The 71,785-nt window shown below is 47.9% G+C and overlaps 1 protein-coding gene across 1 annotated transcript; it reads left to right on the forward strand.

Annotated features, from left to right (window-relative positions):
• The first annotated feature begins 2,432 nt into the window (after positions 1–2,432).
• On the forward strand, positions 2,433–36,351 carry LRRC38 (leucine rich repeat containing 38). Its single transcript, XM_068986607.1, has 2 exons — positions 2,433–3,078; positions 36,098–36,351. Exons 1-2 carry the CDS (start codon positions 2,433–2,435, stop codon positions 36,349–36,351), a joined length of 900 nt encoding a protein of 299 aa, XP_068842708.1.
• The last annotated feature ends 35,434 nt before the right edge of the window (positions 36,352–71,785 follow it).

Genomic DNA, 71,785 nt, shown 5'->3' on the forward strand with positions numbered 1-71,785 from the left:
TCCAGTTTCAAGAGGAGGCAGTCAAGGCCAAGAGTGTCATTTCTCAACATTCTCCTTATCGAGGACCCTTTTATTATCTTACCACCGCACATCCCCGTTTTGCAGGCCCTTGCTAAAGGCTCTGCATTTATTAGGTAGAAATTCATCTGTTTCCATTAATCAAAGTCACCAGTTTCTGCTCAGTGCAAAAGAACTAGGGCTATCACTGACTTCATTGCCAAGAACTGTGGCATTTGCTCTGGGTGACCTCTTCATAGATAAAGGCTCAATTTTCACCAGAGTTTTTGAAATTCTGCAGAGTTGATTTTCAGGGATCCCAGGCTGGGTAGTATTTCCCCAGAGAGATCAAGCAGCCTGTGGAAAGTTCTATAGCCAGTAGTGGGGCCAGGACCAAGTCCAGGAGCTTGACATTCAGGCCAGGGCTCCAGCCAACCAGATCAATTGGCAGGGAAGGTTGATACACACTCAGACACACAGGCACATGGGTGCATGCATGCAAAATGGCAGCCCAGTCAAATGCAGGTGCCCTGTAGCAGTGATGCTAGGGGCTCAAACCAGGAAGAAATAGGTTTCCCTCTATACTGGAGTGAGGAATCAGAGCTGAGCTTGAGGTTCGAGGAGTGGAGGGTGTAGCAGATGCTTCCAGAGTGTTCCTGGATAGTTGCAATGGGGGGACCTGTTTGTTCTGTCATTGGCCTTTGCTTTGACACTGCAATAATGCATCATTAATGCAGCCAGAGACCAGAGTGGGGGCTGAGCTCTTAGAGCTGGGGATGACAAAGACAAACTGGGGACCCCAAGAGAGTGGGGACAGACAGGAAACTCAGGAGGTCTGGCATGGAGGCTGGGGGTGTAAACAGGACCCCAAGTGCCTCAAAGCTTCCCCCAGGGCTCTGTACCCCTCCTTTCCCAGGGCTCCTGCAAACACTCATTCTCAGTTGAGCCCTTGGCTCAGTCCCAGAGGCTCAGGGTTTTGATCCATCGGAAAGCATCGGGCCTCACATACCTTTGGAAAAAGGCCGAGGGCTTAGCTTTGCGGCTTCAGAATTCAAGCCTCCACCAATCTGCATGGGGCCAGGGGCCAGGGCCCAGGGCAGGGTATCGGGGGCCTGGTGCCCAACAGCTGTTGCTAGGTTATTTTGGTCCAGTGGGAGCTTATCAATTACAGGACATTTGGACCAAAATAGCCAACAGCAGAACCATCTCTTGGTGGCTCTGTGAGGACTTCTCCCTAGAAAAGTTTCTAAAATGGGGCTGGAGAGGGAAGGGAGTTTGATTTGAGGGGTGGGTGAAGTGATGAGGGCTAGACTCACATACTACTTGCTGTCCTCTCTGACCACCTTCCTCGGGGACAAAAGCTGGGGTTTTGCTGGGGAGAGGGTAGAAATTACCAGGGAAGAGCTCATCCTTAAACTTTCTCTTGACTCTGTCTTCCTCCCCCCAAGCTGGAGTCATACATATTACTGTCTCCCATTTGACAGACGGGGTGCACGGGGTCCAGAGAGGAGGAAGTTACAGGTACTGGGTCCACACAACTGGAAACCCGGGCCTCTGAGCCCAGGCCAGGCGGCCTCTCGGTTAGGCCTTGGTTAGACCAGCAGAGGATCCGCGCCCGGTGGCTGCCAGGTCCCCTACACACTCGGGCCAGCGTGGAAACTGCTGACTGGCCCTGGCTTTCCTTCGGGCCACAGCGGGGGCCCTGGCAGCGCCCGCTTCGGTTGACCCCGCCAGCCTCCGTGAGAGGGGTTAAGTGCCGGCGGAGGAAAAGAGGTAGGAAGGTCAGCCACCCTGAAGCTCCCTGGAGCCCGCTGGAGCCCCGCCCAATGCCGGCTCGGCAGACCCGGGCACGGCCCCGCGAGAGCCTGCCAGAATTGCACCCGGCGCAGTGCCAGAGGGACCCAGGTTGCGCTCCCGTTTGCAGCAGGGGTGGCGCGCGGGGAGCGCGCTTTGGCACCTGGCGGGCTCGGGGCGGAGGGTGCGGGCACGCTCCCGACACGCCCTCAGAAATCCACTGGGGTTGGGGGCGCGTGGGAATTGAACTTGGTCGTCGAGTGTCCCGCGCCAAGTCTGCGCGACAGGTCTTATCTCCCGGTGACGGAAAGAAGCTGCCCGGGCGGGGCCGCGTTTGGCGACGGCCACTCCGCTACCGTTACCACTCCCGCCTCTCCTCCGGGATTTTCCAGCGGGTTAATTTCCTGTTCGGGTAAATCCTTCGCGAGTCCGTCGCCCCTCCCTCCCTGGTCCCCCGTTCCCCCACCTCCGCCCCGGCCACTCGGGCTCCCGGGGTAGGTCCGCGCTGCGCTCCATCGCCCCCGCGCTCCCGGGCGCACGCCCTCCCCGCGCCCGGCCTCCGGGGTCCCGCGAGCCGCCCCGCGCCAGGGCTCAGCCCCAGAGTCGCGTCCGCGCCGCCGCCGTTCGCTCGGGTCCAGGCCATGAGCCCCCGCGCCGCCGCCCGCGCCCCCACCGGCGCCGCCGCCGCGGCGCTGGGGCTCTTTAGCTTCCTGCTGCTGCTCCGGCCCGGACACGGGTGCCCCGCGGGCTGCGCCTGCACCGACCCGCACACCGTGGACTGCCGCGACCGCGGACTGCCCAGCGTGCCTGATCCCTTCCCCCTGGACGTGCGCAAACTGCTGGTGGCTGGTAACCGCATCCAGCACATCCCCGAGGACTTCTTCATCTTCTACGGCGACCTGGTCTACCTGGACTTCAGGAACAACTCGCTGCGCTCGCTGGAGGAGGGTACGTTCAGCGGCTCGGCCAAGCTCGCGTTCCTCGACCTCAGCTACAACAACCTGACCCAGCTGGGCGCCGGCGCCTTCCGCTCGGCCGGGAGGCTGGTCAAGCTAAGCCTCGCCAACAACAACCTGGCTGGTGTGCACGAGGCCGCCTTCGAGACCCTGGAGTCGCTGCAGGTGCTGGAGCTCAACGACAACAACCTGCGCAGCCTCAACGTGGCCGCCCTGACCGCGCTCCCGGCGCTGCGCACCCTGCGCCTCGACGGGAACCCCTGGCTCTGCGACTGCGACTTCGCCCACCTCTTCTCCTGGATCCAGGAGAACGTGTCCAAGCTTCCCAAAGGTGAGTCTGCGCGGGGGAGCTGTGTGTGGGTGGGGGTGGGGGGGTGGGGGGTGGGGTGGGGGACGGAGGGACAGCTTGGGGAGAGGCTGCGACAGCCGGATAGCCTCGGCGCAGCCCTCTGGGGCAGAGACCGGCATTAGAGACCTGGTCGCTCATGGCCCCTGCCCTGAATGAGAGCTGCTCCGGGTGTAATCCTCTCACGTTCCCAGCCTGAACTTTTCTCGGGACTCTCCTAGAGAAGGAGAGTGGGGAGGGACACATTTGGAATTCTCTGGACTTTCTGGGCCTTGTTGCTATGCTTTTGCCTTTGTTTACCTCCAACAATGTTTGGAACCTGGGTTTCCCAGATCGTCTCATGGGGCTTTGGCTCCTAGCACTGGTGGATGTAGGGCTGCCTAGGTGGCTCAGTGGTCAAGAATCCAAGTTTGATCTCTGGGTGGGAAAGATACCCTGCAGAAGAAAATGGCAACCCACTCCAGAATTCTTTTCTGGGAAATCCCATGGACAGAGGAGTCCGTGCGGTCGCAAAAGAGTTGGACAGGACCAAACAACAACAATATCAATGATGGATGTGCCTTATTTCTGGGCCCCTCCTAAGTGGAAGACTCCCTACTGTGTGAGCAGCGACTCAGCACCGTTCTCAGTATCCTGAACATGGAGAGAGAGTGCACCAGTTCTAAGAGCTCTCTAATAGCTTCTGGAGCCTGAGCTGGTTTTGATTTCTCAGCTGCCAATTTGCTGTTCTGTCTGAAAGGGGTAAGGAATATTCCTGGTGAGGAATAAGAGCAGCCTGCAAAGAGCCAGTGGTGCAGTGAAGATTTGCAGTAGCTTTTCAGCCCAGATGTGAAATTGCTGAACAAAAATCTCCTGGGCTGGGACACCTTTTGCTTGCCTGGTGCACTTCTTCCGTTGGTGACATAGACATACGTGCCCAGCTGGCAGACAGGAACATAAGGGCACAGTAGGTAAGGGGCCCTGTGAAGGCCAGGAGGAAGGAGGCAAAGGCAGAACTGAGAAGAGGAGACCTCAGCATCCATATGGATGAGCCCTGAGCCGGTGGACTGTCCTTGCCTTCAGTGGATTCCAGGCGTCCAATGGTGAGCATGTGAGTGTGGTCCCAGCAGTGAGCCCTCAGAGCCAGACTCCGCCTCCCGCCTTGCCCCTGGGGGCTTGGCAGAATAGGAAGCAGAGCTAAGACCCACAGTAAAAAAGGTGAGGTGACATTGATGTGGATTTATCTTTGTGAAATATATATATATATATATATATATATATATATATATTTCCATTTATTGAGAATTCAAGGATGCTGCTCATCTATGTCCTGAATTCCTGTGCTCACTTATTCATTCCGTACTGTCACTAAACACACATCCCAGGCAATCATTTCTCTCCTGAGCTGACCCTTTCAGCCCAGGCTGGCTCTCCCACACCAGCAAGTTCTAAAAAGACCTGACGTGCAAGGTGCAGAGTCCCCCAGCTTTACACTTTGCCTTCATTTGCTGTCTGGCTTCCCAGACCCTCCCCACCAGAAGACTGTCCTGGAGACAGGGAGGTCCAGGTGCAGACCTCATTGTGGAATGGGGGTTCACCCTGGTTTTAATAGCTTCTGCCTTTGCTTCTCGGTGGTGTTGGCATCATGAACCCCCATTGTCAGCTGAGGGAGTATAATTGGTTCCCACTGTTATTCACATGAGGACTTGGTGTTATGGGTCAGGAGCGGTGAATTTCAGTCTCATTTCTGCCATGGATGGCTGTGACCTTGACCAGGACATGTGTCCTGTCTGGGTCTCAGTTTTTTCATTTCTAAAGTACTTTAATTGACCTCTGAGGTTTCTATAGAGCCCTGAATTTGGAAGGCATAGATTGGAGATCTGGCTTAAAAGCTGAGTGACTCTGGGCAGGTCACTTAAGTTCTTTGAGCCTCCCTCCTCTTTCTTCTGGGTGAAATTGACACACAGGAATGCTGACCAATATGTCTGACTGGTGATTGTCAGTATCAGAGTGACTTAATGTGGGTAAATGAATGAGCAGTAAAAATAGAAAGGGCTTTCCAGGTGGCTCAGAGGTAGAGAATCTGCTTGCCAGTGCAGGCTACATGGGAGAAGTGGGTTCAATCCCTGGGTAGGGAAAATCCCCTGGAGTAGGAAATGGCAACCCCCTCTAGTATTTTTGCCTGGAAAATTCCATGGACAGAGGAGCCTGGAGGGCTGACGTCCATGGGGTTGCACAGAGTCAGACACAATGAGGCATCTGAACCCCCATGAGCACGCAAGAATAGCAAATGTTATTCTTCCTCTTGTCCATAATATAGGAAAGCAAAGAGCCGCCAGATGGAGACCTGGGGACCTGGACCGTCGGTCCAGAGCAAGGAAGAGTGTCCAGGCCCCGGTGGAGGGTTGGTCTCATTCAGGGAGGGAAGACGGAGGCGGCAGGAGGACAGCTTGGGGGCTCCTGGCGTTTCATGGGGTGAAGTACGAGAACATCTGTGACCTCACTGCCCGTGGCCTGTGGCCAGAGCAGAGTCTTCAGCTCTGTGAACCAGAGCGGGGCAGGGGGTGGGGTGGGGGGGTGAGTGTGGAGCACCTAGTCTAGACCTTGAGGTGAGAGAGTTGGGTTCTGATGCGGACTCTGATCGTGACCCTCGGCAAGTCCCAGATCTCTCTGTGCCTCCGTTTCCCTGCCCTAACTTCAGACTGAAGAACAGAATCCGATAGCAGGTTTGCGGTGAGGGTTGTGTGAGGTCCTCTCTGTCAAGGGCACAGTGATTTTAGCAAGGAGTAGGTGATGGTCAGGCATGAATCACTCCTTTCCCTTCTCCTCATGCATTCGGGCCTCTCACATTTCACAGAGGCGTCTGGTGAGGGGCTGAGAGCGCAGGCTCCAGCCCAGACCTGCTTGGCTCAGACGCTGTCTCTCCCTCTCACTAGCTGTGTGCGCTTCTGCCTTCCCGTTTCCTCTCCTGTAAAATGCGAATCATGCTAGTTCCCACCTCGCAGGGCTGTGGGGAGAGTGAGAAAGGTAGCCTCTATAACAGGGTCCCCAGCCTCGGGGATCTAATGCCCGATGATCTGAAGTGGAACTGATGTCATAATAATAGAAATAAAGCGCACGATAAATGTAAATGCGCTTGAATCATCCCCAAACCACCCCATCCCCTGCCCTCTGGTCTGTGGATAAATTGTCTTCTGTGAAACTGGTCCCTGGTGTCAAAAAGATTGGGAACTATGGATCTACAAGGTACTTAGAACAGTGCCTGATACATGGGAACTACCAATAAGCATTAATACTGTTATTACCCTGTTTTGTCCAGAAGGCCTGGAGAGCTGATGGGAGTGACTTGCCCAAGGTCATACAGAGAGTTAAATACAGATGAAGGTGGGTGGATCAGGACCTCTTGGCTCCTGGCCTCCTGGAAGTTGGAGTCCATCCACTTCCTGCCAAGGAAACTAGGCGCCTTGGGGCACAGGCTCTAGGGGTTTCTAGGTAGGGCCTAAGTAGGAGAATTCAGAGGAAACAGCAGAGACCTGCCCCCCTCCCAGCAAAGCCCTTGCCATTACCTCCTCTGCCCCTTCCTCCTCCAGAAAAACAAACCAGGCAGAACCAGTGACCTTGACAAGCTCTGACAGCGCAAAAACATGATGCCTGCCAGGTGAACCTCTGCGCGGATGGGAGCGCTTGGTCGCTAGTGGAACACCATGGGGCCGGCTGGTCCCCTCTGTGCAGGCTCCTGCAGGGCTCTGCTTTCAGAGGCAGAGGGGTCTGGGGGAGCCAGCCTGCCGGGGCTGGATCTGAAGGAAGGCTCACCGGCCAACTTGGCAACAACAAACAAGCAAACAAACCCCAAGCAAGAAAACAAACAAAATCCCAGGATGCTAATTCACTCTGAATTTCAGGTAAACAATGCATAACATTTTAGTATAAGCATGTCCTGTGCAACATTTGGGATATTCGCACACATAGAATTATTTGTTGTTTTTTGAAATTCACGTCACTGGCCATCCTGTGTTTTATCAATTGGCTTCCCTTGTGGCTCAGCTGGTAAAGAATCCGCCTGCAATGAGGGAGACCTGGGTTTGATCCCTGGGTTGGGAAGATCCCCTGGAGAAGGGAAAGGCCACCCACTCCAGTATTCTGGCCTGGAGAATCCCATGGACTGTATAGTCCATGGGGTGGCAAAGAGACAGACGTGACTGAGAAACTTTCACTTTCACTACCTTCTGGTAGCAGTTTGTGGTTTACCAGGGCTGTCTTTTTTTAAATAAAATACCCATGCCTGGCAAGTTACCTTTACCCTCAACTGGCCACTGGGTGTGAGGTGCAAAGAAAAGAAGTGGTTTGCACAAGTTCACGTTGTTAGTGGCTGATATAAGCACGCACTCAGGGGTGTCTGACTCCACTCCTAACTCTTTGTGATGGCCTAGAACAGGAGGGCAGGAATAGCGCCTGCTCTATTCTACCATCCCTGACTCCCCTGGGGGACAGCTGGCTGCCCTTCCAGCCCCAGATTCCGCTCCAGGTCTGGTGGTTCTCCCAGGAGCCAGTAGGTTCTGGGCCAGGTAGGACACTGTGCCCTCAAGGGAACAGTGACCATCCTTCTTTGAGTCCACCTGGAGACTCAAAGGAGCTCCGGACCTGGAAGATACCGACATGGGAACTCACTCAGGTGACAGTGGGGTAGAGAGGGAGAGAAGGGGAGGGTCTGGGAGACAGGGAAGTGGCAGGACAGCACCCTTCTTGGGAGATGGTGATCTTTAAAGCCCTTCGGTCCCTCCCCTTGTCTTCTGTTCACAGCAGCCCAACGAGGTGGTTGGAAATGAAAACACACAGGTGGTGAGGAGCCTCTGTGTGCTGATCCCTGGGGAGTTTGTTTGACATGCAGATTCCTGGGCCCCCAGACCCACTGAATGCTGGCCTGGTGCATGAGGCCTGGGCATCTGCATTTTAGGTGCTGCCACCTCCTGAAGGGCTTCCCAGGTGGCTCAGTGGTAAAGAATCACCCTGCAGTGTTGGAGAACTGGGTTTGATCATTGGGTCAGGAAGATCCCCTGGAGAAGGAAATGGCAACCCACTCCAGTATTCTTGCCTGGATAATCCCCATGGACAGAGAAGCTTGGCAGGCTACAGTATATGAGGTTGCAGAAGAATTGGACATCACTTAGTGACTAAACAACAACATTCCCTGAAAGGGGCTTGCAGTGCACACGCTCTCTAAGCTTGAAAACCGCTGCTGGAGGGAGCAGGCTTTGTGCGGCAGCTGTGGAAATGCTGTGTGACGTTGTAGGACTTTCCTGTCTCTCTGTGCCTCAGATTTTTCTTTTATAAACAAAGGCATGTGAGTGGGAGGATTTTAAGGTTCCTTCCAACTCTAAAATTCTATGGTTTCAAGGGAAGGGAAGATGGTCTGTGTCTTAAAGGTTAGGAAGCTGAGGCCTGGGAAGATCAGGCCCCTCCAGAGACCTCACTGCTAGAATCCAGGGGCCGCAGTCTCTGTGTGGTAGGGAGAGGGTAAGAGCAGCTAGGAAGCCTGGGGTTCTGGGCTCACAGTTCATCCCATGTGACCCAGCCTTGCTCCTGGAGCTTTGGGCAGAAAAGGCCACTGGGTATGAGGAATCATGGCTCAGTGGTAAAGAATCTGTATGCCAATGCAGGAGACACAGGAGATGCAGGTTTGATCCCTGGGTTGGGAAGATCCTCTGGAGTAGGAAAAGCAACCCACTTCAATAATCTTACCTGGGAAGTCCCATGGACAGAGGTAAGAGCCCTGCTGGGCTACAGTCTATGGGGTCGCAAAGAGTCGGACACAACTGAGACTAAACATACATACACACATCTTACTGGGGCTTCCCAAGTGACGCTAGTGGTTAAGAACCTGCCTGCCAATGCAGGAGACATGAGACGCAGGTTTGATCCCTGGTTGGGAAGATCCCCTGGAGGAGGGCATGGCAACCCACTCTGGAGAATCCCATGGACAGAGGAGCCTGGCGGGCTACAGGCCATGGGGTGGCAAAGAGTTGGACGCGACTGAAGCAACTTAGCAGACACACACAGAGTGCATATTTTCCCTGTGCTTATACACCTAAGAGAACCACGTTCCTGGCAGACGTAGATCGAGGTCTCACTCGCTCTTTCAAGTGGCCTGCCTCCCGCTGTTGACAGGTCTGTACATGTCCTGGTGCCACAGGTGCTTGTATTTCTAACTTGTCTCTTAATTAGAGTTGAGTCCTCAGTGTCACCTTTCAGCATCCCCAGTGTCCTGGCTGGGTGTCAGCTTTTATGGGCACTGCGCTCTGGAGTTCCAGGGAGAGTCGGCTACAGACATGACCCAAGACAACCCCTTGTCTCTTTTCTTGCTGGAGCGCCCCACCCGGTCCTGCTACTCTGTCCCAAATGCTGGATCTTTCTGGAAATGACACCTTCATCCTGCTGCTGTTGCTCTTTAGTTACTAAGTCGTGTTCGACTCTTTGTGAGCCCATGGACTGTAGCCCGCCAGGTTCCTCTGTCCATGGGATTTTCCAGGCAAGAATACTGGAGTGGGTTGCCATTCTCTTCCTGGGGAATCTTCCCACCCCACGGATTGACCTTGCGCCTCCTGCATCACAGGCTGATTCTTTACTTCTGAGCCACCTGGGAAGTTGGGGTGCTCTATCAATTAACTCAAAGGGCAACCTCATTGCTGGGCCAGTGGGTCAGAGGACCTGCCTCTCTGCCTGGCATGGACAGCCCTAGGGGAGCAGTTGGCAGTCTGTTCTGGAGAGGCCAGTGGCACTGTCACCTGAAGCTGGCCAGCTGCCAGCTGTCTCAGATCCCGCAAGATTTAGGCCTTTCAGCCAAGTGGCTGTCCATTGCCCTCTGTCCCAGAATCCTGTGGTCCCCGATGTAGCTGAGAATGAGGTGCTTGGCCGGTCTTGTCACCACCAGGCTGGCGGTGTGATGGTGGCCCAGAAGGACCTCCGTGTAGGCTGGTTGTCATGAAGACCTGGAATCGGGTGTGTTCGTGGTTACTTGAGTCAAGTTGTATCCTGAACACTGTCACTGTAAGATCACAGCAGAGTATATCACTCCAGTCCTGGGACTGTTCTGGGCTCCTGCCCTCAGGTCTTCGCCAAGCTGTGCCAACCACTTCCCCAATTCTCCCCCCAACCCCACCCGCCACCTTCCCATCCTCATCTCTACTTCTCTGCCTTTCTGGTTCCTACTTAACCTTCCAGCCTCCAACCCTCTGGGCCTCGAGGCTGCACTGGGAGGCTGGCCTGTGCAACCTGATTGGATCCTGTATTACCTCTACGATCACTGCTCGACCTGCCAATTTGCAGGTCTGGCCGGTTTTGAGGGCACAAAGTGTTTCTTTTTCTCCTTGAACCCCCAGCAGTTGGTGCACTAAATGACGTGTTTGGAAACCTGGTGGCTTGCATTGCACTTGGAACAAACCAGCTCCTTCCTGTGTCCTGAGAGGGTCCATCCACAGCCCAGCCACACCAGCCTTCCTCTGTCCTGGGAACAGAGCAGGTGCTTGTGACCAACCAGGACCTCCTAAATTATGACTTTCTCACCTGCTGAGACGGTCCCACCTTCCCATGGCTGTGTCTCCCTCATTATCAGGTCCCATGAGATGTCCCCTTCTCAGAGAGGCCTTCCCTGATCACCCCACCCGAACAGTACCATCCCCACCCCACTCACTATTGCCGTATCTCCTTGTGTCTGTGGCATCGCGCTCGTAGAGTCCACATTATCTTGGTCACAAGTCTTGTTGCTCTAGAAGCATGAGTTCCAGAGCCACACGTTCCCTGCAGTGTCCCCAGTAACTGGGCCTTGCCCAGCATAGAAGGGTCTCTGAGGGGCCGCGGGCATGTGCGAGTGGACGAACGCACACTCCTGGGGCCTCTGTCACAAGGGCCATCGGGACAGGCCAACATCACTGCCCTTAGCTTTTACCCCCACCACCCCCCCTGCCCGCCTGTGGTCAGCCAAAGACACCCAGATCACCTTTCAGCAGGGGCAGAGGCCTGGAGTGGGGGTTCTCTGGGCTCCATTAGCAGATCCTGCTCAAACCCTCAGGTGGTTGCTGTGAAGGAGGGAGGGGGCCAGCTGCACCTACCCCATTTGTGAGAGCAGTGCTGGCAAGAGAGTGGGGCCGCCTTCGTCCGGGGAGTCTGTGAGCCTCTGCCCTGGCGAGGTGCAGTGTGAGTGGCTGGGGGAGAGGGTTCAGGACACCGAGACCACAGATCCGTTTACCCTACTGAATCGGAAACCTGCTTCATCTGGCACAAGCAAAAAGAAAGGTGTCTTGTAAAGATGTGGGTGTGTTGCCAGGAGCCCAAAGTCCTAAACAGTCAGGCCCAGGGAGCTGGCGGGTGAGACCTAGGAGGCTGCAGGGAACACAGCGGCTCCCTCTTTCACTCTCTGCTTCTCACATCATCTCTCTTTAACTTTCTATTTTATAGTCGTGTGTAGCTGATTCAGAGCTTCCCTGGTGGCTCAGAGGTAAAGAGTCTGCCTGCAATGCAGGAGCTGCAGGAGATACAGGTTTGATCCCTGGATTGGGAAGATCCTCTGGGGGAGGGCATGGCAACCCACTCTGGAGAATCCCATGGACAGAGGAGTCTGGTGGGCTACAGTCCATAGGGTCTCAAAGAATTGGACACGACTGAAGTGACTTAGCACACATGCACACGTGGCCGGTTAACAATGTTGTGATAATTTCAGGTGACAGCAAAGAGACTCAGCCATACATATATGTGTATCCATTCTCCCCCAAACTCCCGTCCCATCCAGACTGGCATGTAACATTGAGCAGAGGTCCCTGTGCGCACATCGTCTTTTAGTCTCCTCTTCATATATTAATAGGCTTTCTCAGTTTTTTCCATCCATGTGACAAAATAATATGCTGCTCCATTCATGGGACCAGCTGAGGCCAGGCGAGACTGTGCTGTCCTGGTTCCAATTTCCAGATCTGAGAGGAGGCTCTGGGGGGCGGAGCTTAGGGATGGGGGCTGGGCAGACCACCCACTAGGCATGGAGCTAGGCATGCATGACTCTGGCCGGGCTTCCTGTGAGCTGATCCTGGGCCCTGGTGTCCCCTCTGTCAAATGCAGGTGATAGCATCTGCCCTTTGACCTCTAGTGACATCATATGAAGATGCTCAGAGTACAGCTTCCTCCAGCACCGCACATAGAAGCTGTTGTTTTCTTCCTTATCCAGTTCATAGAAATGTGGACAAACAGGCTTACAAATCCCCCTGGATTTAAGCATTGCCTGTTAAATCCCAGATGTCCACAATCCATGCAGACGGACATTAGCCGTGTGTTCACAGCACGTCCTCCCAGGGGCTCTCAGCCTGTCTCCTCTGCTTCAGAAGGTGCCCAACAAAGAGCCCCCAGTGCCTTACCTCCTTCATCCTCCAGGTTGGCCATGGGGATAAATGCCAGAGGCAGGAGTCAGGACCTCAAAGGAGCTGCGGGCCACTCAGGACTAAGGGGCAGCTTCTCAGACATGAACCCAAACCGGAGATCTAGGAATTTGGTTCCTGTCCCTACTGCTTTGTTGGCCAGCAGTCAACCTGAGTCACATCCTCTTTCTCAGTTGCTCTCGATAATGAACAGTGACCCCAGAAGCCCCCGGGGGCTGTGGGTGGGAGTCCTCAGAGGAGGTGGGATACAAGGAGAACCGCAAGCACATTAGAAAGAACTCGGAGCTCTGCACTGACTAGACTCCCCAGAACATAGTGGTGTCTGAGCTCCTCTGTCAGCTGCAGACCCGGGGGCTGGATGACCTGGAAGGCTTCTTCTAGCTCTGATTCTGGCTGCCTCTGCACCCTCTCCAGCCAGCCTCCTCCAGGTCATGGAATGAGAAGGTCCGACAGCCCCTTGTCCCCAGCATCCAGCAAAGGTCTCCTGGGCGGGCTCCCTTGTCACTGGCCCCACCACCCTGGCAGCTCTCTTTCAAATCAGCAGGCACAAGAGTATGTTCTCTTCTCCTGCCCCCACCACATTATTAGAAAGAATGGCATTGCTTTTTCACAAAACACCAAGGGGATGATATCTCTTTTTAACATAAGCTTCCCTGGTGGCTCAGATGGTAAAGAGTCCACCTGCAGTGAGTGAGCCCTGGGTTCCATCCCTGGGTTGGGAAGATCCCCTGGAGAAGGGTGTGGCAACCCACTCCAGTATTCTTGGCTGGAGAATCCCCATGGACAGAGGAGCCTGGCAGGCTACAGTCTGTGGGGTTGCAAAGAGTTGGACACAGCTGAGCGACTAAGCACAGAGAATCATGAATGATTATCTGCATCAGAAACGAAGATGTCACATGGTCCTGTTCAGGGCCTGAGGACTTAGAGCTGAAGGTCAGGACACCTGCTGCCATGTCCTTGACCTGGGCAGGTCATCTAACTTGTCTGGTATGTGGTTCCTTCATCTGTAACCCTGAGGTTTGTCGGGAACATCAGGGAAATCCTAATGTAAAAGGGCTTTAGGAAAAAATGGGGGTGTGCAGACATGGATATGACTGTCTTTTTTTTTTTTTTAACTTTGCTTTTTCCCCATGTGCTATATTATGTATTGGAGAAGGAAAGTGCAATCCACTCCAGCACTCTTGCCTGGAAAATCCCATGGATGGAGGAGCCTGATAGTCTTAAAATTACCCATGGAAAGCTACTTAGGTTTTTTTGTTTGAATCTTAAAACCAGAATTAGGTGCTATTTATTTATTTTGTCTGTGCGGCATGTGGAATCTTACTTCCCCAACCAGGGATTGAGCCTATGCTCCCGGCATTGGAAGAACAGAATCTTAACCACTGCCTTGCCATGAAAGACGCCTGAAATGACTATCTCTAAGGATGAAGTTTTATACTCACAGATGTCTAGAAACAGGAGAAATGGAAGCCTTGCAGGGCCACACGGGGAAGCAGCAGGGATGGTCAGGAGGCAGATGAGGTAAAAAGAAAGACAGATGAGGGTCTTTATGGTGGTTTTTGCAGGAAGAAATGGGTGAGGGGGGGTAAGCAGAGGAGGCAGGTTTAAAGTTGGCTAGTTTGAGTAATTTCAGGAAGCTCTCATTAAAAGGATGATCCCTAGCTATCTAGTACCTGGCCCTGCAGTGTTTGAGGGCAGGAAGATAAGAGTCTGGGATTGCAAGAATCTGATCAAAAGAGGTGGGTGGGATATCAACTGGGGTTGGTAGGTTTGCATATCAAGAGTGTGCTCATTAGCAAGGATTTAGGAACTGGCCAGCACTGGGAGCGACAGTCCTTCCCCGAGTGGTAAGGCCCCAAGATGCCAAAGCTAAATAAAATATAGAATGTAAAAATCATGATGAATACAGGGGTCATTGCAGATATAATTGAGTGGTATTTTATTTAATCCAACATCTGCAAAATGTTATACTTTCAACTTGTAATCAAAAGAAAACTCATTCATGAGCTATTTTCCCATTCTTTATTTCACACAAAGTCTTTAAAATCTGGGTGTGTTTTATACTTACAGCACATCTCAGTCCAGACTAGCTGCGATCAGTTTCTCAACACGTGGCTGGTGGCCACTGTAGTGGATAGCATAGCTCTAAGTCTACTAGTGTCTTTCAAAGTGGTCAGTGCCAGGCTTACCCCATTTTACAGATGAGAACATCAAGGCACAGATCGGTTAACGTAACTTGGCTGAGGTCACCAGCCAAGAAGTGACAGAGGGAGAGATGAGCCGGGGTCTTTGTCACTAAACATTCCATGACTTCTCAAATCTCATGTCAGAACCAGGTCCCTTAGGCACAAACCCACTCTCTTGTCCACAGCTCGTGCTTTAGGCTTAGAACCAAACTTAGTGAGCCTCGCTAACTCCGAATCTTACCTTGGCTGAATCAAAGGTGACTTGAATGTGTTAGTGAAAGTCAGAGTTCAGTTCAGTCCAGTCACTCAGTCGTGTCCGACTCTTTGCGACCCCATGAATCGCACCACGCCAGGCCTCCCTGTCCATCACCAACTCCGGGATTTCACTCAGACTCACGTCCATCCAGTCAGTGATGCCATCCAGCCATCTCATCCTCTGTCGTCCCCTTCTTCTCCTGCCCCCAATTCCTCCCAGCATCAGTCTTTTCCAATGAGTCAGCTCTTTGCATGAGGTGGCCAAAGTGCTGGAGTTTCAGCTTTAGCATCATTCCTTCCAAAGAAATCCCAGGGCTGATCTCCTTCAGAATGGACTGGTTGGATCTCCTTGCAGTCCAAGGGACTCTCAAGAGTCTTCTCCAACACCACAGTTCAAAAGCATCAGTTCTTCAGCGCTCAGCCTTTTTCACAGTCCAACTCTCACATCCATACATGACCACCGGAAAAACCATAGCCTTGACTAGACAGACCTTAGTCGGCAAAGTAATGTCTCTGCTTTTGAATATGCTATCTAGGTTGGTCATAACTTTTCTTCCAAGGAGTAAGCGTCTTTTAATTTCATGGCTGCAATCACCATCTGGAGTGATTTTGGAGCCCCCCAAAATAAAAGTCTGACACTGTTTCCGCTGTTTCCCTATTTCCCATGAAGTGATGGGACCAGATGCCATGATCTTCGTTTTCTGAATGTTGAGCTTTAAGCCGACTTTTTCACTTTCCTCCTTCACTTTCATCAGGAGGCTTTTTAGTTCCTCTTCACTTTCTGCCATAAGGGTGGTGTTATCTGCTTATCTGAGGTTATTGATATTTCTCCCAGCAATCTTGATTCCAGCTTGTGTTTCTTCCAGTCCAGCATTTCTCATGATGTACTCTGCATATAAGTTAAATAAGCAGGGTGACAATATACAGCCTTGACATACTCCTTTTCCTAGTTGAAACCCTGTTGAAAACAAGTTCACCTCCTATTTTAGGCTCTTCTGAGACTTTATCTGGAACAATGACACCTCCCTGCTTGCCAGACAGATATCAAGTTGTGTCTTTCCTCCGCTCAGAACTCTCCAGTAACTCCCATGTTGCTGAGATTAGAAGCCAAGTTTCTTCCAAGGGCTTCCCCACCCTCTCTGCAATCTGACCTCCTTTCTTTCTGGCCTCATTTCCTACTACTCTCTTTCATTCACTCTAGTCCAGGCACCCAGACCCCGTGTCGTTTCCCAGACGTCACAGACATATTCCTACCTCAAAGCCTTGCTGTTCCCTCCACCTGGACCGCCCTTGTCCTGATGTCCACATGACGTTCCCCCTGGCTCCTTTTAGCTGCTTGCTCAAATGCTCATGGAGCCTTTCCTCCCAGCCCCAGTGAGCTCTGAGACCTGCCACCTCCAGCTATCTTTCTCTCCCTACTCTCCTTTTTCTTTATTACACCTGTCACCTCCTGCTGCATAATACATCTTACTGATTGCCTTGTGGTCTGTCCGTTTCCCCTCACTAAACTGTAGTCACAAATTATTTTTTCCACTGTTTTTACTCCAAGGCTGGCATGTATTAGGTACTCAATATGTTTTTTATTTTTTTGGCTGTGCTGTGCGACATGTGGAATCTTAGTTCCCTGACCAGGGATCAAACTCGTGCCCTCTGCATTGGGAGTGTGGAGTCATAACCGCTGGGTCACCTGGAAAGTTCCCTTCAGTATGTGTTTGTTGAATGAATGAATGGCTCACTGATGGGTGCTAACACCAGGCAAAGGGGAGAAGAGCAGAGAGGAGGCAGTCTCTAGGATCACCCTCTTATTTACATGAACTAGTTTGGTAAACTGATTCTCATCAACATATTAGTGATTTGTGAGTTAACCAGGAATAAACACAGTAAAGGCAGAAGGAAGGGACCTCTGCTTATCATGGAGGCATAGTCTGCATAGAATTCCAGACACAGGGATGCTCAGGTGGAGGAGGCCTGGTGGGAAGGTCAGAGCCCCAGGCCTCATCAAATTGCAGCTTCTGAGCAGTTACCTGGGCTTCCTGTCTCTTACAAGATGCCAGATATTCTTTGTATTTGGACAACAAGACCATGTTGACATAGGAAAATGGATATTTAACTAAGGAGAGATGTGGAAGGACATAATCCCTGTTGTCAGATGTTTGAGGAGCTGTCATGCAATGTAGGAGACTTGTTTTGGCCTCAGAAGATGGACCTGTGGCTTCAAACTACAAGGAGACTGATTTTGATGCACTGTAAGGAGGAAGAGCTAGCTGTTAGGGCTCTGCAAATGGGCTGCCTGGGTAGAGAGTGAAGTTGCCATCCTTAGAGGCATTCAAGCAGAGACCAAATGACCGCTTGTCGGTGGTGCTAAAGGGAGCATTAAGGAATGGGTGAGATTTCTGCCCACGGTGCTTCAGTCCTCTGAATCTGGCTTTCCGAGGTTGTTTTCATTTTCTCCTGGTTCCCTGGCTAGAGAAGCATGTCCTGAAGGAAGCTCCAGCATGCTGGAAGTCCAGTGACTGTGTCTGTCTTGATGCCTGGACCAATTGCTCCACCTTTCTTTTTTTCCCTTCCTCGCCCATGCTTCTTTCTGAACCTAAATAGACAAAGTTTTTAAGTCGTGCAGCTGGAGAGAAATTCAGAGCCCCTAGCCCCTTGCTTATTGCAGGTCTGGCTCTGCTCATGCCAGTCACTGTAGGAAACCAGATCACTTGCCAACTATCAGAACTGGTTTCTAAAATGTATCATGTATGTCCAGTTCAGGTGGCTTAGTGGTAAAGAATCCACCTGCCAATGCAGGAAACATGAGTTCAATCCATGGGTCAGGAAGATCTCCTGGAGAAGGAAATGGCAACCCACTGCAATATTCTTCCCTGGAAAATGCCATGGACAGAGGAGCCTGGCAGGGCTACAGTCCATGGGGTCACAAAGAACTGGACATGAATTAGTGACTAAGCAGCAGCAACAACAACAACGCCATGTCAATTCATGTTCAGCTCCCTTTGAACCAGGATACTGGTCTTTTGGGGCTCTCCCCCAAGCCCACATAATCCGAGCTTCCAGACACAGCAGGAATGCCCCCTGTATATGCCACCAGCTTCTTCCCTTCACTCACCTGTGAATATTTGTCATCATTCTGTTCTATGCTCCAGAGAGCCTGGCTCCAGGGGCTCTGTCACTAACCATCACGTGGCTTCCCAAATCTCATATCAGAAGCCAAGGGCTCTTAGTTACAAGCCTATCCTCTTGGGTCCAGAGCCTCTAAATTAGTCAGTGAGCTTCCCTGATCCAGAACCTGGTCTTCAAGGGTGTAAACCAATGATGACTTGAACAGCTTAGTGGAAACCAAAGCAAGCTAGACACCTGTGAGGACAAATTCAGCTCCCAGTCTCGAGGACATAATAGTGCACCTGACAAGGGCTCGGACCTCGTGGAGGGAACATTCCAGAAGACTCAGAAAAGCTTAGATAATGGGGTTATCTTGTCTGCTTTTCTTTCAGATAGGAAACTGTGGCTCAGCGACACTGAGTGACTTGCCCAAAGTCACACAGCAAACTAGTGAAAATCCAAGACAAGTGCCAAAGCCCCTGTTTCCTGGGCTGGGTGATTCCCTCACCTTGTAGGGCAGGCACTAGAGGGGGTTTTGGATTTAGATCCGCTGTGATTGGAACCCTGAGCCTTTATTTACTAGCTGTGTGAGCCTGGGCAGGTTGCTTAACCTTTCTGTGCTTCAGCTTTCTCATGTGTAAAATATGTGCTTAGTCACTCAGTCGTGTCCAACTCTTTGTGACCCCAAGGACTGTAGTCCACCAGGCTCCACTGTCCATGGGGATTCTCCAGGCAAGAATACTGGAGTGGGTTGCCATGCCCTCTTCCAGGGGACCTTCACAACCCAGGGATCGAACCCAGAGTCATGCATTGCAGGCGGATTCGTTACTGTCTGAGTCACCAGGGAAGCTCAAGAACTCTGAAGTGGGTAGCCTATCCCTTTTCCAGGGGATCTTCCCGACCCAGGAATCGAACCGGAGTCTTCTGCATTGCAGGTGGTTTCTTTACCAGCTGAGCTAGTATTCACAAGTCTGTCATATGGGTCAAAGCATATGGGTCAAGTAACCCCTGTGACAAGCTTAGCACAGTGCCTGGCAAATAGAACGCTGTTCATAAATGCCGGCTATTACTATTATCAGCTATAGATGAAGGCCTGTGTTACCTCCATAAGAACAAGCAGTTCCAGAGGCTCACCCTGAGCCACAGACGTGGCTATCACTGCAGGTGCTGGATCCTGGGGTTCCCTGTGGCCCCTGCTGTCAGAGGAAAGTGAAAGTGAAAGCGAAGTTGCTCAGTTGTGTCCAACTCTTTGCAACCCCATGGACTGTAGCCACCAGGCTCCTCCATCCATGGAATTTTCCAAGCAAGAGTAATGGAGTGGGTTGCCATTTCCTTCTCCAGGGGATCTTCCTGACACAGGGATCGAACCCGGGTCTCCCACATTGCAGGCAGATGCTTTACCATCTGAGCCACCTGGAAAGCCTTCCTCTGCTGTCAGAGGAAACATAAATCTAACAACAACAACAAAAACAGTCTGGTTCACGACTTCCTAGAAAAATCAGAGCTCCTGTGTTGGTAAATTGTTTCAGAGCGGTTTGGGCATAGAAAGAATGTTCCCTGAAAGGGAAGTGCCAGCACTCATGGGGAGATGTCCCAAGCTGCATGGATGGGGATGGCCACCATGTCACTCCAGAGAGATACAGGCAAGTGAAGTCCAACCAGTGATGCGAGCGAGGCCAGTCATGACAGTCTGCCATGGTGTCATGGAAAGAAGATGGGCTTTGGTGACGGCCAGGACTACCCTTAAGTCCAGACCCTCACAGATGAGTTGTATGACTTCAGGCAGATCATACAGCTTCTTGGAGCCCCGGTCATTGCATCTAGAACCTACCCCATATTTGTACCCATGTTCGTAGCAGCATTGTTCAAATGACTGAAGGGTGGGAGTGACACAGGTGTCCGCTGATGGAAGAATGGACAAACAGGATGTGGCCCATCCATACAATGGGCCACAAAGAGGAAATTCATGGGACTTCCCTGGTGGTCCAGTGGTTAAGACTTCACGGTCCAATGCAGGGGGTGCAGGTTCAGTCCCTGGTCAGGGAGCTAAGATCCTGCATGCCTTACTGGCCTAAAAGCCAGAACAAACACTACAGAAGCAATATTGTAACAAACTCAATGAAAAATGGTCCACATTAAAAATTAATCTTTAAAAAAGCAGAAGGAAATTTTGCCACATGCTACAACATGGATGAACCTTGAGGACATGATGCCCGTTGGAAGGGCCAGTCATAAAAGGACAAAGACTGTATCATCCACTTACTTGAGGCACCTTAGAATAGTCAATTGCATAGACACAGAATGGTGGTTGCCAAGGGCTGAGAGGAGGGAGGGGTGGAGGGCTCGTGCTTAACAGGAAGAGGGATTTAGTTTTGCAAGATGAACAGCGCTCTGGAGGTGAATGGTGGGGAGGGTTGTACACATTGTAGATGTAATTTATGCCACTGAATTGTACACTTAAACATGGTTAAGATGGTACATTTCAGATTATGTATATTTTACCGCAAAATTTAAATTAAAAAATGGGACAGGAAAAAAAAATAGCCCAAAGCAGGGCATCGGAGCCTCGATCCTGCTGGCACAGCATCCATGCGCTCAGTCGTGTCCAGCTCTTTGCGACCCTGTGGACCGTAGCCAGCCAGGCTCCTCTGTCCTTGGGATTTCCCAGGCAAAGATACTGAAGTGTGTTGCGGTTTCCTCCTCCAGGGGATCTTTCTGATCCAGGGATTGAGCCTGTGTCTTCTGTGTCTCCTGCACTGCAGGTGGATTCTTTACCATCAGGATTCTTTAGCCATCAGGAAAGCCCCTCCTGTTGACATTATGGGAAAGAACCCACCTGTCAATGCAGAAGACGAAACAGACGTGGTTCAATCCCTGGGTCCGGAAGGTCCCCTGGAGGGAGGCATGGCAACCCATTCCATTATTTTTGCCTGGAGAATCTCATGGATAGAGGAGCCTGGCCAGCTGCAGTCCTTGGGGCTGCAAAGAGTTGTACACGACTGAAGCGACTTAGCTCACATGCATGCGATGCTGGCGTTACGGAGGTCATCGTGGGCACTGAGTGTTTAGCAGCAGCCCTACCGTCTACCCACTAGTTGTCAATAGCACTGCACCCAGTTTCGAGGACCAAAAACATCTCCAGCTGTTGTCAGATGCCTGCTGAGGGGCAAAATCACCCCCAGATGAGAACCACTTTTCTAAAGGGCTGTTGAGGAGAGGATTAAAGGACATGGTGGTGCAGTACTTATCATGATTCCTGGTAAATGGTAAGAATTTCAATAAATATTACTTCCCCACAGAAATAATCTGAAGTACCCACTTAATGCACACGCTTCTCATCACCCTCAGAACACTCAACGCATCACTTCTTCCAACTGGCCAGGGAGCCCAACAGCAGATATTAACTGGGGACACTGGGTGCTCATAGGGGTGGGTCCAGGAAGGGAGCTGCAGCTGGTGTCCCTGAGGAGCATGGAGCATTGTCACCATGGGTGGTGGGAGGTACCAGCCTCTTGGGGGCAGTCTTAGTTTTCCTCATGCTGGTCTTGCCAGAAAGATCTAACTAGTTCATCAGTTATCATAAGTAGACACAGGTTGGTGACCTCAGAATTCAGCCCAAGGTCCAACTTGTAGCAAATGTCTGTTATAGATAGTGGAGGCGGCAGCAGCAGTGGTGGTGGGCATCAGGGTGGAGATGGTAGTCACAGGGGGGGTGGACATGGGAGAGGTGGATATGAGGGTGAGATGGTGAACATGGGCGAGATGGCCGTCAGGGTGGAGATGGTGGGTATAGCCATGATGGTGATGGGTCAAGATGACAGCAGTGGTGAGGTGGTAGCAGAAATGCTTGCATGCTTCCCAGAGGATAAAACTGCAAGCCATCTCTGCATGAAATGACCATCTCTGTCATTTCTTACCAGGGGGAAGACAGGCCAGGAAAACTGCATTGGGAGGCAGTCAGTTTTCCATGCTTATGTGTGTGACTGAGGTTGGTGTCTGGAGGTTTGGGGTGGGATTCAGGCTGGAGTGGAGGGCAGCAGACACAAGTCACAGCCCTGGTGCAGGATCCACCCTTTCTATAGGACGTGCTCTGCGGAGCCAGGACCAAGCAGGAGCCCTTGACCTGCTGCTGCCGATGCATCTTCCTAGGGAGAAATCAGCCGATTACTTAATCAGATGGAGTGTCTCCTGGCTGAGATGGTGAAGACAACTGGGAACTTCCCCCATGTGGTGATATTTAATGAAAGTGGTGATGGGGAGCAAAGTCAGCACTATAAAACATGAGAGCTGGTGTTCCCCAGTGCCCACTCCCCAGAAGAAGGAGTAGACCTTGCCTGCCATCTGCGATGCCCTCTCCTGTAGTCTTCCTTTGTAGCACAAAGTAGCTGCAGCAGGGGCCACGTACATGCAACTCCAGGTGCTTGTAGTGAACTAAGAACCTGATGTCCCAGAAGAGCACTAAATGAGGGGTCAGAAGACCTGGGTTCCATCCAGACTGTGTGACCTCAGGCAAGTTGCCTAACTTCTCTGGGTCTCTCAGCTGTAAAATAAAGGGGAGAGGTTGGGGAGGGATACTAGATGTCAAAGGTGCCTTTGGGTTTCACCTTCTACGATGCTGTGAAATCAGGAGGCCAAAAGTCTGGCCATACGTGTGAAAGAACCACAGCTGCTTCTGCTTCCTGACCTTTTCAGTTGGGGTGCCAGGAGGCTGGTAGGGAGGGTGTTTGACTGGCCCAGGCCCTCTTACTTCAATGAGCAGGAGAGAAGAGTGACAGCAGTGATGACCGCTGGCCAAGAGCAGTGGGACCAACACCCGGTGGTCCTGGAGAATGCCCTTCCTCCTGGGTATGGGACAGGGGACTTCCTTTCTTGGGAGTTGTTGCTCCAGAATGGGTTGGGTTGAGGAGTTCAGCCTGACTCTTTCCCCACTGCTCCTTGTCACAGGTCCTTCTCATCCTGGGTAGGACCTATGAATGTCTTAGCATATAGGTCTTGGACAGGCGCTTTACAGAAAAAAAAACCCCAGTGGCCAGTGAGCACACCACACTTATTTAGCTCTATTGGTCATCAGAGAAATGCAAATTCAATTACCAGTGTGCCCTTTTATGGCCTGTCAGGTTGGCAAAGATGAAAAGGTGACAGAATCCATTGTTGGCATTAATTCAGGGACTCTCACACAATCTGCAATTTGGGGGCGATGTGTCTTGTGGAAATAATTAAGGATGTATATACATGGTGCTGGGAAAGATTGAAGGTGGGAGGAGAAGGGGACGACAGAGGATGAGATGGCTGGATGGCATCACCGACTCGATGGACATGAGTTTGAGTAAGCTCCGAGAGTTGGTGATGGACAGGGAGGCCTGGTGTGCTGCAGTCCATGGAGTCGCAAAGAATCGGACACGATTGAGCGACTAAGCAACAGCAACAACATGGTGCTCATAGCAGCTTTGCTTCAGGAAGGAAAAAAACTGGAAGCTTCCTGGGATTGGGCAGATAAGTCAAGTCGTTCAGTTGCTAAATTGCATCTGCCTCTTTGTGACCCTATGGACTGCAGCATGGCAGGCTTCCCTGTCCTGCACTATCTCCCAGAGTTTGCTCAGTACCTTGAATCAGTGGTGCAATCTAACCATCTCATCCTCTGTTCTCGCCTTCTCCTCCTGCCTTCAATCTTTCCCAACATCAGGGTCTTTTCCAATCAGTTGATTCTTCACGTCAGGTGGCCAAAGTATTGAAGCTTCAGATTCAGCATCAGTCCTTCCAGTGAATATTCAGGATGGATTTCCTTTAGGATTTATTGGCTTGATCTCCTTGCTGTCCAAGGGACTCTCAGGAGTCTTCTCCAGCACCACAGTTCAAAAGGATCAGATTTTTAGCATTCAGCCCTCTTTCTGGTCCAACTCTCACATCCATATTTGACTACTGAAAAAGCCATAGCTTTGACTGTATTTACCTTTGTCTGCAAGGTGATGTCTCTGCTTTATAATATGCTCTCTAGGTTGGTCATAGCTTTTATTCCAAGGATGTAACCATTTCAAGTGATGTTTGATGATTATGTTGGTGGAGTGAAGGATGTCCCCAGAATGTTTATCTACCAGAGTGGTGGAACGTGGATCTGCTCTGGGGCTTTATGTGTATGCACACAGAGAGGAATGTGAGCTCATCTTCTTTTGCGAGGACTCCAAAATTACAACTTGCTGCTGAACAACCATTGACAGGAGAATGCTGGATCCCACCAAAAAAAGTGTCCAAGCACAAAGGAGAGTACATCATGTGAAATGCTGGGCTGGATGAAGCACAGGTTTGAACAAGATTGCCAGGAGAAATATCAATAACCTCAGATATGCAGATGACACCACCCTTATTGCAGAAAGCAAAGAGGAACTAAAGAGCTTCTTGATAAAAATGAAAGAGGAGAGTGAAAAAGCTGGCTTAAAACTCAATATTCAAAAAATGAAGATCATGGCATCTGGTCCCATTACTTCATGGCAAATAGATGGGGAAACAATTGAAACAGTGACAGATTTTATTTTCTTGGGCTGTAAAATCACTGCTTATGGTGACTGCAACCATGGAATTAAAAGATGCTTGCTCCATGGAAGAAAAGCTGTGACAAACCTAGACAGCATATTAAAAAGCAGAGACATTACTTTGTCAACAAATGTCTGTCTAGCTAAAGCTATGGTTTTTTTGGTAATCATGTATGGATGTGAGAATTGGACCATAAAGAAAACTGAGTGCTGAAGAACTGATGCTTTTGAACTGTGGTGTTGGAGAAGACTCTTGAGAGTCCCTTGGACTGCAAGGAGATTCAGCCAGTCCATCCTAAAGGAAATCAGTCCTGAATATTCATTGGAGGGAGTGACGCTGAAGCTGAAGCTCCAATACTTTGGGTACCTAATGCAAAGAGCCAACTAATTGGAAAAGACCCTGATTCTGGGAAAGATTGAAGGCAGGAGGAGAAGGGGATGACAGAGGATGAGATGGTTGGATGGCATCACCAACTGGATGAACATGAATTTGAGCAAGCTCCGGGAGTTGGTGATGGACAGGGAAGCCTGGTGTGCTGCATTCCATGGGGTTGCAAAGAGTCAGACATGACTGAATGATTGAACTGAACTGAACACAGAGAAGAAAAAATTCTAGACAGGTGTGAGCCAATGTATTAAACATGTATTTAGTTCCTTCTTTTTAGTTCTGTTGTTTCGGTGGATACACAGGCTTTGCATAATAAGTGGAATTAGGAAGACAAAAATATATTTTTAATGACAAAAAGCACGTAGAGGAGCCTGGCATTAGCCAGGTCCCAAGAGAGGCCAAATCAGGGGAAGGGCCCCTTGCAAGCCTCTGGCTGGCTGCAGGTCTGTTTGTTGGCAAAGGGGCGAGAGATTAATCTCAATCTGCCTTCCGCTGTGTCACCATCTATTTCAGGAGTGTGGCAGTTCTTCACCCTCTCCAGCTCAGGTGTCAGTTGCTGGGGAGAAGTCATCAGTCAGAGGAGAGGGCCTGGAGGGGTGGCAGCAGGCAGGGAGCCAAACCGCCCTGCATGAGGACTGGCCCATCTCTTTGGAGCGGGCCTGGCAGAGCAGGAGGAGGTGGTTCTGAAGTGAAGGAGCAGTGGGCTGCATTCTGCCTGGGCCTGGATGAGCTGGCGCCCACCTTGTTTCAGTGGAAGGTGGATCTGGGTTGGAGGAAGGAGACAGAAGGTAGGAACTCAGATTTCCATCAATTGTGCCTGTTCCCCGAGTTGTCTCCCTTGGCCAGGAGATGAGCTGCACAGAGTCATCCCTGCTCCCCCGAGAGCCTGGAGCCACAGCATGTGATTTGGTGGGACAGCTGGGCAGAGTGAGATGATTTGTGACAGTGTAACAGGTGTCCGGCTCATCCTTGAACTCAGTTTTCCTATAATCTGTTGGTTAATTGGGCCTCTGAAGTGTAAACAAAAAAAGCCAATCCTGGCTAATGTAAGCAAGGAAAGTGCAAGGATGTCAGGTAATTCACAGAACTGAAGAGAAGGCTTGGGAAGCAGACTCAGGAGAGAATGGGGCAGCCCTGGGGGTCTGGAAAGCAGAGACCAGTTGATAAGTTCTGCAGGGCAGGGCTGCTGGATTGAGTGGGCTCCGGCCATGCTTTTGGTCAGTCCACACAAGATCAGTGTGCTGGGGCAGAGAGACTTGGGCAAGGGGTCATGCATTTTAAGAAGGTCGCATCAAGGGACTGTCCTGGTAATCTGGTTGATAAGACTCCACACTACCACTGCATGGTGGTATTGCATGTTCAATCCCCGTCCAGGGTATTAAGATCCTACATGCTGTGCAGTATGGCCAAAAAATAAATGAAGAAAGACAGTTGGGCAAGACATACCCAGGGGGTAAGAGGTGATTGCCCAAAATGAAATCTGAAAGCAGACTCCATATGAGTAGAGATGGAGTGTAAAAAGCTGAAGGATGACTGTTACATGCTAGACATCTCGATTGGGTGAATTGCATCCCCTAGAGGGATATGGACAGGGAGGCCTGGCGTGCTGCGATTCATGGGGTCGCAAAGAGTCGGATACGACTGAGCGACTGAACTGAACTGAACTGAGAGGGATATGTTTAAGCCCTAATACCCAGAGCCTGTGAAGGTGACCGTATTTGGAAAAAATCTTTGCAGATATAGTTGAGTTAAGGATCTTGAGATGAGATCATCCTGGATTTAGGATGGGCCCTAAATCCAATGACAAGCATCCTTGTAAGAGAAAGAGAGATGTGAAAGAGACTGTTGTTATTCAGTCCCTAAGTCGTGTCCGACTCTTTGCAACCCTGTGGACTGCAGCAAGCCAGGCTTCTCTGTCCTTCATAAATTATGTGCACACTCATGTCCATTGAGTCAGTGATGCCATCCCAACCATCATATCCTCTGTTGCCCACTTCTCCTGCCCTCAATCTTTCCCAGCATCAGCGTCTTATCCAATAAGTCAGTTCTTTGAATCAGGTGGCCAAAGTATTGAAGCTTCAGATTCAGCATCAGTTCTTCCCATGAATATTCAGGGTTAATTTCTTTTGGGATTGACTGGTTTGGTCCGTCAAATACAGAGCATAAACGCAGAAAGAGATACAGAGCAGAAAGTCTTGTGAAGACAGCTGTGGAGACTGGAGTGATGCTGCCACAAGCCACGGAATGCCACGAGTCACCAGAAGCTGGAAAAGGCCAGAAAGAATTTTCCCCTAGAACCCTCAGTGGGAGCCTGGCCCTACTGGCACTTTAATTTTGGACTTCTGGCCTCAACTATGAGAGGATGAATTTGTTTTAAGCCACCCAGTTTGTGATAATTTTTATGGAAGCCCTAGGATGTTAGGACAACACCCAAACTCTTCAGAAATGACCTCTCCCCACTGAGGACTCTGGGCTTGGGCCTCCACTGGAGGTAGTGAGGATTCTAGATTGAGTTTATAAGTTTCCTGTGCAGCTTTGGCTAAAGTCTGTGACCTACTGGGTCTCAGTATCCCCACAGAAACTTGTTCAAGCATTTGTAAGGCAATAGGGGAGGGTAATGACTCCAAATCCAGGCTCCATCACTTCTCCTTTGGGGAATCGGAAGCAGGTAACATAAATAGTATTCTGTTTATTTGTCTGCAAACTGGAGTTACTACAGTACCATCCATGGAGCTTGTTTTATAGATTATAGGAGCATAGACAATGCAACAGGGGCTTCCCAGGTGGCTCAGTGGTAAAGAATCTGCCTGCCAGTGCAGGAGAGGAAGGAGACACAGGTTCGATCCTTGGGTTGGGAAGGTCCCCTGGAGAAGGAAGTGACAACCTGCTCCAGTATTCTTGCCTAGAGAATCCCATGGACAGAGGAGCCTGGAGGTTTGCAGTCCATGGAGCCACAGATAGTTGAACATGACTGAGTGACTGAGCACACACACATACCCCCACAGACAATGCAGTGCTTGGCAGACTATCCTGTAAGGCTGCGGGGTGAACTGATGGGCCCTCAATCTCTGTGGGTGCTCTGTTCTGTTCCACCTGTTTCCAAAGAGCAGTGAATGTTTCCACCTCCCAAGAGGGAAAAGCATGGGAGAAACGTCTTCTTCTTTTCAGGCAGCTGTGAAGTATCTGACGATGAATTTAGGGAAGAGGACTTTTGTCCTGCAAAGGAGGTGCCTGTGCTTGTCCAGCACCATTGGCCATTAGGTGGGATAGTTGGTCCCTTTGGGGAGATTGTTTAGGACTCCTATGGCCACACAGGTAAGCCATGCTCTCCAATCCTGTCTTTATTCATGTTGTTGTTTTTCAGTTGCTAAGTCATGCTCCATTCTTGGCAACCCCATGGATTGCAGCACACCAGACTTCCCTGTCCTTCCCTGTCTCCCAGAGTTTGCTCAAACTCACGTCCATCGAGTTGGTGATGGACCATCCATCACCATCATCCAACCATATCAACCTGTCACCCCCTTCTCCTCCTGCCTTCAATCTTTCCCAGCATCAGGGTCTTTTCCAGTGAGTTGGTTCTCTGCATCACGTGACCAAAGTATTGGAACTTCAGCATTAGAATCAGTCTTTCTGATGAATATTCAGGGTTGATTTCCTTTACGATTGACTGGTTTGATCTCCTTGCAGTCCAAGGGACCCTCAAGAGTCTTCTCTCCAGCACTGCAATTCAAAAGCATCAATTCTTCAGTGCTGGGTCCAGCTCTCACATCCATACCTGACTACTGGAAAAACTATAGCTTTGACTATACGGACCTTTGTCAGCAAAATGATGTCTCTACTTTAATGGTGTACAGATGTACAAATTTTATCTTTTATAAAATGATGATAGTGTGCATGTGTGTGTGTATGTGTGTGCTTGGTGTCCTAACTGAACAGAATTATCAGCTGCAGTCTTCTGTCAATCTCATCTATTTCTTACTTTAAAGTTTTTTTCTACTATGTAAAATTCAAAAGCCTGAGGACCATAGCTCTAGACTCTAGGCTTCCAAGCAATCTTAGTCATGGGCTGGTGGTTTTACCCTCAACTTCTGCCCATGCCTTGCACTTCCTGGCTGCCTCTGGGATGCAGGACATGTAGAAACCACTGCCCAGGGGGTTACAAGCTCACATGCCTGCACAGGGGCCATCAGGTGACATGAATGAGTGAGCAGGCTCACGCCATGTGTCCTGTCTCATTAGGGCAGCCTGACAATTGTCTCTGTGTGACAGCATTGCCCTATCTCCTGATTTGAATGTTTTCTTAAGATGCTTAAAATAAAAAATGACTGTTGTTGAGTTGGAGTTTCCCACATGGCTCAGTGGTAAAGGATCTACCTGCCAATGCAGGAGACACAGGTTTGATCCCTGGGTTGAAAAGATCACCTGGAGAAGAGAATGGCAACCCATCCCAATACACTTGCCTGGGAAATCCCACAGACAGAGGAACCTGGAGGGCTACAGTCCATGGGGTTGTAAAAGAGTCCAACATGATTTTGCGACTAAACAACAATTGTTGAGTTGATTAAAAGAAAAAAAAGCTTAAAAAGCTATTGCAGCCTGATCCTGGCTCAGGGCTGCCTTCCTTTAATCCCTTAATCCAGATTCTCAATTCCTTGCAGTGATGCTCCAGTGACTCCACACGCAGCCACTTACATCAACCAGTAACAGTCACTTGGGAAGATGTTGTATTAAGGGGGTGCTGTTCTAGCCCAGATGTCCCAGGTGGTGCTAGTGGTAAAGAATCTGCCTGCCAACACAGGAAACCTAAGAGACACAGGTTTGATCCTCCAGTACTGGGCTTCCTTGTGGCTCAGATGGTAAAGAATCTGCCTGCAATGTGAGAGACCTGGGTTCCAGCCCTGGGTTGGGAAGATCTCCTGGAGGAGGGCATGGCAACCCACTTTAGTATTCTTGCCTGGAGAATCGCCATGGACAGAGGAGCCTGGAGGGCTACAGTCCATGGGGTTGCAAAGAGCTGGACACGACTGAGTGACTAAGCACACACATAGTAGCCCAGGAGGACATATCTCATGTTGCTTCTCACCAGATTCTACTCAGGCCTCTTCCTGCAGTACATTTCTCATTCCTCTCCAGTGATCCCCCAACTCAAAGATAACTCGTTCATTCCATGAATATGGATGAATACTTATCGTATCTTCCAGACATTCAGCTCTTTATTTTCTGAATTTGTAAAGCCCATACTCAGTTCTCAATCATGCATCATCTTCTCCACTGCTTGCTGTTTTTAAGTTTAGGCTCCTCTGTCAGACTATAGCTTCCCAGGTGGCCTAGTGGTAAAGAATCCACCTGTCAATGCAGGAGACAAAGGAGGCATGGGTTTGATTCCTGGGTTGGGAAGATCCCCTGGAGGAGGAAATGGCAACCTACTCCAGTATTCTTGCCTCGGGAATCCCATGGACAGAGGAGCCTGGCAGGCTACAGTCCACAGGATCGCAAAGAGTAGGACACAACTGAATGACTGAACACACAGGCATGCCAGATTATAAGCTTCTTGAGGCTGAATGTGTCCCTTTCTTCAGCATTACAGGCAACATAAGGTGACAGGAAAAACACAGGCTTTGGAGTAAAACAGAGCTGAGAGGGTAAGTTGAATTCGGGCTTTCCTTATTTAATAGTACGTGAATTGCCAGGATTTCTGAGGCCTGCTTCCTCGCCTATGAATTGATGGTAATGCCACTCACCTCCCCAAGGGAGGTCAGTTATAAGTGTCATGTGTTCAGGGGTGTGCACTGCATCAGAACATAGTAGGTGCTCAATAAGTGCTACCTACCCCCTGCACACACACTCTTTGCAGTCTGGGAAATGAGTGAGGGCTCACAGGATTGGGAGATGTGTATGTCTTTGTTTTCAGAAATCTACCCAGGGTGCGTCTGGGTCTCCCCTGGGCTTTCTTAATCCTGCTTTCCACCCAGTTGGTGGGCTGCCGTCTATGGGGTCGCACAGAGTCGGACATGACTGAAGCGACTTAGCAGCAGCAGCAGCAGACTCAGTTGGGACCAGCCATTTGCAATATGGCACTCCTTCCTTTTTCTTCCTTCCTGCCTTTTTCTCCTTTCTTATATTTTTTTGTATCTAGCATAAAACCTTACCAGTTTTGTTTAATGCACGAATTAAAACGCCATTTAACAACTAAATGTGTGCCTAGTAGCTAACAGTAGCCCTGCCTTAGAAAGTTATCTATTTAGCTGAGCATTTCAGCTGAAAGCAGCAGTTCTCAACCGGGAAATTCTGTTTCCTTCCCTGCCCTCCTCTTGGGGACATGTAGCACTGTCTGGAGACATTATTGATTGTCACACTGGGTAAGGATGCTGGCATCTAGTGGGCAGAGGGCAGGGGCAATGATAAACATCCTGCAGCGTGTAGGTCAGCCCCCTACACCAAAGAGTTATCTAGGCCCGAATGTCAGTAGTACCAAGGTTGAGAAACCCTGGTCGAGTAACTCCTGCTGGAGAGAAGAGGTGACCCCAGAGAAAGATGACTCCAGCTCCTGAGCTCTGCAGCCAGCCTTGAATGTGTCCTTAGATGGCCTGACAGCGGTGCCCTGCCCCCCTCCTCTGGGCCCTGCTGACTCTCATTTCTCTGCCCTTTGTGAAATACAAAAACCCATTAAGTCAGTATGTCTTATCGTGATGGCTCCATCAAGCGTGTGTCCAGAGTCTCCCACTCCTGGTGGGCTTGTGTGTGGTGTTTTTCAAGCAAGCCTGTTTTCTCTAGCCACAGAGAAATCGGAGATGACATTTTCTAAAAGTGTCTCTTTGTAAAAATGCCAAGTCTGATCTCAAGGCACAAAGAACTTAGAGAAATCAGAATCGACTTGAGGAGTTGTGATCGGCAAAGGTGGATTTAAATGGCAGGCTTTGTGGACTTGTGTTGTTTTGGGGGGTTGGTTGTTGGCCAGTTAATACAGCTCATTGAAAAAAGGACTTCTGGACCTTTTCTCTGGGTCATGATGACCTATTATGGCTTTGAAAATTGCAAATATTACCTTGGTTTTAGAAACTGCCTGGGCTTCATGCAGTCCATTGGTGTCCATCTTGTTTACTTTTGTAATATCTTTGGGGAGGGGTGGAGTGGATGCTAAGAAGAGGCAGATCAATTGATTTTCTCTATTTTCCATTGAAGAAAACAGTGTCTTGCAAGGGAACCTCACTAAAACTCTCTTTTAAAGTTCTCTGGTTTTGTTTAACTACATTTAAAAGGCTTAGAGGTAAGCAAAAGCTTGGCTTAAGAAAATAAATAGGCAGAAACATTGTCAAGTGTAAATTGGAGAAACTTGCAGAGCTCTGGTCCAGGTAATTCCTTGGATATCTAAGGTAGGCACTGATTCAGGGAGAGGAGGGAACGTGAATCTGGTCGCTAGGCAATGGTTCCCATTGGAAGAACATCAGTGGGTTGGCTATAGACTGCATGAAAGGTGAGTGAGGGCAGAAGGCAGGCGACGCTCAGCCAGTCCGCCTCCATCTTCCATTTCTGAGACAGAAGGAAAGATACACAATAAAGACCAGCTAATCAGTGAGGTGTGAGGAAGTACCCCATGGAGATGGGTTGAAGGCAGCTTTCTGAAACCAGGAGGCACTGAAAAAGAGAACAATTGAAGTTTTCCTGAGAACGGAGAGGAAGTCAAAGGTAAACAGAAATTGCAGGCAGGTGAGCTTAATGTGAAAACAGTGTCTTCACATCTCTGTGAAACTGTGTTGTTGAAGGCAAGCTATATGGATTCTCTGTGCTTCATCCATAAAATGGGCGTAGTAATAATTGTTGTGAGAATTCAGAGTTAATATGCACATAGTACTTAAAATAGTGTTTCCATGTAGTAAGCGCAGTATGAATGTTAGTTACTACTAGCTTATTTTTCTCTCCTCTTCCAGATCAGAGACACAGCTGACCTTTTTATTCATTTAATATCATGCATTTTACTGTTATGCATTTCCTTATATTTGAAATTTGTGAAATTATGGCAGTAATTTGACTTTGTATTAATATATAGTTCATATTGTATATACATCAGGTTGTATAGATTATGCTTGGTAATGAACAATTTTTATTGTTTAATACTAACACAAGTCTATATCTTTTATTTGTGTCCAGTGAGGATTGTTATTAGTCTACTAGGGTTGCCGTAACAAAATACCACAGATTGGGGGGCTTAAACAATCGAAATTTATTTTATCATAGTTCCAGAGACTAGGAGTCCAGATCAAGGTGTGGGTGGAGTTGGTTTCTGCTGAGGTCTTTCTTCCTGACTTGCAGATGGCCACCTTCTCGCTGTGTCTTCACATGGACTTTGCACATGCAGAGAGAGAGAGAGCTCTCTGCTGTCTCTTCTTCTTATAAGGGCACCCATCCTGCTGATCAGAGCGCCACCCTTATGACCCCATTTAACCGTAATTACCTTTATAAAGACCTTAAAGGACCTGGTGTCCCAATATAGTCATGTTAGGGCTTCCACACATAAATTTCGGGTGTGGGGAGGTTTAGTCCAGTCCATAACAGGATTGCTGGTGGAGGTGGGCCTCAGCTCATAGTATTTATTTGGAGACCTGGGTTCTCAGGGGCTCAGCCCATGTCCATCTCTCCTACCCCAGCTCTTGCTAAATTCCCCTTGGCTCACTCTGCAGCTCCAGGTGAACTTTTTTCCCATATCTTGAGTTCGTTACCAGCTTCCTTCTCTGTCTGGACTCTTATTCCATGGCTGGTTCCTTCTCAGCCTTTAGACCTTAACTGACCACCCCTTCTAAAGATGGTCCTTTGTCCCAGACAAGTCTCAGCTTTAGGCTCCTACAAGTAAGCGGAAGGGGTAAAATTCACCAACCTGCAGTTCTCTAGCTGCCCTCCAGCTTTGCTTGATGGCAGATAGGGTACCCCAGGAGGAACAGTTTACTGATGGGGGAGCAGTCCTCCAGAGGTATCTAAATGTCATAAACCCATTACTCTAGGAACGTGTCCCTCACCCCCAGGTGACTGACAACTTCTGTCGCCACCATTCCTCTTGGTGGCAGTCATGGGAAGGCAGCATTGGCTTCCTGTGCCCCCTGGCCCGTGTCTTCTTGTCTGTCTGTTCCAGCCCCACATCCCTTTTCTGTTCCTTTTGGAGGCACAGTGGCTATAGGCCAAGTCTACTGGAGGCAGATTATTTGAGTTAGAGTTAAAGCTAGGCCACTTACTAGCTGTGCTGCTTTGGACAAATTACTTTACCTCTCTGAAATTGCTTTCTCATCTTTAAAATGGGGATGATAGCAGGACCTGTCTCATGGAGTTGTGAGTATGAAATGATTTGTTATGTGTGAGGTGCTTAGAACAGTGCCTGGCCTATGGTAAGCTGTGTGTGTGTGTGTGTGTGTGTGTGTGTGTGTGTGTGTGTGTTAGTTGCTTAGTTATGTCTGGCTGTTTGTGTCCCCATGGACTGTAACTCACCAGGCTCCTCTGTCCATGGAATCCTCTAGGCAAGAATACTGGAATGGGTTGCCATTTCCTTCTCCAGGGGACCTTCCCAACCCAGGGATAGAACCTGGGTCTCCCGCATTGCAGGCAGATTCTCTACTGTCTAAGCCACCAGGGAAGTCAATGGTAACCTCTAGATTGCATTTATTGTCACTGCTGTGCTGTCCATCCTAAAGGAAATCAGTCCTGAATATTCATTGGAAGGACTGATGTTGAAGCTGAAACTCTAATACTTTGGCCACCTGATGTGAAGAACTGACTCATTTGAAAAGACCCTGATGCTGGGAAAGATTGAAGGTGGGAGGAGAAAGAGATGACAGAGGATGAGATGGCTGGATGGCAATACCGACTCAATGGACATGAGTTTGAGTAAACTCCAGGAGTTGGTGATGGACAGGGAGGCCTGGCATGTTGCAGTCCATGGGGTCTCAAAGAATCAGACATGACGGAGTGACTGAACTGATGAAGCACTTTCTTAGCCCATATCCAGGTGTAATATTTTGGGGGGGACTGTGGGTTTGAAACTTCTTTTTAAATTAGCAAGCAAGATTAGAACTTCTTTTTAATCTCACTTTTCAAGTGAGATCTTAAAGGGAACCCAATATATGAGACAGAGATTGCAAGGACTTCTCTGGTTGTAGTGGGGTGGGTGTCCCAGGAACTCTCTCTAAAAACCCCTCACATTCTTCCTCATCAACTAGAAGATAATGTTTCTCAAGTGTGCCTTGGGGACCAGCAGCATCAGAATCTCATTGTTATTAAAAATGCAGAGCCTAGGGTCCCACTCCAAACCTGCTGAATTGGATTCTCCAGAAGGTGGAGCCTGAAAATCTAAATTTCAGTATAGTCTTCAGGTGCTTCTGAAGCACACAGGAACTTCATGCCAGCTTCCTAACTATACACTGAAGGTCGGCTTTGGCTTATTTTCCCCACTACTCTTCTAGGGTAGTGAGTACAGTCTGTGATGCTACACTGATTTCTTTGTTCAGTTTCGCCTGGGTAGCAGTGAGAAGGAGGCTGGCATTCTCCTTGGAAAGCTACCCTACAAACTGAAGTGTGCCAGCATTGGTTGGCACTGGCCCTATACCTCCCGCTACTTCTGTCCACCTGCAGGGCCGGATGTTATCAGGTCTGAGCTTCTAAACCCTAAAAAGACGATATTCTCTTCCATCAACCACTCTTAGTGATTCAAAATCAAGAGTGCCATGCCTTAAAGCTGTGGTTCCCAACCTTTTGGCACTAGGGCCTGATTTCATGGAAGACTCATTTTCCACAGGCTGATGGCGAGGGGTGGGCAAAGGGATGGATGGATGGTTTGGGGGTGATTCAAGTGCATTATATTCACTGTGCACTTCACTTCTAATCTGATATTGCTGCTGATCTGATAGGAGGTACATGTTCGTGACCTGGATGCTGGGGAACCCCTGTCCTGAAGGGGGTCAAGAGAGACCAGCACATTCTGGATTCTGCCATGTGATTACTGCGAGGCCTCTTGAAATAGTCTAAATTGCATTCAAGTCTGCTTTGTCCCCCTTTTGTGTTTGGGTGATGCGCCTGCTTTGCACTTGGTCAGCACTCACCTTGCTGACTTTTGGGCCATCCTGAGACACAGTCTAAACCTCTCTCTCATTCTTCCTGCCTTTTTCACAGGCCTGGACGAAATCCAGTGCTCCCTGCCCATGGAGAACAGGAGGATATTCCTGCACGAGCTGTCGGAGGCCAGCTTCAGTGAGTGCAAGTTCAGCCTCTCGCTCACAGACCTGTTTGTCATCATCTTCTCTGGCGTGGCCGTGTCCATCGCTGCCATCATCTCCAGCTTCTTCCTGGCCACGGTGGTGCAGTGCTTCCAGAGGTGTGCCCCCAACAAGGACACCGAGGACGAAGATGAGGATGAGGACGACTGAGCCACCCCCAACCCTTCCTCACTCTCCTGAACCCCAGTCGGTGGCTCCCCTCCGAGAAGAGAGGGAAATGCTGAAAGGGAGGAGAACTGACCATCAGTGACCAGAGGAGCACATGCTTCGAGCCTGGCCCCTGGGTGCATCTGGTGAGACCTCTGATCTCGGAGTTTAGAATTCGTGGAGTGGAGGAGCCAAGGAAGGATTCCCAGAGAAGAGCCTGCCTCGTGGCTTGAGATGTGTGCACTGGGCGAAGGTGGCTGAGTCAGGCTTTGGAGCTGACAGCTGAGAGCAGCATAGGGGATGTGAAGACTGGAAGGCCTGACCTGCAAAGATGACTTTGTCCTATCCATTTCTCCTACTTGGACTGGGAGACCAGGCAGCCTCTCCTTCATCCCCAGAGGCAGCAGCCCAGATGGTGGGGACTGGAATTCAAGTCCTGGGAGCAGGACTTCTGTTCCTAAAATAGGCTTTGGCCACCTTGAGATGTTATGCAGAGAACAACCCATGTCTGGCTAAAGTGGCACTGAGGAAAAAGCTAAGACCTGGACAAAGGGTGTTTGTCATTCTGTTTTGGTGAGTGGGTCAGGAAAGCTTTGTCGACAGAACTCAAACCCTGATGGTTATCCTGAGATTGCTGTTGTTGTCTAGACACTTGGTCGTGTCCAACTCTTTGTGACCCTGTGGACTGTAGCCCACCAGCCTCCACTGTCTATGGGATTTCCTAGGGAAGAATACTGGAGTGGGTTGTCATATCCTCCTCTGATCCTAAAAGGTAGCAATTCATAAAGGAAGGACAGTCGATTCATACCTTTGCAATGGCCTCTGCTCAGAGTCTTCCCTCTAAAGTACAGCCAGGTAGTTTCCACTTGCCCTGACACCACCCCCAACCGTGAGTCCCACCTCCGCTGAATATCACCTGTTCATTTTGTGCTGGCACCATTCCAGACTTCTTATCTCCAGAACTTGCAATTAACTTTCCTGGAGGCCAGGATTCCAAAAAGCAGGTTACCTTGGACCAACAAAATGTTAAAAAAAAACCAAAAAAACAAACAAAAAAACAAAACCCTGGGACTTGGCTTCTGAAAAACCTACATCAGTGGCCTTAGGGTGTGTGTGACATTTCTTTGGAGCATAGGCTGTGACAGGCAGTGTTTTCCAGGATGTGGAATGCAGTGCTTTGATTCAGAGATAGTATGAAACAATGTCACACACCCGGCAGGTTGATGCAAGGTAATGGACGTTAGCATCATTGGACCTTGCTGGGGACTGACACTTAGACAGAGGACTGGTGAGAAGCTCCTGGGATATTTCTGGGAATCATCTCTCCATTGTTTCCCATAATATATTCCTTATGTTTCTTTCTCTGTTGCTCCCCTTGAATTTTCTTTTTTCACTTTTAGTTTTTAATGACATTTATTTTTTTTTTAATTGGAGTATAATTGCTTTACAATGTTGTGTAGTTTCCTGCTGTACAACAACATGAATAAGCTATGTGTATACGTATCACCAACTCGATGGACATGAGTTTGAGGAAGCTCTGGGAGCTGGTGATGGACAGGGACAGCTGGCCTGCTGTAGTCTATGGGGTCGCAAAGAGTCGGACATGACTGAGCGACCGAAGTGACTGACTGATACGTATATCCTCTCCCTCTCGAGCTCTCCTCCCACCCACACCCCCATCCTGCCCCTCTAGGTCATCACAGAGCACTGAGCTGGGCTCCCTGCACTGTCCAGCTGCTTCCCACTAGCTGTCTGTTTCATGGTAGTATATATATGTCGATGCTACTCTCCCAGTGAGTCCCACCCTCTCCTCCCCCTGCTGTGCCCACAAGTCCATGCTCTATTTCTGCATCTCTATTCCTGCCCTGCAAATAAGCTCATCAACACCTACGATGGAATATTACTCAGCCATAAAAAGGGACAACATTGGGTCATTTGTAGTGACATGGATGAATGCAGACTCTGTCATACAGAGTGAAGTAAGTCAGAAAGAGAAAAACAAATACCATGTATTAACACATGTATATGGAAGCTCCCTTGCATCTTTGCCTCCACAGAGAATTACTGAGTGCTTGCTAAGTGTTCTGGCCCAGGCCCTGTGGATGTGCCTTTCATGATGAAGACAGAGCCCTTGCTGGCTTGGGCCTCATATTCTTATGGGGAAAACAGAAAACAAACAAGTAAACAAAACAGTAATTGCAGGTAGTGATAAGTGCTGTGAAGGAAATAAATGAGGTCTTGTGCCAGAGTAACTGCTTGGAGACAGTCGAGAGTGGATGATTGGGTGAATTAGCCGGGACTCTCCAGGGAAACAGCACCAATAGGAAATCATCTATCTGTCTGTCCATCTGTCTGGATTATAAGGAATTGGCTCAGGCAGTTATGGAAACCAAGAAGGCTCATGGTCTGCAGTCAGCCAGCTGGAGACATGAAAAATGCTAGTGATGTGATTCTAGTCTGAATCCAAAGGCCTGAGAACCAGGACAGCCAAAGGTTAAGTTCTAGTTTGAGGGCAGGAAGGAACTCAGATCAAGTAGTCAGGCAGAGGGCGAGGGAGAAGGAGAGAGGCAGAGAGAGAGAGGGAGAGAAAGAGAAAGAAATTCCTCTTTCCTCCGCCTTTTTGTTCTATTCAGGCCCTTGATGGATTGGACACTACCCACCCACTTTGTTTTTTTTTTTTTTTTAATTTTTATTTTTACTTTATTTTACTTTACAATACTGTATTGGTTTTGCCATACATTGACATGAATCCACCACGGGTGTACATGCGTTCCCAAACATGAACCCCCCTCCCACCTCCCTCCCCATAACATCTCTCTGGGTCATCACCGTGCACCAGCCCCAAGCATGCTGTATCCTGCGTCGGACATAGACTGGCGATTTGATTCTTACATGATAGTATACATGTTGCAATGCCGTTCTCCCAAATCATCCCACCCTCTCCCTCTCCCTCTGAGTCCAAAAGTCCGTTATACACATCTGTGTCTTTTTTGCTGTCTTGCATACAGGGTCGACATTGCCATCTTTCTAAATTCCATATATATGTGTTAGTATACTGTATTGGTGTTTTTCTTTCTGGCTTACTTCACTCTGTATAATCGGCTCCAGTTTCATCCATCTCATCAGAACTGATTCAAATGTATTCTTTTTAATGGCTGAATAATACTCCATTGTGTATATGTACCACAGCTTTCTTATCCATTCCTCTGCTGATGGACATCTAGGTTGTTTCCATGTCCTGGCTATTATAAACAGTGCTGCGATGAACATTGGGGTACATGTGTCTCTTTCAATTCTGGTTTCCTCGGTGTGTATGCCCAGCAGTGGGATTGCTGGGTCATAAGGTGGTTCTATTTGCAATTTTTTAAGGAATCTCCACACTGTTCTCCAAAGTGGCTGTACTAGTTTGCATTCCCACCAACAGTGTAGGAGGGTTCCCTTTTCTCCACACCCTCTCCAGCATTTATTGCTTGCAGATTTTAGGATCGCAGACATTCTGACTGGTGTGAAGTACCCACCCACTTTGGAGAGGGTGATCTGTTTACTCAGTCTGCAGATTAAAGTACTAATTGCATCCAGAAATACCCTCACAGACACATCCAGAAATAATGATTACCAAATATCTGGGTCCCTTATGACCTAGACAAATTGATGCATAAAATTAACCATCACCCGGGGACCTCAGATTGGGTTGCTTTGAGCACTAAATCCTGCCTCCTCTTCCCACCTCCTTGCCTCTCTCGCTTCATCCCCCCTTTCCTTCTCTTTCACTCTCTGTCCCTACTCTTCTTTCTCTCCTTCATCCTTGAGGAGACTCCTGGTCACCCTTTCAGCCACCAGCCTTGTTGGCTCCAGTGGAGGAGACCCCTGGCTCAGAGGGGCTGTCTTCTCAGAGTCTCTGCACGGGTGGAGCAGTGTGCCAGCATCTTCCCAGAGTTAATAGCAACATCTGTGGGCTCCACCCTCAGTGCAGGTAATGCTTCCATTGGGAAAACAATATAGACAAACACACTGGTCATCCTGAACCAATAGATACTGCTTTAATTCTTGTTGAAAGGCTCCAGCCATCATTTGTACTTTACTGTGAATGAAGGTATCTGGAGATGGTTTTCGATCAAGGGAGAGAACTCCACTGATGTTCGGCCATTGTAGGGAAGATAGAGAAGTTCATGGAGGAGGGGGCTGAGGGCTCAGAGGATGGGAGTTTGAGACACAAAACAGTCTATCACCAGCACCACCCCAGCCTAGCCACAGACTCAGATGAGACTTATGTGGTATTGGACTTGCTGTCATCACAATCTCCAATCCCCACTCCCGGGAGTATCCTACCAGGGACATAACTGAAGGCCCTGGATCCAACTGTTATTTTTGTTGTTATTTAGTTGTTGTGTCCAACTCTTTGCAACCCCAGGAGGGGTAGCCCACCAGGCTTCTTGGTTCATGAGATTTTTTTCCCCAGGCAAGAATGCTGGAGCGGGTTGCCATTTCCTTCTCCAGGGGATCTTCCTGACCCAAGGATTGAACCTGCATCTCCTGCATTGGCAGGTGGACTCTTTACCACTGCACCATCTCGGTAGCCCAATCCAACTGGACCTCTACCAAAGTCATGGTGTGTTTCTCCCAGAATCCTAGTGAGGTGGTGCCCCCAAGCTGTGGAAACAGCATTACACCCTCATTGTAATAGGTACTGGTAGATGAGTTCCCTCTTAATGAGTCTACTTTATTCCTTTATCCCACCTCCAGTGGTTCACTGTGGTCAGCAGACTCAGTTGTTTGCTCAAATACAAAAGCCCTGCAGAGTACAGAAGCCGGGGGTCATATACTGAATGAACAGGTGAGTGGGGGAGAGGCTCCCTGGCTTGCTGGGTACCCACCAACCATCATTTTTGCCAGCTGCCACCCAGAGTTTTGGAAAGAATATGATTCTAGGGAAGAAGAAGAGTTTTAAAGCATTGCCTGTTGAAACAGTCATCTCCTGGATATAAAGTTCCCTTGAAGCAGTGGGGACACCATGGGGGACCTAGGGACATCTGTGGTCAAACCCAGGGAAATATGCTGACCAGGAGCTTAGCTCAACTAGGGAAACACCTTTTGAGAAGTGACATTGCTCAAACAGTAGGTGATGACTTAGTGCTCCCTGACTTGCTGTTATGTCTCAAGATATTATTAGCAATCGTGATAATTCTGCATACCAGTCGAGGGCCTCCTGTGCACCAGGAATGTCCCTCTCCCAAGTCTCCACAAGTGTCATTTGGGTCTCACATGCTACCTCCTCAGAGTCACTTTCAACACACTATCAACTACAAAGTGGCCCTTGCCATCTACCTCTACAAGGATTAAATCACATGCTACCACTGCTGCTGATTTTCAATACCTTCTGAAAGGAGCTCAGGTTGGAGAGCAGAAATGAGGCACTCTGTGCTCTGGGAAAAACTGGCAGAAGAGTTCTTTGGATAGATATTTTCAGGAGCTGATTTTATGAGCTCAGTTATTCTATCTCCTCATGTCTAGAAAAGCACTAAAATTCTTCGTGGTGATGACTGCTCCTCACGACTGGCAGAAAACTTCTGCAAAAAAAATATGTGCTTCATTGCATGAACTCCCTCTTCACCCAAATCACATACATACTGACCTTCCCCCCTACCTTTTTGGAGCAGTTTCTCAGGGCTATGTGTATGCTGTCTCCTGGGCTATAGTCCTCCTTTTGCTCCCAAGTAAAACTTGACTCACAATTCTCATGGTGTGCATTTTTTTAAGTTGACAACATTACCCTGTATCATTTTTTGCACAGCATATACTATGGTCTGAAATTATCCCACATATTTATTTACATGTATATTGTCTACCTTTCTGGACTAAAGCATGAGCTCCTCAAGGGCAGGAACTCAGGCTCTTTGTGTCTCCAGCATTTGAACAGTAGTGGCACAACCAATATGCATATGGGGTGAAAGTGCAAACAAATGAATTCCAGGCACCATGAACTATAAACTTTACAAACTTGAGTGCTGCTAAAACACCTTGCAACTCCAGGAGTGAGCTGCTTGTTGTTGTTCAGTTGCTAAGTCATATCTGACTCTTTGCAATCCCATGGACTGCAGCACGCCAGGCTCCTCTGTCCTCCACTGCTTCCACGGTTTGCTCAAATTCATGTCCACTGAGTTGGTGATACAGTCTAGTCATCTCATCCTCTGCCATCTGATTCTCCTCCTCCCTTCAATCTTTCCCAGCATCAGGGTCTTTTCCAATGAGTTGGCTCTTCACATCAGGTGGCCAAAGTATTGGAGCTTCAGCTGTAGCATCAGTCCTTCCAATGAATATTCAGGATTGATTTCCTTTAAGATTGACTGTGTTAACCTCCTCGCAGTCTAGGAACTCTCAAAAGTCTTTTCTAGCACCAGAATCCAAAAGCATCAATTCTTTGGCACTCAGCCTTCATTATGGTCCAACTCTCACATCTGTACAAGACTAATTGAAAAAAGATGTGCCTTATAAAAGTCGAGAGTTATGTTTTATTCAGTGGAGATTTTTAGGACTTCAAGCTTGGTAGGCAGCATCTCAAGTAACCCTGAGAACTGCTCCAAGGAAGTGAGGGGGTGAGCCAGATTATATAGGAGTTTTGTAACAAAGAGCAAGTAGTCTGAATGTTAAATGATTATTTTAATTAAAGAAAGCCAGGTATCTCAAGTTAAGGAGTTTAGCATTTTTCTATCTATGGGGAGATACAAGAGTCATTCCTTTGATATGAGTTCTCTTGGGGCTCACCAGCTCACCATTGGCTGTGGCTGCAATCAGTGATGACTGTGATGTTCTTTGTTTACTGATATGGCAGAAAATATTCCATTTCTCAATTTCATAGATGAGGAAACTGAGGCTCAGAGAAGGTGGTAGATTATAGGACACAACAGAGCCAGGACAGATTTGTGGCTGTTGGACTCCAAAGCTATGTTCTTGGTTAAAAGTTTATGTGTATTGAGAGCATTCTCTGGGCTAGATGCTGGGCTAAGACCTTTGTGCAACTCACCCCCATAAGGCAGTATATTCATCAGGGTTCTCCAGAGAAACAGAACCAATAGAATGCATGTATATATATGTATGTATATATATATATGAACAGATTTATTTTAAGGAATTGTCTTGTGTGATTGTGGAGGCTAAGAAGTTCACATCTGCAGAAGGCTGGAGATCCAGGGAAAAGCTAGTGTATCAGTTCAAATATGGTGGCATCTGCTGCATATCCCCTCTTACTTGGGGGTTGGTCAGTCTTTTTTTCTGTTAAGGCCTTCAACTTATATGGCGAGGCTCACCCACATTATGGTGGGCAATCTGCTTTCCTCAAAGTCCACTGATTGAAATGTTAATTTCATCTAAAAACACTCTCATAGAAACATCCAGAATAATGTTTGACCTCATATCTGGGAACCAGGGCCCAGCCAACTTGACACATAAATCATCATAGTTAGGTACCACTGTCATTTCTTCTTTGTGGGTTCATTGCCTCTATGTGGTCATTGAGAGATGGGATTTGGTCCTGTGAATAAATTACCCAGTTGGACATAGTTGATAAGTGATGGAGTAGGATTTGGCAAAGGATGCTGTGACCACTGCATACCCTCTCTCTACCTAACTGCATTCCTGTCTTAGGTCAGCAGGGGCTGGCCTGGCAGGGACAGCACAGAGTGGCACATTTCTAGAGGCTATGTGTTGTACTTCAGGAAAAGCATCCTGCATTTGCTGGGTGCAACCAGGATGAGTTTATTTTGAGCCTCAAATTCAATATCGCAGACCCATTTGTGACAGTCAAAACCGTCAAAATATCTTATCTTACCACCTTGCCCTCCTTAAGATCTAATGACCAGAGGATTCCAGCAACATCACAAATTATTTCATCTTATTGTAAAGATAGTGGATACCACAAGTACAGGAATTCCCTGCTGACTCAGCAGTAAAGAATCCACCTGCCAATGCAGGAGAGGCAGTTTCAATCCCTGTATTGGGAAAATTCCCTGGAGAAGGAAATGACAACCACTCCAGTATTCTTGCTTGATAAATCCCATGGACAGAGGAGCCAGGGTAAAGAATCTGAAGGACCAAGGGCATACATACATCCGCCCAGAACCAGTGCCCTCTTCTAGCACATTCTCAAGACATCAAAATTTCCTGGATAAATGACTCCAAACTTGGGGGTAGGGGTGGGGGGAAGGGGGGTGTGTGGACCCTTCCAAGCATTCCTCCTACAGGGTGGACTGAAGGCCAGGCAGTGGATGTTGGCAGGGCATGTGAACAGAGGCTGGATTTTCATGCTGGGGCATCCAGTATAGGTATACAAGACCCCGGGAGGTCAAGATGGAGCAGGGGCTGGGAATAGAAAGGGAGAGGTCTTAGATGACTTAGCTCTCCCCACATTCCCATATTCTGATGGACTAGGATTTGGCAACAGGTGCTGTGACCAAATTTCCAAGAATTCAAGATTCATCATTTAAACATCTTCCAAGTCATTAAGAAGGTATTTTTGTCAAGATAGCTGGGTGGAATGTTGCCTTAGCAGTTTATCTTTCTTTATGACTTACGACTGTGTAGGTATGGGTGTGTGGAGCGTATTTGTATTCTTGTCCAGCTTTCACAGATGTTACAGGTAAGCCTGGGTACCACAGCAAAGACAGAAGGGCAGACACGCACCCTGGCCGTGGCCCTAGGACTGGACACCACTTCTTCCCAAGGGCTTCCCAGGTGGCATTAGTGGTAAAGAATCTGCCTGCCAATGCAGGAGACGCAAGAGGTGTGGGTTCTATCCCTGAGTCGGGAAGATCCCCTGGAGTAGGAAATGGCAACCAACTCCAGTATTCTTGCCTGGAAAATTCCATGGACAGGAGAGCGTGGCAAGCTAGAGTCCATGGGGTCACAAAGAGCTGGACACAACTGAATGACTGAGCATACACGCTGCTTCTTCCCTATTTGGCTGGTCCACAGAAGGCTTTATACACCAAGGCTAAAAAGGGCACACACACTGATTGCTATCACCAGTGATGGAGAGGTTTGCATTGAATATTCATGTTTTCCCTTCCCTTCTCCATTACTTCCCCTCTTCTTCTTCATCCTGAACCTCCCCCTCTGACTTCCCCTCCTCCTCTTCTTTCTCCTCCCCACACCAGTGTTATAGGCCTAAACTTTAGGTATGTCAGTGGCTGGAGGTAGGTGGTTTTTCCACCTTTATTACATTTAACTGGACCCTGGAACACATCAAGACTCTGTTTCCTTAACATCCCACCACCACCAACTGGCCAACCTCAGACGCTGAGCCTTGGGCCTCTGCCATTAAATTTTTTAAAATGATCTCTAGTGGCCTTTAAGATTAGTGATTTATATTTTGCAAATGGTCTGTTCTCCACTGAAACTGCCCCAAAGCAGACATCTGTGGATTTTGTCTTCCGGCAACCAACAAGGTAGCCTGATTTTTTAAGACTCCAGGCTAATAAACACACATCCAAACTTTACATTGTTTTCCATATCAAATAATTTTTAGAAATAAAAATAAACAGGGTTCTCTGCTGTTTGCAAATGTGATCCATTTTCTGAAAACATACCTTTCCAGGGAGTAAATGAGTTATTATATTTTGGCCTTGGGAAAAATACAATGTGCTTTTCTGGTGAAACCTCACTTCCATGCACAGGGCGGTTAGTCATGAGCTCAGTTGCTCTCTGGAGAGCCTTTGGTGCCTGAGTTGGAGTGTTTTTTCCAGTACAGACCCACCATCCCTATTCAAGCCTTTGATTATGTATTCATAATTGGAATGAAGCAATCAGATGTCAGTCAGCATCAAAAGGAGCCCTCAGGGGTGGAGGGTCAGCCTCCAGTGGAGCGAAGGCCTGTGCCCATAGCTCATGCCTTGGGCTGTGCCAGGGACCCTCTGGGAGCCTCAGGTCCTAGAGAGACACTGACTTTTTGGCAGAATTGATGAGGAAGAACACAATGAAACAATGGGAGGTATGCTCACCGCACACCCCCGACCAAAGGTGGTCCCTTCCCTCCTTCTCCAGAATCCTTGGGCATCCATAGAAAAGGGTTCCATTTCAAGAGATCAAGACCAGAGTTTGAATCCCAGCATCAGATAACAGGCCCCAAGAGCCAGCAGTCTGACAACCCCAGTGGATAATCATAGGAGCTCAGTTCTCATTTCTACATGTTGTAATCAGTGCCCAGCCTCACTGCCAGTGGCCTGTCAAACCCAGCTGCATGTGGGGCTCGAGTCTGCATAAATGTCAGAGGCCACTTTCGCATGCATATCCCTGGAGTCCACTCATCAGGAATACAAATGAGGCCACATCAATACTCAGACTATATTGTCCTGGTGGATCCTGCCTGTCTGATGGCAGCAATGATACCCCACCCCCACCCTACAGACACTACATATTTATGGGAATGGGGAGTGTCTCTCAGGCTTGAAATCCAGCATGAACTGGCTTCCAGCAAGCATCTGTGGCCTCCACCAGCCATACTGTGGCTCCTTGGGGACCCCTCTGTCGATTTAAAAAATAGTCACAACCTAAAAGTTTAAGAGTTATGTTTTATTTGGTGGGAATTTTTAGGACTTCTTGTCTGGGAGGCAACATCTCAAGTAGCTCTGAGAGAACTGCTCCAAAGAGGCAAGGGGAGGAGTCAGGTTATATAGAAAATTTGCAACAAAGGGGAGGTATTCTGAACGTTAAAGGGAAAGTCGCTCAGTGATGTCCGATTCTTTGTGATCTCATGGACTATACAGTCTATGAAATTCTCCAGGCCAGGATACTGGAGTAGGTAGCCTTTTCCTTCTCCAGGGGATCTTCCCAACCTAGGGATCAAACCTCCCACATTGCAGGTGGATTCTTTACCAGCTGAGCCACAAAGGAAGCCCAAGAATACTGGAGTGGGTAGCCTATTCCTTCTCCAGAGGATCTTCCCAACCCAGGAATTGAACTGAGGTCTTCTGCATTGCAAGCAGATTCTTCACCAACTGAGCTATCAGGGAAGCCCGTTGAACGTCAAAAGGTGATTATTAATGAAAGAAAACCAAATATCTCAAGTTAAGGAGTTTAGGGCGTTTCTATGCATGGGAAGATGCAAGAGTCTGGGCTCACTGAAATCATTCCCTTCATATGCATCTCAGCTAAGGGGACAGTATCCTGTGTTTTTCACATCCTTAGCTCCCTTGGGGCTCAGAGTAGGGAATGGCTGTAATCTGATGTCTGATAGGTTGCAGGTATTCTTCTCCTTTCTGAGCACCACTAGGGCTCACTGGCTCACACTGAAGGGCTGCGATAGCTGATGATGACTATGACATCCTTTGTTTACTGATATGGCAGGAAATATTTCACTTTTCACCTCCCCACACCATCCCTGCCCTGTCCAGGTGTATGATCTCAGACTGCCATTCCCTCATTCACATCCCTGGGGTGTTTCCCACAGATGTGGGGACAACCCCCCTCCATAGGGTTAGGTTAGATTAGACCCTAGGCCAGGCTTAGAACCAGACCCCCTAAGAAATTCCCAATTTCCCCACCTCTCTGGCTTCCTCCCTCAGGTTTCCACTCCAGTTTATCAACAAGCACAAATAGATTCTCTGGGCAGGGCTGCCCCTACCTGCAACCATGGCCATTAGCCAGCTTCTGAGCCAGAGGTAGCTAGGGTGGGACATGGATACAGACATCCTTCCTGATTGATGGGGGAGGCTGCAGGTTCTGCTGAGACGGAGGGGAGCCCTGGACTCTCCACATCCTGAGAGCTGCTTGGGAAGGCAAGAAATGCAGGGACAAGATATCCCTACTAGGGGACTCTGAGTTGGCACTATGGAATTCTCTGTCCCCAAAGATGCTCCATACAAAGTCAGAGCCAGTGGGTCACCTTCACTAAGTACCAATCTTTGACTAGTTTGGCAGACACGAGACCTCAATTGTCGCACAAATAGGGGAAAATGCACAGTCTTCCATCTGAAGAGGTTCACACCATGTGGTCTACCTTAACGGAGTCCAAGAGAGGGAGTAGGCAGGAGTAGGCTGGGGTTCATGCCAGCTTATTGCACTTGACCTACAACCACTGATATGGTCCTAACAGAGTATTTGGAAGAAGTATTGTTGGAGCATTGAAATAGCAGAGTAATAAAACTTACTGATATATGAGTACCAGGGTGTTCACACTCTGCCTGAGTACTGGGAGGGTAACCAGCAGGCCCTCAGATTGTATGATGCTGCAGTGAGTGGTCCTGGACTTTGCTGACTGCTCCCCTCCCCCAGCACCGTCCTCATCACTCACTCCTCTCAGCCACTTGGCACCCCTTCAATCAAGGGCTCTCCCCTCAGCCCAAAATTCTCTTCCTCTAGGCCTCTGCTTCTCCTTGGCATTTAAGCCTCAGCTCAAAGGTCACTATCTCACAAAGGTCTTTCTGCCAATCCCAGCTGAAGAAAACCTCACCTGTCACCCTCTAATGCCTTGTCACCCTTGGGAAAAGCAATATTTCCTGCTATATCAGTAAATAAAGGATGTCAAAATCATCAGCGGTTGAACCAGTGAGCCCTGAGGGCACTCAGGGAGGAAAAGAATACTTGCTACCTTGCAGCCATTCCCTGCAGCCTAAGGTGAGCCCTGAGGAAACTCAGGATGTGAAAATGCAGGATACTGGTCCCAGATAACTGTGGGGTGTATCATGTATCAAAGGAGCAGTTTCTGTGAGTTTAGACTCTTGCATCTTCCCATACATAGTTCAGTTCAGTTGCTCAGTCGGGCCCGACTCTTTGTGACCCATGGACTGCAGCAGGCCAGGCTTCCCTGTCCATCACCAACTCCCAGAGCTTACTCACACTCATGTCTATCAAGTCAGTGATGCCAACCAACTATCTCATTCTCTGTCATCCCCTTCTCCTCCTGCCTTTAATCTTTCCCAGAATCAGGGCCTTTTCCAATGAGTCAGTTCTTCACACCCGCCCACCTTATCCATCTACTTCACAGATATTTATCAGATTTCTGCCAAGCCCTGGGCCTACAAGGCGAGCAAGGACCTTGCTCTTGCCATTAACAATTCAGAGAGGAGGAAAGGGTACACAAGCAAGCAAACAAAACCCAAGAAGCCCACACATGATTGTTGTGAAGAGAATGAAACAGGGTGTGGCCTTAAAAAATATTCACAACCTCAAAGTTGAGAATTATGTTTTATTTGGTGGGCATTTTTAGGACTTTCGGGCTGGGAAGCTGCATCTCAAGTAACCCTGAGAGAACTGCTCCAAAGAGGCAAGGGGAGCAGCCAGGCATTATACAAGCTTTGCAACAACTGTAGTCTGACTATCAAAAGATTATTAAGTAAATGAAAACCAGATATCTCAAGTTACAAAATTAAGTGCTTTTTACATATAGGACATGGACTGCTTCCCAGGCTGGAAGTCCTAATGATCCTCACAAATAAAACACAATTCTCAACTTTGAGGTTGTGAATATTTTTTAAGGCTACACCCTGTTTCATTCTCTTCACAGCACTCATGTGTGGGCTTCTTGGGTTTTGTTTGCTTGCTTGTGTACCGTTTCCTCCTCCCTGAATTGTTAATGGCAAGAGCAAGGTCCTTGCTTGCCTTGTAGGCCCAGGGCTTGGCAGAAATCTGATAAATATCTGTGAAGTAGATGGATAAGGTGGGTGGGTGGATGGATAGATAAATGGGTGGGTGAATGGATGGGTGAGTAAGTGAGCAGATGGATGGATGAGTGGGTGGACTGATGAATGGAAGGATGGATGGGTAAATGAGTGGATGGAAAAATTTCCACCCTTTCAAAGACTTGAAAGCCACACGTAACGTGTGAGGAATATAATCAAGGAAGGATTCATAAGATATACTGACTACATTAAAAGGAAGGGTTTCTTCACCTTGCAGAGGGCACAGTTCTGAGCCTTGGGCTGCGGTAATGTCAGGAGCCACTTGTGGTGTTTCCTTCTTTAGCAGTTGCCCATCTCTGTTGCAGCTTGAAACCTTCCCCTCTGCTCTTTGTGGCCTGCTGATTATGGATGAAAACTCCTAGACCTTGCACCCTGCCTTTCGTCTGAGAGCCAGGAGAACAAGCCCTCCTTGGATCACCATGTCCTGTGGGTGGGGGCAGCGACTGACTCTTTTTCATTTGGGGTCCTCCTCCCTCGTGTTCTCCTCTCCTTGGCATAGCTAGCCTTGGTATCGGCAGCTTGGTATTGAAAGATTTCCTTTCATGACCATCTGACCCTAATTACGTCCATTAATTACTTGGACAGATTCCCTTGCAAAAAAAGCCTTAAACCCAGGGGTGGAGGGAGAAGGGGATGCTCTTCACCTGTCCTTGTCCACCATCTGCCTCTGGAGGGAGGAGGCTATGTGGCATTCAGGTTACTTAATTTTCTGGAGATTTGCTCTCAATGGAGATCAGTCTGTCACTCAGATCAGAGTTCCCTCTAAGAGCTTTTTCTCTCACTAATCCTGCATCTTCTAAAGTGCTTGATTGCCTGTTGGAGGGAAACAAGTGTGAAGGGAGGGGAGAGCTGATGCAATGTGCAATTAACTGGTTCAGTGATTTCTGGTCCCCATTCTTACTTCCATGTCCAGGGAAAGGCCAGGCTGGGACAGAAGTCCAAGTGGGGCATGAAAAGCCTGCAGCTCCCAAGCCCCTCAAGCCACCGCCTCACTCATTGTCAACCCCCACTCCTCTCTAGTTCTAGGGAGAGTGTGACGAGCTCCCAGGCTGCCTGGCTTCGTACTCTCCCCTCATTTGCCTCCATTTGTCCTGCTCAAGTCCTCCTTGTCTTAGATGCTTCTTACTTAAGATTCACTCACTCATTCCTTTATTCAACATTTGTTAAATGTACCCCCTGGGCCAGGCACTGGATATATAATGACACAGGACGAACAGGTTCTCATCACCAGCAGTTTTCCATCAGAGAAAACAAGTCAAACAAGTGATGCGCAATAATGTGATGACTTATGCTGGGGAATGCTGCTGCCTGGGAGCCCCAGAGCAGGGCCAGTTCAGGGTGAGCAGTCAGGAAAAGGTCCTCTCAGCTACTAATTGGCACTTGCCATGGGCTTCCCTGGTGGCTTAGCTGGTAAAGAATCTACCCACAATGCGGGAGACCTGGGTTCGATTCCTGGGTTGGGAAGATCCCCTGGAGAAGGGAATGGCTACCCACTCCAGTGTTCTGGCCTATGTTCATGAACTGTGTCTGCAAAGAGTCAGACATGACTGAGTGACTTTCACTTTTTATCTACCTTCACAAAGATCAAATCACGTGCTGCTGCAGCTTCTGACTCTCAACCTCTCTGAAAGGAGTTCAGAGTGGAGAGCAGAAATTCTGTGCTGGTTGGGTCTGATTAGGTCTTCAGATAGGTAGATATTTTCAGGAGCTGACTTTATGAGCCCAGTTCTTGTATCTCCTCATATCTAGAAAAGCACTAAAATCCTTCATGGTGACGACTCCTTCTTGTGACTAGCAAAAACCTTCTGCAAAAAATATGTATGTGCTCGAATTAATGTATTTCCCTTTCATCAAAATCACATATATACTGAACTCCCTCGCCGCCTCCCCGCTTTGGAGCAGTTTCTCAGAGCTATCTGAGGTGCTGTCTCCTGGGCTGCAGTCCTCATTTTGCCCCCAATAAAACTGATCTTGCAACTTTCACATTGTACTTTTTTTTTTTTTTAAGTCAACAGGCCCCTGGTGAGAATTAAAGACTCTGTCCAAACCCCTGCAACTGGGAGAGGACCAAACCCTAGCCGGGTTTCTAGGAGCTTACGGGCTTGTCCTTAGGAAGATCCCAATCCCCATCAAATGCCTGTCTGGACACCTCCAGGCTGCCAAGAGAATTCACTGCAGTTCTAGCCAACACCTGACATTGAGCCAAACTTCTGTTTCTTAGTGATCTATTAAAAAGTACTTACCATTGTGGATCCTTCCTCTGTCCCCTTGAGATATATACATATCTCCTACATCTCAGGGGTGCCTCCTTTGGGCCTGAGGACCATCCCCTTGAGAAGTCATCATCAGGAAGATAGGGCCCCTCTCCCTTTTCTTCTCTCTCAGTTTCTGTGAGAGGATGAAACCTTGACCTCCACATGCCAGCTAGTAGGCACAGCTGCCCTAACTGCATGGGCACTGACCAGCCCACTGGCCCACTGAGACTCTTGGCGTCTCTGACTACTGAGCCCCTGCACCACCCACCCCACCGCAGCTGCCCCTTCAGTCCACTGCAACACGCCCCACCACCTCTGCACAATGGACGTGGAGCTCTGCCCTTTGCTCACTGTTGGTAGTGACCGAATAAAGTCTGTTTTCACCACTTCCACTCACTTCCACTTCCAGTGCCAATGTGTCTATCATTGACACTGTTGGAGGGACATTTTATCTGAAGCTGGAAACTTGAGCAGTAGTTAGCAGGCTAAGTGTGTGGGTCTGGGACAAGGAGGTAGGTAGGGGGTGGGGGAGGGATAAAGCAGAGAACAAGGGAGAAACCAAAAGAGCACTGAGAGACTGGAGGGGGAAAGCAACATGAGGTGTTTGGTTCTTGCCAGCACACAGCCACCCAAGCCCTTTGTGGGCACAGCCTAGCCATCCATCCATGGTGAGAGACGCGGACACTGGCTGAAGTTTCTTCTACATCCATCCAGCTTTCTTCCCTCTGCCCAGCCAGCTTTTCCCAGCTGGCGCTCAGCCTGCTCTGTCAAATCCCCGATGGGCTGGTTCAGGGCTGCCCAGCCCTCTCTGGGGACCAAGAGGATGCTGTTGCCTCCTGGCTTCTTTTTCCCCCCATTAAAAAGATCAAGAGAGACTTCTCTGGTGGTCCAGTGGCTAAGACTCCTGCTCCCAATGCAGGGGCTCGCGTTTGATCCCTGGTCAGGGAACTTAATCCCACATGCTGCAACTAAGAGTTCGCATGCCCCAACTGTGGTAAAAGATCCTGCATGGCACAGAAAGATAGAAGATCTCAAGCACTGCAACTAAGACCCAGTGCAGCCAAACAAATAAATACATATTTTTAAAAAAATTGAAAAAAAATCAAGATAAAATTCACATACCATGAAGTCTAGCTTTATAAAGTACACAGTGGTTTTAGTATATTTACAAGGTGGTACAACCATAGCTGGGATTTCCCTGGCAGTTCAGCAGTAAAGAATCCACCTGCAATGCAAGAGATTCAAGAGACTCAGGTTCAATCCCTGGGTTGGGAAGATCCCCTTGAGAAGGGCGTGGCAACCTACTCCAGTATTCTTGCCTGGAGGATCTCTATGTACTGAGGAGCCTGGTGGGCTACAGTCCACAGGGTTGCAAAGAGTCAGACACCACTGAAGCGACTGAGCATGGACGCACAACCATCACTACTGTCTAACTGCAGAACATTTCATCATCAGGAAGAGAAATCCCATACCTGTTAGCAATCACTTCCCATTTCCCCTTACCCCGGCCCCTGCAACCTTTAATCTGCTTTCTGTGTCTGAGAAATTGCCTCGTCTGACACTTCATATATGTGGAATCATACAACATGTGGCCTTTGGTGTCTGGCTTCTTTCAGTTAGCAAAATGCTTTCAAGTTTCATCCATATTGTTGGTCTCCAATAGTTTTTGGCACCTGGGGCCAGTTTAATGGAAGACAATTTTTCCACCAACTAGAATTGGGGAGTGGTTTTGGTTTCACCCACTGCTCATCTACTGCTGTGCCGTTTGGTTCTTAACAGGCCATGGACCCACACTGGTCCATGGCCTGGGGACTGGGGACCCCTGATTCATGTGGTATCATGGATCAGTTTCAGTACTTCCTTTTCATGGCTAATATACCCCTGGGGACTGGTCCCCATACTGGTCCATGGCCTGGGGACTGGGGACCCCTGATTCATGTGGTATCATGGATCAGCGTCAGTACTTCCTTTTCATGGCTAATATTCCATTGTGTGGGCATACCAAATTTTGTTTATTCATCTGTTGATGGACATCTGGGTTGTTTCTGCTTTTTAGCTGCTGTGAGTAATGCTGCTATGAACATTCGCATACATATGGCTTCTTATGTGCATGTGTGCTAAATTGCCTTAGTGTTCAACTCTTTGTGACCATATGGACCGTAGTCCACCAGGCTCCTCTGTCCTTGGTGTTCTCCAGGCAGGAATACTGGAATGGGTGCCAAGCCCTCCTCCAGGGAATCTTCCCGACCCAGGGATCAAAACTGAATCTCTTATCTCCTGCATTGGCAGGTGGATTCTTTACCATTAATGCCACCTGGAAAACCCATGGCTTTTTGTGGACATATGTTTTTGATTCTTTGGGGTATAGATACAGAAGTGGAATTGCTGGATCACCTGGTAACTCAGCTTAACTTTTCGAGGAACTGCCAGACTGTTTTCCAAAGCAACCACACCATTTTCCACCCTACAGTCAATTGGCAAGGGTTCTAACCACTCCATATCTTCAGCAACACTTGCTATTGTCTGTCTTTTTTTTTTTTTTTGAAATATAGGTGACTTACAGTGTTGTGCCATTCTCTGCTGTACCAGAGACTGCTGTGCCAGTCTTTGCTCTCTGAGCAAAGTGACTCAATTATACATATGTAGACATTCTTTTTTGTTTACTTTTTCATTATGCTTGATCACAGGATATTAAATATAGTCCCTTGGGCTATACAGTAGGACCTTGTTAATCCATCCTATATTTAATAGTTTACATTTGCTAACCCCAAAATCCCAGTCTTTCCCTCCTCTGCCCCCTCCTCTTGGTAACCACAAGTCTGTTCTCTATGTCTGTGAGTCTATTTCTGCTTCAGAGATAGGTTCATCTGGCATTTGTCTTTCTCTGACCTACTTCACTTAGCATGATAACCTCTAGTTGCATCCATGTGTCTGTCTTTTTTCTTTTTTTTTACTTTATTTTACTTTACAGTACAGTATTGGTTTTGCCATACATTGACATGAATCCACCACGGGTGTACATGAGTTTCCAAAGATGGCTCATGACTTCTTATTTGTCATTTCACTCACTCTCCTTCACTCTGGCTTTGCCTGCAGAGTGGCACCCAACACACTTCTAGTTCCTCCTGGGGTTGGTAAGGAACCCTCAGGGGTAGGTAAGAATGCTTCAAACTCAAGGACTCAGATGTAAACCTGCCCTTTTCTGTGTCACCCTGGAGGAAATCCTTCACAGGGTCAAAAAGCCCAGAGTGGCCCCGGTCCCTCGAGTGAGGCTGGGAGCCTGGGTTCTTTTCCAGAAAATATGCTTGATGAGGTTCAACTAGAGAATCTCCCAGTGAAACTGTTTGGCTTTATATCAGGAGCTCTGAAGAGCTCGGGTATTATAGCTCCTTATGTCTCAGGCAGAGCAGAATTCAGGGAGAGCAAAGGGATAGATAAGTGATTTATTAGAATAAGATGCTTGTGAGGTTTGCAAGCAGGCCAGTGAGAAATGCTATGCTGTGAGAACTTACTGGACTACAGATTTGCAATCAAAACAACAGTGGGGGGGGTAGTATTTCCTTGTCTTTCTTGAGTGGACATTATACTTCCATCTTCAACTCCTCCAGGTTGAGAGGGGAGTCATCTTGTCCCTACATGATCAAGCTAGGTCCACAAATCCTTGTTTTTTAAGTTTGCTGAGAGCATGTCCTAGGAATCACTAACTCACTGAGCTCACTGGGCAGGATGTGGGTCTCAAGCCACCATTGTTTTACTGTTTGAGGGCATGTCTCCTGCTTCAGCTGCATGGTTTTGCTGCTGATCAAGCGTGCTTGACTGTGGTTAAGCAAACCTGCTTTTCCAAGTAATCATTAACTTACAAGAGTCTCCCATATTTTTTTCCTACTTATAATCCCCTAGTGGGATTCACTATTTAATCACCTGCTTTGTCCCTTTATTCTGCACCTATCACCAGCTGGCTTCCCAGGTGTCTCAGTGGTTAAGAATCTGCCTACCAATGCAGAAGACACAAGTTCAATCCTTGGGTTGGAAAGATCTCTGGAGAAGGAAATGGCAACCCACTCCAGTATTCTTGCCTGGAAAATTCCATAGACAGAGGATCGTGGTGGGTTATATTCTCTGGGATCACAAAAGAGTCAGATACAACTGATTGGCTGAGCTCTCTCTCTCACACACACACACACACAGAGTGAGATTAACTATTTAATCACTTACTTTGTTTCTTTATTCTGTCCCTATCAGCTGCAGCATTTCTGTCCTCACTGTCACACCTGACTTTGGGAGCAGAATCCATACTCTTAAAGAGAGGTCAGCACCCTCAAAGTGGAAAGAAAGAAAAGCGCTCAGAACACCAGCTCTGACCCAACAGGGTGGAGTGGATTGTTTCCAGAAGAGCAGGCCTCAGGGCCAGAAGCAAGGAAACCATCCAGCACCCGCAGGGCTGTCCTTCCCGCCTCTCTGCTCTTACCAGATGGCAGAGCCTCTTGCTAGAATGTGGCTCCAACTGCAGGAGTAGGAGTAAATTCTTGTTTTAATTCATCATCCCTGCTAGAAAGCTGTACACTTTCCTCCCAAAAGAGTCCTTTGGCAAAAGGAGATCCTCCATTGTCAACTGGAAAAAAAAAAAAAAAAAAAAGCACAACCTAAAAGATGAGAATTAAATTTTATTTGGTAGATTTACTGAGGACTATAGCCCAGGACAGCCTCTCAGGTAGCTCTGAGGGACTGTTCCAAAGAGGTAAGGGAGGAGCCAGACATATAAGATATTTTGTAGAAAAAACCAGGCTGGAACATTAAAAGATTACTGTTAATTAAAAAAAAACCAGATGTCTCAAGTTAATACATTTAGCACTTTTCTGTGAAAGATGCAAGAGTCTGGGCTTATTGAGATTATTCTTTTGATATGCACCTTCCCTATCTAGAGCCAATATCCTGTTTTTCTCCATCCTGAATGCTTTCAGGGTGCACTGTTGGGGCAGCCTCAGAGGCTAGTGGCTTGATGGCCTCAACATATTTCGATTACTGAAATGGCAGGTGCTCTTCTTCGTCCACACCAACATTGCTGTGGTTTCCCTAGATGCAGTTTGGAGTTAGACATGTTCATCCTTACATTCTTTCTGGGGCTTTGCCTAACAGCTATATCCTTCTCTGGTGCTTACAGTTGTATTGTTGAAGGCACCACCCCGGAGTCACACAGCCCTCCTGTCAGGGGTATGCTAGAACAAGGGCTCATGGAAAAAAGTCCAGATGTGCGTAGCATTTTCCAATTTCCCAGTGTAAATATTCACCCCTTGACAATTTCAAGCTCCCAATGTGATGCCACTGAACTTGGGAGTTAGAAAGGGGTGTGCAGTTGATCTCACCAGCTGGCAGGATTTGGCACTAGTATATCACTGTTCTACTTCCTAGGGTCCCACATGCTAAGGGCCAGTGGCTGATGGGGAGGAGGTAGTCAAGGGTAAAAAAGCCCCCACTCCTTTGACTCATGTGGGAAGGGTTCTGGGAAGGGGGATAGGTTGTGCTCAGGGCTCCCTGTGGATGTGCCCCAGCTAAACTTCTGAAACCAGTCTTGGGTTCCTTCCCCTTCCTCTTCTGCTTCCCTCTGTCCCTTACTGGTTTCTTCCATCAACTTAAAAATAATCATGACCTAAAAGTTGAGAGTTATGTTTTATTTGGTGGGAGTTTTTAGGACTTCAAGCCTGGTCGTCTCAAGTGACCCCTGAGAGAACTGTTCCCAGGAGAAAAGGGGAGCAGCCAGGTAATACAGAGCTTTTGCAACAAAGGGAAAATAGTCTGAATGTCAAAAGTTTTTTTGTAAATTAAAAGAAACCAGATAAGCCAAATTAAGGAATTTAGTACTTTTCCAAGTACGGAAAATTAAGATGAAAGAAATCATTTATTTAACCTGCACCTCAGCTACCTGGGGCCAGTATCCTGTGTTTTCACATCCTGCGTTTCCTCAGGGCTCAGTGTGGGGAGTGGCTGCAGTCTGATGGCTGCTAGTTGTCAGGTATTCTTCATCATCCTTGGTTCCCTCAGGGCTCAACAGCTCACATGGGAGGGCTGCAACTGCTGATGACTGTGATATCCTTGCTTACAGACACAGCAGGAAATATTTCATTTCTCACTTCCAAGGGTTCTCACTCTATAAATCACAGGCCCACAGACCCTGGTCTCAGGCTCAGTTTCTAGCGGCCCCAACCCATGACAAGCTGCTTTGTCATGCAGCGGCCCTCCCCTGACCAGACTTTGTCCTAAAGTTGGGCGGAAGGTCTCTCCCGCACTGTGGCCCTCCGCATGCCTGTTTCTGAGAGTGGAGGGATGGAGGGGATGGCCATTCCTGACATTTGTGGGCTGGCCACCACAGCCCTGTGCTAGGTAGCAGGAAATCTGGATCCTACCTCCTCTGCTGACCCTTTTGCAGTGAAAAGGAAAAAAGAGGAATGAGGTTTTATTATTTTCTTTCCTTTTCCTAGAGAACCAAGAAAATAGAGAACAGTCACTAGGCTGGAGAAGAAACATAAATGGGCCTGGAAGAGCTAATTGCTCATTGTTTGTTATTGTTTATTCGCTGAGTCACATCTGACTCTTTTGCGACCCCATGGACTGTAGCCCACCAGGCTCTTCAGTCCATGGGATTTCCCAGGAAACCCACTTCCTTCTCCAGGGGATCATCTTGACCCAGGGATCAAACTTGAGTCTCCTGTATTGGCAGGTAGATTCTTTACCACTGAGCCACCATAAAGGGGCCTGAGAGAGCTAACTGCTCCTAGTTTTAACTGACCCTCATCTGTAGTTTGTAACTAGGTTTGCTTTTCCCAAAGTTAACCTGACACTCTGTAAACTACATCCTACACCTATTGCCCCCTATTGCCCCCATCCAGCCATCTCATCCTCTGTATGAGTTATATCCTGCATCTATTATCCTTTAACTCTATGCTAATTACATCCTGTACTTGATATTTACTTTTCCTGCACCCTCTTGTAGCAAATCACCCCTTATAGCTGTTTGCATTTCAGAGAGAAGGCCACAGGCCAATAACCCAGAGACAAAGGGACCCAATTATCAAACTGCCTGACACTAAGTATGACTGTTTTGAAATAATGTGGGAAGAAGAAAAATTCAATACTTTCACTACTTGAGCCTTATCATTTACCCTAAGACCACAAGACCCAGCCTATATAAAGTCTCTAAATTCCCTTAGAGGCAGGGAGCAAAGTGGTTGAGACACTAACTAGCCTACTGTTCTCTCCTCGGCCATCTGAGGATTAAACCCATCTTTCTATTTCCTCCAAACTCAGTCTCCATACTTTTTATTCAGCATCGGTGAGCAGAAAAAGCCAAGATTTTCTGTGGCAACAACCCTGGACAAGACCCTTCACTTCCACTGCTAAGCTGCTGCTAAGTCACTTCAGTTGTGTCCGACTCTGTGCGACCCCATAGATGGCAGCCCACCAGGCTCCCCCATCCTGGGATTCTCCAGGCAAGAACACTGGAATGGGTTGCCATTTCCTTTTCCAATGCGTGAAAGTGAAAAGTGAAAGTGAAGTCGCTCAGTTGTGTCTGACCCTCAGCGACCTCATGGACTGCAGCCTTCCAGGCTCCTCCATCCATGGGATTTTCCAGGCAAGAGTACTGGAGTGGGGTGCCATTGCCTTCTCCGCTTCCCTTCCACTAGATCTTCACAACTGTCACCAGGAAAAAGATAGATGTTAACCCTATCATGTGAAGAAGCTTTGAAATTCTGGATCAGGTCCCATTCCTGGAAACTTGGGTTCATTAAGCCCAGGTTGGGTGTTTTTTAGTTAACAAACACCTCTGGACATCCTGTTATCAGGTGAGAGGGAAGCTGTGTTCTTGGGTAGAATTTCTCAGCCTCAGTTCAGTTCAGTTCAGTTCAGTTGCTCAGTCGTGTCTGACTCTTTGCGACCCCATGAATCGCAGCACGCCAGGCCTCCCTGTCCGTCACCAACTCCCGGAGTTCACTCAGACTCACAGCCATCGAGTCAGTGATGCCATCCAGCCATCTCATCCTCTGTCGTCCCCTTCTCCCCCTGCCCCCAATCCCTCCCAGCATCAGAGTCTTTTCCAATGAGTCAACTCTTCACATGAGGAGGCCAAAGTACTGGAATTTCAGCTTTAGCACCATTCCTTCCAAAGAAATCCCAGGGCTGATCTTCTTCAGAATGGACTGGTTGGATCTCCTTGCAGTCCAAGGGACTCTCAAGAGTCTTCTCCAACACCGCAGTTCAAAAGCATCAATTCTTCGGCGCTCAGCCTTCTTCACAGTCCAACTCTCACATCCGTACATGACCACAGGAAAAACCATAGCCTTGACTAGATGGACCTTAGTCGGCAAAGTAATGTCTCTGCTTCTCAATATGCTATCTAGGATATCTAGCATATCTACATGCTGTTTAGATAGTTAGATACTCTCAGGAGCTGATTTTATGGGCCCAGTTCTTATATCTCCCCACATCTAGAAAAGCACTAATATCCTTCTTGGTGATGATTGTTTCTCATGACTAGCAGAAGCTTCACGAGACCAATAGAAAATTTCTGCAAAAAGTATGTACTTGATTGCCTATACTCCCCCTTTGCCAAAGTCAAATATATGCTGTCTTTCCCCCCTAAATCTTTGAAGCAGTTTCTCAGAGCTATCTGAGATGCTATGTCCCGGGCCGCAGTCCTTCCAAAGAAATCCCAGTCCTGCCAATTTCTTGGAGCACAGAGTGCCTCATTTCTACTCTCCACCCTGAACTCTTTCAGGGGATGTTGGAGGTCAGCAGCTACCAGCGGCACAGGATTTAATCCTTATAGAGGTAGATGACAAGCATCCACGGCAAGTGCCAATTTGTGGTTGACAAAGGAAAGGAAAATTGCATCCAATTCTTTTTCTGGGGATGCATCAATGTTGCTTTATCTCCCTCCCCTTCATAACTGTGTCTCCTCTCAATCACTGTCTCTAGATGTAGGTGGTCCCCTCTGAGTCTCTCTGTTCTCATTGCTGTAAGCAGAAGCTCCTTCAAGACCTAGGGTTGGGGGGCAAGTGGAAGGAGCAAGGATATATAAGAAGGAAGCAAGTCACTGTCCCTGAAGGAAGAGACTCAGAGCCAAACCTATCAGAGGTCACAGAACTGCCATCAAGTCCTAACTCAGTGGTAGGTTCCAAAAGCCTTTTAATTGGAGAAGCATGTGGAACCTCAGAACACTTAGGGAGTGACTAGCAGCCCTCTTTCATCCCAATAGAGTCCTTGTAAGCCAGACAGAGGAGTTGGGGCTGTTTATGTAATGCAGTAGGGAGTCATTGAAACTTCTTGAGCAAGTGCATGGTGACACTAGCTAACATGCTGCAAAGCAAAAGGATCCTGACATTCGCTGAATATCTAGGCTTTCTGATGCCTCCCCAGCATACAGCAAGCTGCCTGAAAATAATGAGAGGGTAACTGAAGGAGGAAGAGCTCCCTAGCCACCGATCAACTAGACAGAAACGAGACCATGTAGCCAGTTGCTGGGAATTCCTTGAATGTCATATCTGTGTAACCAGGCAGGACCCCATGGGGCTTTCCCAGGGACGGGCCCTTCCCCCATATCCTCTGCTATAGTTCCTCTATGAAGTACCTAGATAATATTATTTGATGTTCATTTCCTGAGTTGTTTTGCCAATGCAAAAACCCTTCAGCAAATGGAAGATGTTAACTACTTCATGACCACAGACGCCCAGTCCCCTGCCCCCTGGAGCCTAAGGACTGGTAACGTTAACCCCTGTGACGTCACTCTGTTACCTCACCATCAGACAATCAAGGAATTGTGCACAATATGATCAAGTACCCTGCAACCCTCCCCTCTCCAATCTGGCTTTTAAAACTGCTTTGCTGAAACCCTTCAGGGAGCTCCCGGTTTTAGGGCATGAGCCACCTGTCTGCATGCGTGGCTGGCCCTGCAATAAACCTTTCCCTGCTCCACACTCTGATGTTGCAGTGTGTTTGGCCTCACTGTGCATCTGGCGCAGGAACTTGCACTAATGTTTGTATTGTAAAGTCCTTCTCCATCCAGGGCAGAGCCTAGGGGAGCAGGTGCTCTTAGCAGTGGGGGTGCTAAGGGAACAGGCAGCTTGCTACAGGTGGCAGTGATGATAGGTGCTCTTGGTCAGTGTCTGTCTGGACCGTGGCAGGCTAGACGATCCCCACTGTGAGCAGCACTGGCTTTGGTATCCCCAGCCCTGCTGTTCCAACCAATGTCTTCCAAGCATTCTGATATGTCGGACTCAGGGACTTCTCTGTAAGGAGAGAATTTTCTCTGACTAACCAAAAGAGATAGGCATAAATGGCACCCTGGTTGCGACTTTCATGAGGACATCTCTGTCTTCTTGAGGCATAGTCTTGATTCTCCTGGATCCTCATGAGTAACAAGGATGCTGCTTCAAACCATCTTGGGATGGGAAAGCTGATCAAAGAATGTAACTCTGTGCAACTGTAAGTCCTGTCCCTTCCTTTTCACTTTTCTTTCCTCGTAACCTACCTTTCTGAGTTTGAATAAATATGGTCAAGTACAATCTAGATTCTCCCACGAGGGGTTTACACAAGTCCACAGGCCTTGGCAGGTAGATGTCTTTATTTAAATCAGTAACTCAAAAGGTCATTGAAACTGCCATTTCCAGCCCCGGATACAGCATCCAGTTTGAAGGTATGATATGGACTGTTCCTTCCCCATCACCAAAGGGTGGACTCTCATTCCTGAGCCTCTGTCCTGGCTCTTAAATTGGGCTGATTTCAAGTTAGAACAGTGCCCTGGTGGCTCAGACCATAAAGAATCTGCCTGCAATGTGAGAGATCCAAGTTTGATCCCTGGGTTAGAAAGATTGCCTGGAGAAGTCCATGGACAGAGGAGCCTGACAGGCTACAGTTCTTGGGATCACAAAGAGTTGGACATGACTGAGTGATTAACATACTTTCACTTTCAAGCAACACCAACCTCCACCCAGGATATAAGAGCAGCTCAAGAATGGGTATGGGGTTTCCTTTAGGGGTGATGGAATTTTGGGGGGATTAGATGATTGCCCACACTGTGAAGGTACTAAACGCCACTGCATTCACTTTGAAAAAAAAATCTTTATTAAATTCGTTACAGTGTTGCTTCTGTTCTATTCTGTTCTGTTTGGCTGAGAGGAATCTGGGATCTTAACTCCCTGACCAGGAATTGAACCTGTACCCTCTGCATTGGAAGGCGAGGTCCAAACCACTGGACCAGCAGGGATGTCCCAATGCCACTGAATTAACTTTTAGTGATTAATTTTATGCTAAGTGAATTTTGCCTAAACTGAAAAAAAAGGCAGATCGAGTTAACAAGTTATAGGGGTCATTATGCAGCCTCCTACCCAACCCTTTCTTACCCATGATCACATTTTTTGAACCCAAACTGAGCTTCTTGGTCTTATTTCCCTGGCTCCAAACTCAAGACTCCTTATTTGTGAACTTAAGTCACACTCCGGCTGCTCAAAATCTGACATTTATATTCATTGCTCCCCAGAAATGAGATCTCAGTCTCCAGTGTTATTTCAGCTTCAAACTGCTCCCCACATCCTCCCTTTTCCTGTCTGAGTGGGGATCCCCAGGGTCCACTACAAGCCAGCTGAGTGGCCTAGGGTCCACAAATGATGGGAGGTCCTTTAATACAATAACCTCTTTAGAACTCTTAGCCAAGAAGGTAGTAAAAACAAGCAAGAGGTTGAAGGTGCCACCCCATTATGAGTCCAGGTTGCTTTGCCCTTGTCTCTGAAGTGCATCTTATTTACTTGTTTACTTGTGTACATAGGATAGCAGTAGGCAGAATCCTGATAGTCTAGATTCCCACCTAGATTCTAGTCTTCAGGATTCCCACCCCTTGGTGTGTGCAAACCCTATGTCACCCCTGCCTCTTGAGTGTGTGGGTGGGACTGAGAAAATGATGAGATTGCATTTACGAGATTAGGTTACATTATAAGGCCAAAGGGTAAAGGGATTTTGCAGCTGTTAACTATGTGTTCATCAAAAGGGAGATTATCCTGGGTGGGCCAGGAGGATGTTGAGGAGAGAGGCTCTCTCCTGCTGGCCTGGAAGGAGCAAGTTTTCATGAGCACTATGGCAGCAGAGAAATGAATCTTGCCACATGAGCTTGGAATAGGACTTCGAAACTCAGATGAGATCCCAACCCCAGTGGACACCTCGACTATAGCCTCATGGGACCTTGAGTGGGGGACCCAGCTAACCCATGGCCAGACTCCCCACCCACAGAGACTGGGAGATAGTAACTAGGTACTGTTTTAAGCTGCCACATTTGTGAAAATTTGCTTTTCTTCAGAGCACCTTAAAATATAGTGACTTGGGAAGAGAAAGTCATCCTGGTCAGAAACCAATAGGAGATTGTATCTTGGGCTTTCCTTAGGGGCCCAGTTGTTAAGAGCCTGCTTAGCAGTGCAGGGGACATGTGTTTGATCCCTGGTCTGGGAATGTCCCACATGCTTTGGGGCAACTAAGCCAACAAACCACAACTACTGAGCTCACGTGCCCTAAAGCCAACAAGAGAAATCATTGCAGTGAGAAGCTCATGCACCTCAACTTGAGAGTAACCTCCACTCTCCATGACTAGAGAAGCCTGCACATGGCAATGAAGACCCAGCACAGCCAAAAATAAATAAATAAAAAGAGAGACTCTATCTTATTTGAATGTGTGTTGGTGTTGGAGGGGCAGAGGGAGTAGATGATGGAAGATTTAAAAAAAAAAAAAAACAACTCTATAAACAGTCCATTCTAAAGGAGACCAGTCCTGGGTGTTCATTGGAAGGACTGATGCTGAGGCTGAAACTCCAGTACTTTGGCCACCTCATGTGAAAAGTTGACTCACTGGAAAAGACCCTGATGCTGGGAGGGATTGGGGGCAGGAAGAGAAGGGGAAGACAAAGGATGAGATGGCTGGATGGCATCACTGACTCGATGGACGTGAGTCTGAGTGAACTCCGGGAGTTGGTGATGGATAGGGAGGCCTGGCGTGCTGTGATTCATGGGGTCGCAAAGAGTCAGACACGACTGTGCGACTGAACTGAACTGAACTGAATAGAGATATATCTTTCCTTTCCTCTTTCGCCTTTTGCTTCTCTTCTTTTCTCAGTTATTTGTAAGGTATCCTCAGACAACCATTTTGCCTTTTTGCATTTCTTTCTCTTGGGGATGGTCTTGATTACTGCCTCCTGTACAATGTCAGGAAGCCCCGTCCATAGTTCTTCAGGCACTCTCTCTATCAGGTCTAATCCCTTGAATCTATTTGTCCCTTCCACTGGATTTGATTTAGGTCATACTTGAATGGTCTAATGATTTTCCCTACTTTCTTCAATTTAAGTCTGAATTTGGCAATAAGGAGTTCATGATCTGAGTCACAGTCAGCTCCTGGTCTTGTTTTTGCTGGCTCTATGGAGGTTCTCCATCTTCAGCTGCAAAGGATGTAATCAATCTGATTTCAGTTTTGACCATCTGGTGATGTTCATACGTAGAGCTTTCTCTTGTGTTGTGGGAAGGGTGCATCCTTTTGGCAAAAGTCTGTTAGCCTTTGCCCTGCTTCATTTTGTACTCCAAGGCTAAATTTGCCTGTTACTCCAGGTATCTCTTGACTTCCTACTTTTGCATTCCAGTCCCCTATAATGAAAAGGACATCTTTTTTGGGTATTAGTTCTAAAAGGTCTTGTAGGTCTTCATAGAACTGTTCAACTTCAGCTTCTTCAGCATTACTGATTGGGGCATATACTTGGATTACTGTGATATTGAATGGTTTGCTTTGGAAGCCAACAGAGATCATTCTGTCATTTTTGAGATTGCACCCAAGTACTGCATTTTGGATGCTTCTGTTGACTATGCCACCTTTATGGCAGAAAGTGAAGAGAACTGAAGAGTCTCTTGATAAAAGTGAAAGAGGAGAGTGAAAACCTGGCTTAAAACTCAGCTTTCAAAAAACTAAGATCTTGGCATCTGGTCCCATCATTTCATGGCAAATAAATGGGGAAACAATGGCAAGAGTGAGAGACTTTATTTTCTTGGGCTCCAAAATCACTGCAAATGGTGGCTGCAATCATGAAATGCTCCTTAGAGGACTTCCTTGGTGGCTCAGATGGTAAAGCATCTGCCTACAACACAGGAGACCTGGGTTTGATCCCTGGGTCAGGAAGATCCCCTGGAGAAGGAAATGGCAACTCACTCCAGTGTTCTTGACTGGAGAATCCCATGGATGGAGGAGCCTGGTGGGCTACAGTCCATGGGGTCACAAAGAGTTGGACACGACTGAGCGACTTCAATTTCAATTTCACTTTGCTCCTTGGAATAAAAGGTATGACCAAACTAGCCAGTTCATTAAAAAGCAGAGACATTACTTTGCCAACAAGTGCCCATCTAGTCAAGGCTATGGTTTTTCCAGTAGTCATGTATGGATGTGAGAGTTGGACTAAAAAGAAAGCTGAGCACTGAAGAATTGATGCTTTAAGTATTGATGCTTTTGAACTGTGGTGTTGGTGAAGACTCTTGACAGTCCCTTGGACTGCAAGGAGATTCAACCAGTCCATCCTAAAGGAAATCAATCCTGAATATTCATTGGAAGGACTGATGCTGAAGCTGAAACTCCAATACTTTGGCCACTTGATGTGAAGAACTGACTCCTTCAAAAAGACCCTACAGCTGGGAAGGATTGAAGGCAGGAGGAGAAGGGGATGACAGAGGATGAGATGGTTGGATGGCATCACCGACTTGATGGACATGAGTTTGAGCAAGCTCCAGAAGTTGGTGATGGACAGGAAAGCTTGGCGTGCTGCAGTCCATGCGATTGCAAACAGTTGGACATAACTGAGCAACTGAAATGAAGTGAGATATAATTGACACACAATAAATTGTATATATTTAAAGGATGTTGTTTCATAAGTTTTTAATCTATTTATCTTTCTACCTTTCTATCCCCCAGTCATCTATGTGTCTATCATTATCTATGTATTTATGTATCTGTCTATCATCTATCTATCAATGTATCCCCATGAAATCATGATCATGAACATGACCTTTGACCTAAAGGTTTCCTCATCCCCTTTGCATCCCTCTCTCCTCCCTTCCCTCTCCCTAGGCAATCATTGATCTGCTTGTCACTTCGTTTTCTAAAGGTTTTATCAATGAAACTATAGAGTAGGAGTTCTCTTTGATCTGGCTTCTTTCATGCCACACAACTATTTTGAGATTCATCCATGTTGTTGCAGGTATCAGCAGATCATTCTTTTCATTTATTGCTGAGTTGTCCTGAATGTCCTTTGATCTTAAGTAGGTTGCTCAGTGCCTCAGAACCTCAGCATCTTCAGCATGCAAACAAACACCAGGTCCCCTGGGAGCTGCTATATGGCTACCTCCATTCTTTCCTTCTGGGTTTCAGGACACGGCACATCTTTTTCCAGTAATTTCTCCCCTATGTTCTAGCTGCCTGGGGTTTCTTCCTGTGTGGCTACTGCCTCTGAGTCTGAGAAATATGTTTCTCTTAGTTCTTAAATTGTTGGGTGAAAGAACTTTTGAAACTCCGAGATTCTGGGTAGCCTCTGTGATGTTGAGTGATTCCGAGAAGGCAGGCCCTGCTGGAGGACTGGCTGGCAATTTGATCACCCTGAGAACATGGGCTCTGAAAAGAGAATTCAGCATCAGTGCTGCAGAATATAGAGGACCAATAGAAATCCGAGGGCCAATTTATCACCAGCCCCTCCCCCACCCCAGGTGATGCTAGTGGTAAAGATATGCCTGCCAATGTAGGAGATGCAAGAGACAGTTTCGATCCTGGGTCAGGAAGATCTCTTGGAGCAGGAAAATGGCAATCCACTATAGTATTCTTGCCTGGAAAATTCCACAGACAGAGGAGCCTGGAGGGCTATAGTCCATGGGGCAACAAAGAGTCAGGTATGACTGAGCAACTGAGCACACACACAGACACAGGCACACACACAGACAACACACACACACACACACACACACACACACTGTCCTCCTTTCTGCTGGAATCTTGGATGAAGAATATAGAGTGCAGTGGGTGTTTAGGACTGGGGGCAGAGGAGCAGCAGGATATAGCCTTTGCCCTGGAAAAGAAATGAAATACGGCTGGAAAAAAAAAAGAAAAGAAAAAGAGAGAAACAAACCAAAACAGAGAACACTTTTGTATCGCCTTGGCAGACCTCAAATCTTGTTTTCAGATTTCTGAAGTTTTCACAGATCTATATGGAAATAGTAGCAGTAGACAGCTTACTTCTCTGAAAAGAGTTCACCAAGTGTTGGATGAAAATTGTTTATAAAAAGATGTAGCTGGAATTTCCAAAGCAGAGAGGGCATCCACTGGTGATGTCAGCTCCTAGACCTAGGTCTGGGCAAAGAAGCCCTTATCTTGGTCTGAAATTCTATTTTTTGAGGACCTCCACTGACTGGAAATCTTATCTGTTGTGGAAGTAGGGGAATTGGCTGGGTTATTCTTTTAAGATCCATTTTTCCAGCTACCCCAGACTACCTGGACATCTCTATCTGTGGTCCAGGTGGAGCCATCTCTGGTTGTCTTGCTTAAGAAACCTTTGCTTCAACACTTGCCTTTTTCTATCTCTGGTTTCTGAGACTGGCTTCCTTTAGCCAGGACAAGCCTGCCATCATTCTGATGGACTGGACTTTCTGACTGCAAGCTGGCACTCCCTCTTGGTATGGGTTCCTTTGGTCATTTGCTTAGGACAAATGCATTGAGTGCCTTCTCTGTGGCACATTGACAGGGTAGCATCAAACAGGCATCTCCAAGACAACCACATCTCACCTTCTGCCTACTTTAGGAAAATGACCCTATGAATGCATTCTATGGAAGGCTTATATTTCAGACTAAGAATCAGAGAATTTTAGAATGCGAATATAGCTTAATTTCTACAAATATATTCTCCTGCCAACTTGCTGATGTGAATATTGAGGAACAAAGAGGAGGTGAAATGACCACAGTAAAGATATAGAACTGGTTAATGACAAAGCAGAATTAGAACCCTTTTGTATCACTTAGGATTGGGTTTGGCTATATATTATAGACCAACAAACAACAACAGCTTGAACAAGAGATGTCTTGAACAACAATGGCTTGAACAAGAGATCAGCTTATTTCTCTCTCAGATCAGGTGGTCCGTTGAGAACTTTCTGGCTACTCCACAATTCCAGGAACCCAGGCTCCTTCTTATTATGGTTCTGTGATCCACAGCACTTGGCTTACACCTCAGGGTTCAAGATGTCTGCTTGAGGTCCAGCCATCACTTCAGCATCCTAGCCAACAAGAAGGGAGGAACAGAGGGGATGGTCTCTCCACTTCCTCTTAAGGAGGTTTTCCAGAAGTTCCACACAACACTTTTCATTATTTCTTAATGGTTTGCAGATGGTCGCCAGGCCATATTACTTTAAAGGAAAACAAAATCATTTGGTCATTCCAGGTAAAATGTTTTATTTTAGTAAAGAAAAAGGGAGAATGGATATTGAGAGGTACCTGGAAGTCTATATAAGTTATATATATATGTGTGTGTCAAAAAAAAAAAGCCAGGATGGATGTGGCAGAGTAGACAATTATGCTCAGAGAGGTCACACACCCAGCTCCACTGAGCAGAGGAGCCCAGAGACCCCCTTCTACCCTCTCTGGCCACAAAGTCTGCCAAGACTGCCTCAGAAAAAGTGAAATCAATCCTGAATGCTCATTGCAAGGGCTGATGCCGAAGCTGAAACTCCAATACTTTGGCCACCTGATGTGAAGAACTGACTCATTGAAAAAGACCCTGATGCTGGGTAAGATTGAAGGAGGGAGTAGAAATGGATGACAGAGGGTGAGATGGTTGGATGGCGTCACTGACTTGATGGGCATGAGTTTGAGTAGGCTCCGGAAATTGGTGATGGACAGGGAAGCCTGGCATGCTGCAGTCCATGGCGTTGCAAAGAGTTGGACATGACTAAGCAACTGAACTGAACTGAACTAAGGATTGATTGCTTCTGTCTCCTTGCCCTCCATCTGCCTCACTGAAGACTGCCATACTGCATCTTCACACAAATCTAGCAGTTGGAAGCCCCACCCCCACCCCCAACTGCCCTCAGCCCCAGATGCTGGTCAGCACATACCTTCACAAGTTGGGCTCTGTAGAAAGAAGAGGAAGACATTCACCTTTGTAAAAACATAAGAAGAGCAGACAGTGAAGGCAGAAAGAGCTTCTATTGTTTCATGGAGAAAAGAATACTGGGAGGAAACATTGAGATAGAAGCAAAATGAGCATAACTGGGATGCTCAGAGCCAGCAGGTAGAAAATCATGGCTTTGAATGATTCTAGAAAAACTGTTTGTGGTTTCAGACTGTGAATTTTAAATCATTATAATTAGGCTCAAACAAGAAATGGCAACCCACTCCAGTATTCTTGTCTGGAGAATCCCATGGACGGAGGAGCCTGGTAGGCTACAGTTCACGGGGTCGCAAAGAGTTGGACATGACTGAGCGACTTCACCTCACATCTGTATTAATCAAAATAGGAGCCACTGTTATCAACACATTTTTGTCAAAGAAAAAAAGTTTGTTTATTTCTGTAGAATAAAATCCATGCCTTGGGATTCGATGACCCCTTGGAAAGCATTTTCTGCCTCCTGCTGGTTGTGGAGGCGTTTTCCCTGCAAAAAGTTGTCGAGATGCTAAAAGAAATGGTAGTTGGTTGGTAAGAGGTCAGGTGAATATGGTGGATGAGGCAAAACATTGTAGCTCAATTCATTCAACTTTTTAAGCATTGGTTGTGCAAAGTGTGGTCTGCCAATATAATGGAGAACTGGGTTCTTTCGGTTGAGCAGTGCAGCCTACAGGCATTGCAGTTTTCGGCGCATCTCACTGATGTGCTTGAGCACACTTCTCAGATGTAATGGTTTCCTCAGGATTCAGAAAGCTGTAATGGATCAGATGGGCAGCACATCACCAAACAGTGACCATGATCTTTATTGTGATACAATTTTGGCTTTCGGAAATGTTTTGGAGCTTCCTTTTGGACCATCCACTGAGCTGTTCATCCCTGGTTGTCACATAAAATTCAGTTTTCATTGAACAGCAAAATCCGATCAAGAAATGGTTCATTGTTGTGATGTAGAATAAGAGGAGACAACACTTCACAATGACTATTTTTCTTTCCAATCAGCTCATGAAGCACCCACTTATCAAGATTTTTCACCTTTCCAATTTGTTTCAAATGCTGAATGACTGTAGAATGGTCAATGTTGAGTTCTTTGACAACTTCTTCTGTAGTTGGTCAACTGGTCTTTGTCAACTTCTGATGGCCAGTCACTGTGCTCCTCATCTCTCAAGGCTCTCCTCTCCTTTGCAAAACTTCTTGAACCACCTTTGCCCTGTATGTTCATTAGAAGTTCTTGGGCCAAATTTGTTGTTGATGTTGTGAGTTGCCTTGGCTGCTTTACAACCTATTTTCAACCTGAATAAGAAAG

This window comes from Capricornis sumatraensis, chromosome 14, assembly GCF_032405125.1.
Source record: "Capricornis sumatraensis isolate serow.1 chromosome 14, serow.2, whole genome shotgun sequence".
Lineage (NCBI taxonomy): Eukaryota > Metazoa > Chordata > Mammalia > Artiodactyla > Bovidae > Capricornis > Capricornis sumatraensis.

Excerpts from the sequence above, each read along its gene's own strand:
- LRRC38 (XM_068986607.1), top strand. The coding sequence starts at position 2,433 with ATGAGCCCCCGCGCCGCCGCCCGCGCCCCCACCGGCGCCGCCGCCGCG. Across the intron at positions 3,079-36,097 it reads CGTGTCCAAGCTTCCCAAAG|GCCTGGACGAAATCCAGTGC; the intron begins GTGAGTCTGCGC and ends CCTTTTTCACAG.